The following is a 72,089-nucleotide window of genomic DNA, read 5'->3' as shown; positions in this document are numbered from 1 at the left end:
AGCTCGCAGACAGGAGGGGATTCCACAAACACAGGGTGTGAAAGCAGCCAGTATCCGACATCCATGGGAAGTATGCTGCCCACACTAAGGGCTACATAAAGTCCTACAGAATATTACGGGTTTCAGGCAGAAATTTGCAGTGTAGCCAATTGCATGATTTCAGAAAAATGTATTTGTCATCTTTCTTGAGGCTAGAACAGATGAAATAGGATTGGAAGAGTTCCACCCTTGGTTGGATATGATTGTGTATCATAGGAATAGAAGAGGGTACAAAAATATATATGGCCAAAACTGTCATGGCGGATTGGCTGAAATGGCTACTTTATTAACTTCCTATTACTATGATAATAAATTACCTCAGGGTTGATGACTTACAACCACAAACGTTAGTTGTCTTTGAAATCTGTTGGTCAGAAGTTCAGTGTAGTTCCACTTGGGCTATTGGTTAGACTAATGTCCTTTCTGGAAATTCAAGAGAAAACTGTTTCCTTCCCTCTTTGGTCTCTAAATGTTACCCATGTTCCTAAGTTCATGGTCTCATTTCTATGCCAGTGGGTTGAGTTCTCACATGTAATCTTTCAGGACCTGCCCCTGGAAATTATTAGCTCCTTTCTGACAAAACCAGGTCCCTCTCCCTCTCTCCCTCTCCCCTCTCCCTCTCTCCTCTCCCTCTCTCCCTCTCCCCTCTCTCCCTCTCTCCCTCTCCCTCCTCCCTCTCTCCCTCCCTCCCTCTCCTTTCTCTCTCTTTCTTCCCCCCCCAAGGATAAAACCATAGCAGTGATTGTCCAACTTGTGGGTTTCATCCCCTTTGGGATCACATATCCTTCATATCAGATGCTTATATTATGATTCCTAACCATAGCAAAATTACAGTTATGAAGTAACAATGAAACTTTATGATTAGGGTCACCACAAGAGGGACTGTACTAAAGGGTCACACCACTAGGAAGGCTGAGTGCCTTGGGCATGCTAGGTAAGTCATTGACTTACATCCCTAGCCTCTAAGAATTTAGATTGATCTAAAAATATTAGATTGGACTCACTTGCATAATCCAGAATAATCCCCGATCTTACACCATTACCTTAACCACACCTGTATAGCCCTTGTTTTCCACATGAATGTCCTGCAACCTAGGACATTCGCCCATCATTGTTCTGCCAACCACAGCTACTTGTATTGCAACATCAGTTTCCTCTTCTTCAAAAGTAGGAACTCCATTATTTACTTTCCTTTGATGGAAGTAGAAATTATAAGTGCAGCTTCTGGGAGTTGCCATGAAGAGAGAAGGCATTTCTTTCTCTTTTACTCTTTCTGCTGCCTCAAATGCACATATACAAGAGGAGGACAGATCTAGCATTCAGCCTCCAATACAGAAGGTGATGATGATGAACATGATGGGACAATGAGAAAGCAGACCACACCCCATTAGTGGTGGAACCAGTGTGTCACTGTTTAATGCTAGGAAGAAATCCATCTCCCCTTTTCTTGGTCACAATTATTTAAGGGTTTTGGTGCTTTCAGCCAAACTCAGTCTTCCTGAATACACAGACTGCAATGAAGCTGACAAAGGAAAATATAGACAGCAAAATGAATGAAGGAGGAACAAGACGACACTTGGGATCTCCCCAAGCTTACACCATTTAAAGAAAGAGAAGCCATGGGTATGGGTGTGGCCACATGCATGGCCTCAAGAAAGGTTTGGCTTGGGCAGGATAGGTCTGCAAGGAATGTGTAATCAGGCTTACATTTATATTTCCAGCAAGGGAGGCTCTGGCATACCAAAAATTCTTTCTACAAACATTAGGAAAACCAAAATTTAATTTTAAAAAATGAAAAAGATTATTGATTTTCACTGAAAATATAACAAATCCCCAAAATCTTAATGATTTTTTTTAAAGTCTTATTTTTCATTCACCCTACATATACATCTTGGGTAAGCATGGATCCCTGCCATTTTAATCATACAGGAACTTAGACTGGAAAATGCTCACCTTAGTAGGTACTTCCTTGCTCATGGCAGCAGGCTTTGAATGAGAAATGTCCTCGGGTAAGCTCTGGGATTTGAATCCTTGGTCCCCAGTTGGCAACACTGTTTGGAGAGGTTTTGAAGACATGTGACCTTGCTAAAAGGAGCATGGCCTCTGCTCACTTCCACTCCATCCTTGTTTTGTGCTTGCGGTCAAAGGCATGAGCTCTCAGCTTCCTGCTCCTGCTGCCACGGTGCCCACTTCCTGCCATGCTTCCTGCAGTAATGGACTTCATCCTCTGGAACCATAAGGCAAAATAAATTCCTTCTTGCATAAGTTGCTTTTGGTCATGATATGTTCATGACAGCAACCAAGTAACTAAAATATACAGGAATTGCATGCTAGACCTCATGGATCATGTCACCAAAGCAGTGTGGTCCATAATAGTGAGGAGCTAGAAACACCCCAAAAGTTTATTTCTGGATGGGTAATGATTACTATGTGACACATTTACACAACAGAATACTACTCGACCTTAAATAGGAAGTAAATCCTAAGACGCACGACAACACACAGACTTGGGAATATTGTGCTAAGTAAAATAAGACAAGGGGAGAAAGACAAATGAATACTATATGTCTCCATTTACACAGGTGACCTAGAGAAGTGCAATTTGTAGAGACAAAGAGTAGTTATCAAGTAGACAGAATCCTCGTTGCAAGGACTGGGAAGTGGGGGCGGGGACAGGAGTGGTTTGGCACGTTGACCTTACATTTTGCAAGGTGGAAACGCTGGAGATTTCTTTCATGAAAACATAAAGCAGGTATATTTGGTAAATACTCATCATGATTATCAGCCATCTCTTCCGGGTTCTTTTTCCTTTTAGTACATAAAGTATTGTCACTTACCCCTCTTACTTGGAATGACAACTCACAGTTCTCAGACACAGGAGACTGTGCTGATAACGTCTAAAACAGGCCTATGCATATCTTCCTCCATTGACCCATAGTTTAGTATCTGACTGGCAAGGAGTCTCAGAATGTCTACTCTGGAGGTGAGGAATGCCTCCTGAATAGTCTACCTGGGCTCCTCAGAGAGGTTCATTGTCCAAAGACCTCAGAATTCTGGAATGCTCTCCTCAGCAAGGTTTTACTTTGTTCTTGTTTAAGGTGGGAATTGAGAATTGAGAACATGCCTCCCTTAAAGGTTAGGCACCTTTCCAGGTTTCCTCCTGCCTGTATGTGTTGGGAGGCTCAGTAAGAAAGTCTCAGAACTGTGGTCACCCTTAGTCTAGAATAGAGCCCTCTAACAATGAAACTGTCCTACAAACCTATGCTTCCTTGACTCTATCTACTTTCTAGGTGTATCTTTGCATTCTCTAGCCTGAGTGCCTGTCTTAATCAATTATGTTCCTCCCACCCCCAGTTCTCTTCTTTTTACTAGCAATGGAACTTTCCTGAACCATTTTAAGTCTTTTTGAGTCATCTGGTGCAGCTGAATGGCATGACAGAGTACCACAGCCCAATCTGCAGTCACTGATCTGATCTTTGCTTCTGTTACTCAAGCAGTAGTTTCATCTTTGATCACTTTGAGGGGAGAGACAGTTGCCTTTTCTAACCCGATGATGCCCCTTTTTGCAGACTCTACTCTCTTTCATTTATCCTTACAAACTCATTTTTCTCTGAACATATATATCTTTTTTCTTACAATAGCTTATCAAGTGCAACTTGTAGCAATTAATAAACAATTCATCATATATAATATGTGTGTTGTACATATGTATGTATGTATGTATGTATGTATGTATGTATGTATGTATGTGTACACTGTTACTCTCTTCAGAAAAGAGCATCACATCCCATTACAGATGGTTGTGAGCCACCATGTGGTTGCTGGGTATTGATCTCAGGACTTTTGGAAGAGCAGTCAGTGCTCTTAACCACTGAGCCATCTGTCAGGCCCATGATTAATAACCTTATTTCAACCTTTACCCTAAAGTCAGTTGTGCCATTTTGACTTTTCAATTTGTTGCAGACAAATGTTTCAACATTAGGAAATGTGGATCTCTATGGTTATCAGTAATAGATTCCCGATTCCCTCTGATGAGCCATTAAACCAAAGTAACATACTTTAAATTTTACTACTAAAGACACACCCTGCTCTTGGGTTCTAAGTTCTATGTCATTTCAGAATAAGGTATAATTCAGTAGTAACAATTTTTCTAAAATCCCAGCAGCTTAAATAACAAATTTCTTTTCTTCGCTGTGCCCGTTGCAATGTTGTGCTGTCTAGTTTTATGTCAACTTGACACAAGCTAGAGTTAATTGGGAAGAGAGAACCTCAATTGAGAAAATGCCCCAAATTGGCCTGTGGCCAAGCCTATGCTAAATTTTCTTAATTTGTAATAGAGGTGTGAGGACCTAACTCATTGTGGGTAGTGGTACTGTAAGGCTCAAGTGAGTCTTAACTACTAGGAGATGCCCCAAGTGAGACACCAGAACAGAGTTCAATGCAAATGCAAGAGTTTTATTTTTCCAGCACATCGGGGTCAAGCCTCAATCAGCCCCTGTGGCAAGTGACTAGAAGGTGAGCCCAAATGGTCATAACAAGCAGTTTTAATATTTTTAGGGGTACAGGTTACAGTTTAAACTTACCAGCTAAGCATATTGACCTTTGAATCTATTGACTAGCAAGCATATGACATGCATTAGAACTTTCTCTGGGACCAGAGGATCAGGTGACTATGTCAGTACATTCTGTGGCTTTTCAAGAATGTCCCTGCTCCTCCAGAGGACTGTGGATGGAGAATGGAACTTGGCCTAGCCTTGACCGGAGGCAGGAAGTTAGTTCTTGGCCTAATCTTGACCTGAGGCTATCGAAAACCCCTAGGGTCCTTCAGCACTCTTCAGCAGGTATTCCTGAGGTATTAGAAAACAAGCTAAGCAAGCCTTAAAGAGCAAGCCAGTAAGTGGAATTCTTCCATGGCTTCTGCATCGGTTTGTCCCTGGAGACCCTCCTACCTTGACTTTCCTGGATGACGGCTGCAAGCTGTAAAATGAGATAAACTTGTTCCTCCCCAAGTTGTTTTTGGTCATGGTATTTAAAAAAGCAATAGAAACCCTAACTCAAGCAGTGTCCTTAAAGGCTTTGTTCAACCACAGACACTTAAGAGCACACAAAGATAGGACATCTCTCTACATCTTCTTCCATGGTCAGGGCTTCAGTAGAAAGGAGTGCAACTCATAAAGCTATACCTAAGCCATAAGAGGCTATGTAACCTGTGATTTCTCTGCAATGACCCACTCTACCAATGGAAGGAGAGACAGACTTGATGTTTAGTGGTTTGTAGATTAGCTGGAAGAAACAGACTGTAGGTTAGAAGGGATTAAAACTAAAGAAACAGATTCTAGGTACCCCGAAAGTCCCCCAAAGTCACACCTCTGATCTGGACATCGTAGAAAGCCGCACCTCATCTGCAGTCCTAACTCTACAAATCAAAACCCTTTCTCAATGAGGAAAACACTATCTCTGGTGTGTAACAGGCCTGCTATGCTAGGAGTGGATGCTGGGAGAGATTCGAGGCTAGCAGTGTTCAGGAGCACTAGTGACGCAGGAAAGCAGGAAGCATTCCACGTGTAGATGGGGCAAGGGCAGCTGCCTACAACTTCTGCTTTCTAATTCTCATGTAAGCGTGTCTGATAATCCAAATGCAAATCACACATGAAAGTCTAGTTGCACTAGCAACCCCAGGACCTATACGTAGAACAAAGATGCCATTGAACAACTCTCCAACCCTTTCACTGTTTGAAAAGAACAATGGGCATCTAGAAAATACTGTTTATCATTACACACACACACACACACACACACACACACACTCACTCACACACACACACACACACACACACACACACACACACACACACACACACTCACACACACACACACTGGTCTACTCTGATTTTGAAAGAGTCCTGTTCAATGGATTAAAACCAGGCTCTCAGAAACTCAGGAAAATTAAAAGTTTCTGATTTTCTTTTAAAGACTAATCTAAGGAGAAATCGAATATGCTTTCTTCAAACAAAATAAGGAATATACTCTTTCAGGCAAACGTACATGCCCTTAACTCAGTAGATAATCGCTTTCAGGTTTTCCTATACAGTATAGGGTCATCTAGCGATTGTTTTCAGATACAATTCACAAACACTCTCCACATGCAGCAACTTTGATCAAATGGGTGTTTAGTTTCCATAAACAGGCAGGGCAGGTGACTCTACTTACGGACGCTGTTGGCAAAGTCCAGGACGAGGGAGTCTCAGAACAAAGGGTAAAGACTCCCTAAGAGCAGCTGGTGTTTGCACTAAGGCCTGTGGCTTTTTGCATATGTTTCATTACCACAGCCTTGTCACTTAGCAACCTGTATTTGCAGTGGAGCTAGGAAACAAGTCTTCGTTGTGTTTGGCCAGAACTATTCCCAAACCAGAACTCTGTTAGAAAAGAAGTTTATATTGGTATTCCCTTGTGATAAACAGTTTTCTTCATTTTGCAAAATAAATAGTTGAAAAAGCAGTATCGTAGAGAATGCCCAATCCAATTCTTACCCTGGTCTCTCCTGAATCTTCTGCAGTTGCCTCCAAATTTTATAGGAACGACATCAACTCGTCTGTAGGATAGGCACAAGCAGCCTGAGACCCAGAAAGACCTTTAAGCCTACAACAAGTTCAGAGCTCCTTACAAAAGAAAGATTTTTTTTAACCTAAGAAAGACCCTACAGAATGTCTTTTTAAAAAATAGTTTATAAGAAAAGTTTATACATGTTAGCATTCTGTCTAAGCTCCGCCCCCGCAGTTACCAGGCAACAGCCAGGCGTGCCTGACACTACAAACAGGGCTGCTTGGCCCCTCTACAAACAGGGCTGCTTGCCCTCCTCTTGCTCTTATCCTCTTCCCTTTGTCCCTTCTCTCCGTTATCCTCCCCACTTCTCTCAGGGTGCTCATGGCCTCTCTCTCTCTCTCTCTCTCTCTCTCTCTCTCTCTCTCTCTCCTCCTCCTCCTCCTCCTCCTCCTCCTCCTCCTCCTCCTCCTCCTCCTCCTCCTCCTCCTCCTCCTCCTCCTCCTCCTCCTCCTCCTCCTCCTCCTCCTCCTCCTCCTCCTCCTCCTCCTCCTCCTCCTCCTCCTCCTCTCAACGTCCCTCCCCATGCCCTGAACAAACCCTATTCTATACTATACTGTCGTGCGTGCGTGTGGCTGGTCCCTCAGGGGAAGGGATGCATCAGCATGGATCCACTGAGGCACCCCCTTTCCCTAGACCTCCATAGAACATAATCTCTGAGCTCTCCATCTTTTATAAACAATACACACCCTATTCTGTGGTGTGTGTGTGTGTGTGTGTGTGTGTGTGAGAGAGAGAGAGAGAGAGAGAGAGAGAGAATGCATGTTATTCAAATATCTGCCTCTGCTTGAGAAAGTCGATCCTTTAGTCTAATGTTTGTCGATCTCCATTGTATCAACATGATTTAGGCTGACTTTTTTTTTTCCCGGAGCTGGGGACCGAACCCAGGGCCTTGCGGTTGCTAGGCAAGCGCTCTACCACTGAGCTAAATCCCCAACCCCTTCGGCTGACTTTTATTTTAATGTCTTCTTCCACACACAGCCCAACATGCTTTGGCAGTTTCTTTTTGTTCAGAAAACAGGACCAATTATTAAGACAGTGCCAAAAACCAATGTCCCCCATTATCACTTGGAAGCTTACCTTCTGAGAGCTACCTCTGTTTTGTCATTGCTGAAAGGTCCACTTAGGTTCCAGACGCTAACTCATGTGGTCCTATTTTAGTGAGCTGGGGCTTGAGTTCACACCTGTGACTGAAACTCAGAAAATTTTTGATCAGCATTTGCTACACAAGGTTGTTTGTGTCATGTAAAGAGTTATATTAACAGATAAAGAAGAGTGTTAAAAACACTTTAAGATGGTATGTGTGCGTGTGTGTGTGTGTGTGTGTGTGTGAGAGAGAGAGAGAAAGAGAGAGAGAGAGAGAGAGAGAGAGAGAGAGAGAGAGAGAGAGAGAGAGAGAGAAGGAGAGAGCGCCCAAGAGTGTGCTGGTCAGAAGACAACTTTCAGGAGTCTGTTTTCTCCTTTTACTGTGGGTTCTGAAGATCAAACACAAGTTGTCAGTCCCCTGCTGCTGTCTTGGTAGCCTCAAACTGGGTTTGCTTCATGACTCTGCTCTGAAAGGCAAGTTTACTGTGAGCACTGACAGGGATGGGCTGTTGGATGTCTCTTGAAAACTCCTAGAGACTCTGGTATTCTCTCTCTCTCTCTCTCTCTCTCTCTCTCTCTCTCTCTCTCTCTCTCTCTCTCTCTCTCTCTTCTCTCTCTCTCTCTCTCTCTCTCTCTCTCTCTCTCTCTCTCTCTCTCTCCCTCTCTCTCTCTCTGTTTCCTAAGAGTAGAGGTGGGAGTGGGAATTACCACAGAAGACCTGAGATGTCTAGTAGAAGTCACATGACCTCACGCTTATAAACCAAACTCTATCTGTTACTGTCTAGGAATTTTCATGAGGTTCATTGAGTCTGCCACTTTAACAATTAAAACCAGGAAAAATCTCAGGTGTAAAAAGATAGTGGGGTGGTGGAGTAGTGGGGGAGGGAGTTCATGACACGGGGGACACAGATAAATGACACAACACAAATCCCAGACAGTACAAACAGAGTGAGTGGTAGGTGCATAAAGAAGAGCTTTTATTAGGTGTGAGGAAACACAGACAGTCGCTAAGGCACACAGATTGACACAGACATTGGGGAGCTGAAGCCCTGCCTCCCCTTAAAGGCTTCAGGTTTTAAGGGTCTTTGAGGCAGGTTCTTCCTTTCCCAAGTTAGGGCTGGTTAGTCTGAACAGAGACAGGATAGCTGACTGTCCCACAATTGTGTGACACGTCCTCATCTGGCCTTGAATTTGTTGAGCCAGCAAGTTCATCATCGGGGGCCCCACTGACAAGAACAGCATCTGTTTTAGGATGCTAGGCTTTGGGCCCCACTGACAAGAACAGCATGTGTGCTTTAGGATGCTAGGCTTTGGGCCCCACTGACAAGAACAGCATCTGTTTTAGGATGCTAGGCTTTGGTCTCTGGCTGGAAGGTGAGAGAGAAACCAACCATCTTGGAAGTCCAACATCTCTGTTAACTGGTTAAGACCCACCTTCCTGTCAGGGAATCTATCTAATCCCTAGTCACTCAGATACCTGGTAGCAATAGGTTGGTTTTTCTGGATGCTGGTGTGTGTGTGTGTGTGTGTGTGTGTGTGTGTGTGAGAGAGAGAGAGAGAGAGAGAGAGAGAGAGAGAGAGAGAGAGATCTTTATAATAAAGATTTAATTATAAAATAGAAAATAAAAGGCAACTAAAGGAATCGAGTATTTTCAGGCTACCTTTCACTGCTGGTTAAAAATGTATATATGTATTGTCTTGTGGCTAGAATTCATTTTAACCTATAAACTCATTCTATTGCCTGGATGAATCTTTACCAGCAATTCCGGTTAGAATAGTTCCTAACCGAGCTACTCTGAACATCATCTCCAACTACTTTATGACACGTAGAGAATAATGTTTTGCTTTTGTTTTTGTTTTTGTTTTTTAATTATCATGCCCTTAAGCCAGTGTTAAGCAGCATAGAAGAGCTGGTGGGTGGGTTGGAGATTTAATCCGAGATGTCTTTGGGGCATTAAGTGAAGCTGAATTTACAGGCTAGCTCAGTAGTTCTCAGCCTTCCTAATGCTCCCATGCTTTAACCCAGTCCCTCGTGTTGTGATGATTCCCTAACATCAAAATTAGCTGCTACTTCTTAACTTCAATTTTGCTACTGCCATGAGTCATAATGTAAATATCTGATATGCAGGGTATCTGATATGCTTTGTGACTCATAGGTCGAGAGCCGTTTCCTTAAGCTTCATTTTTCACTTATTTCTTAAATTTAATTTAGGCTTATTTGCTTATGTTAAGGAAAAGAAAACAATGGGTTTGGTTCGAAAGTCAATTTACCGTTTACCATGGGGAATGACAGGCATGGATTGTTGAATGTCTCTTGCCAACTCCCAGGGATTCTGGTATTTGAAGAAAGGCAAGAGATAATCTGAAATGGATAGGCAGCTTATAAGACAAAATGTGGTCCTGTTTGAGAGTGGGCTGACAGTGATAGGACCCTCCAAAAAAATGTATCACTCAGCCAGAGGGCTTGGCTGCAACTCTTAACTGGTAGGACACTTTGTGGTCTTTCCCCTAGGATGATAGGAGTCATCTTTACTTGGCTATGTCCTCATCACAAACCTTGGGGGCTTCCCTCTGCTAAGTTTCTCCTCCCTTAACCAACTGGCTCCTTGCGTGGGGCATGTAGAAAAAGATGACTCAAGAAAAAATGTAGCTCATTCCCTGGACCTAGCTACCCAGCATGTCAAATTTATCTTCATGTAGTCATTTGGGAACTACAGTTTCCAAATTAATTGCACTCCTGTGAGTTCAAGCAGCATTAGGACCAAGCAAAGGTAAACAGAGATTGAACCCAAAAGGACTTGGAGGTGGGAGAGATGTATAAAAACACACTTGAGGTAAGTCATCTTTTTGTATGATCATTAACATAGAAATACAATGAAAAGGTTTGGCTTGCAGGAGTTTGGGGTTAGGTACCCTTTGGGGATTAGGGGTTGCCTTGAATGCTGGATAGGAAGATAGAGTTGCTTTTAATTTGGCTATGAACAGATTTCAATCGCTCTTCATGTACCTTGCAACTAAGGAAGAGGAAAAACATGGAAAAAAATCAGTACCACGCAAAGCTGGAAAATGGGACATAAAGTGAGTCTACAGGGACAATTTCACTCCCAGAATTTTGTTCCCACTTTGCAAAGGCTTTAAAAAGTCAAGAAAATTTAACATGCATTCTTTACATACGATATCCTAAACAATCCCCTATGACAATTCTCAGGGTGTCCCCATTGTATTAGTTCTAAGTATCTAGAGATGACTAGATACTTAGTATCGATAATATGTAGAGATGACTTGATGTATACAGGCACGACACCATTTCATAAAGAGACAGTCATAGATGTCTACGTCAAGGATCCCAGAACTAGAAACAACTGTTCCAGCAATTGGTATATATGTTTTTGAGAGCATGGACCTAGTCTAGAATTCCCAAATTTTAGAGCTAGAACATGAGAAGCTTATTTGAAACAGACTGTCGGACTGCGTTGTAAGATTCTGATTTAGTGTGTTGGACTTGGAGTCTAAGAATCTGCGCCATTAGCTAAGTCATCCCTTTGATTTAGGGTGATTAGGTTCATCAGTAAAACACACACAAAATAGAATATTCTTATTCTTCATCTCATACCCATATTTATGTATGGATTCCGTACATGAGAAAACCACATCCTTGCCTTCTGTTGTTGCCTCCTGACCCGTTAGAGTGCTCCTTTCTCAGCTGCCTATTATGCTAGATTTTATTTTCTGTTACACTTGCATTCAGCTTGGCATTCTGTGCCCTATTAGCTGAAGACCCTTGGAATGACCTTGAATTACAGATCTACTTGAAAGCAAAAATATCACAAACTTTAGATCTAATTTCTCCAACAAAAAACCTCAGGGAAACTGTGAGGGATAGGTGGGGAGGGACAAGTGGGAAGGGACAATGGGGAGGGACAATGGGGAGGGACATTAGGGAGGGACAGTGGGGAGGGACAGATGGGAAGGGACAGGTGGGAAAGGACAGGTGGGATGGACAGTGGGGAGGGACAGGTGGGAGGGACAGTGGAGAGACAGTGGGGAGGGACAGGTGGGAAGGGACAGTAGAGAGGGACAGTGGGGAGGGACAGGTGGGAAGGGAGAGTGGGGAGGGTCAAATGGGAAGGGACAGTGGGGAGGGGGTTTGCAAAATCTTTCCTTTCAAACTTCCTTCGAAGTTTCCCTCTATGGTTTGAAGACAGCAACTTTCTTCCACATGCAACTCACTAGAGCTCCAAAGACCCACAGGGTCTTAGCAGTGTGCACTATAGTTAAATAGTTGTTACTGGTAAGGAAAATAAATTTCAAGTAACAGTCCACACATACACCCAGTGCAAGCACACTCTTGCAAACATACACACACATATACACACATACACACACTGGCAACATGTGTGTCTTTGTGCATGGATATATTGAAGACGGAAGTAATCTTTTTATTTTTAAAATTTTATAGTTTCTACTAATACTATACTATACTATCTATGAATACATGGTACTGTTGGATAAGGACATTTTCATGCAAGAATATACTGTACAATGAGTACATCTACTATACTTAAAATGTTACAGTGTCTACCAATACACGGTTCTGTTCCATGAGGACTTTCCATATGAGACTGTGTTGTCATTGAGCACATCTCCTCTCCTGCCCATTCCTCACTCTGCCCTCACCCTACTGTCTTACCTATGTCTCTAGACAATTTCTCTTCTACTGCTATGACTGACACACACACACACACACACACACACACACACACACACACACACACACGATTCTACATATCTCTATTAAACCTATGAGCCAAAACACATGGATTAATGTGTTTACTGTGACTGTCTCCAGCTGCACCCCCCAAATAGAAATACTCGTTTTATAAAGCGCACTTATTTCCAGTTGGGGCTGTCCTTTCTTTTCCCTTTCTCATCCTCTTGCCCCATCTCTTTCCTTCCCCCTTTCCTTGATGGCAGTCATGGCACTACAAGTGGCTTTGCCTTGCTGCTTGAAGAAAACTGAGATAAGGGTATTTACTATCCCAACAACAGTGAATAGAACCAAAGAGAAGAGAGTGAGAATACAATTAAAATTTGGTTTCTACTTTTCCCATCTTTCTTCTTCAAACAGCAGCTCCCTTAATTCATCTATCATCTCTGCAGCCTGTTGCTCTTGCTGTCTTAGAAGTTGATCATCCAGAAAAGCATTGAAAACACTTTTGGAATGCACCCAAAGACAAAGGAGTGCTCTCCTCTTACCACTGTCCCACAGTGGGCACGTTCTGGTCCCTTTAGCCCTTAACCTGAAATTTTAACTGCCTCTCAAACCCTTCCCTTTGCCTCCTCTTACCTTCAGCAACCATTGCCCTGGTCTTGGAGGGAAGTAGAGGCATAAGGTGTGGTGGTGAGAAAATTATAGTTCCCTTGTCCTGCACAGGTAGGTGCAACCCACAGCAAGACAGTCAGCCACTGCTATTCAACTGAAGTTGTTAATTTTCTGCACTTGTAAATAAACATAGAGACTCAAACACTCAAGGTTTTTCACAATCAGCTTTTTGAAAACTTAAGAGTTATTCATTTTATGTTGGGTATGAGTGTTTGCCTGTGTGTGTGTGTTTGCCTCTGTGTGTGTTTGCCTGTGTGTGTGTGTGTGTGTGTGTGTGTGTGTGTGTGTGTGTGCTTGATGCCCTTGAAGTCAGAGGAGGGCATCAGATCACCTGGATCTACAGTTAAGGATGATTGTGAACCTCACACCCAGTCAGTGCTGAGAGTCGAACGTGGATCCTTTGTAAGAGAACCCAGTGCTCTTCTCTCAAACCCTACAATCAGCTTTCCAGCCAGCAAGCTCCAATTTCATTGCAACTCTTTCATTGTGGGCACTAAATAGCAATCACAATTTTTTTTTGGTACTCTTTTTTTTTGGGGGGGGGACCATATTTTTATTATTTTTATTGGTTATTTTATTTATTTACATTTCAAATGTAGTTTGGTATTTAAAAAATATCAATGAAAGAAACCAACTTTGTGACTAAGTTTTCATTACGAAAGGGGAAAATCCACCTTATCCCTAACACCAACACCTTTAAATCTCCGTAAAGTAAAACAAGAGGGCTGGAGGTGTAGCCCAGTGGTAAAGGACTTGCCTAGGTTGGCTCACTATTATGACAAAACAAAAACAAAAAGCACAATTCAACCCACATCACATTCTTACGCTGCCCAGCATCTTACCCACACATTTACTAAAAATACCTTCCCTGGCATTTTTTTTCCTTCCTCTTCAACTGTCAGGCATTTGGCAAACTAACTCTCTTCCAAGACATGGTCATTATACATTTTAGTTTAACGGTAAAATTATGAACCTCTAGGTCTTCATGCAGCTTCAGAGCTATGAGTTGGACTTCTCTTAGCTCTTTTAAATATAATGTCATCCACTGAATTTCTGAGAAGAAGGAATCCATCAAAGACATCTGGGACCACGTCCTAAGGAAGACTCTCTCAATGGGGAACTATGAGAGCTAAGGAAACAAGAGTGGCAGGACACTGAAGCACACCCAAATAGTGACAAGAAAAGCCACCGGTCTGTAAAGTCACACACCAAGGAAAGTCACTCATTATCTCTTGAGTGTGCAAGGAGACCAACTCACTTATTCTGGAAATTAATAAAGTAGGTATTAAGGTGATTGCCTGATGATTTTGTTACTTACACGAAGCCTCTGGGAGCAAAGTAGATTACATTCTATGTGGTGTAAGGCTTTAGAGGAGTTTCCTAAGGTGTGCCTTTTACCTTGTAAATGAATCTCGGGCTAACCTTGCTTAATTTAGTTTGCTTTTCTTGTAATTTCATATAAATGAAATCACTCAGTATAGTGTCCCGCATTGACTTTCACTTAGCATTTTTCTTTTGTTATTTATCTGATCAGGGAAAGCTCACTTCTTTGATCACAGAGTAATGTTCTACTGTAGAGAGTTATCATGACTTGCTCGCCCATTCCCTAGCATTTCCCCTGCAGCCCTTGAGATGGTCACGTCCCCTATTATAGTTATGTGCTGATCACACTGATTGAATTTTCAGGATGATTTGATTCACAGAACAAATCCTGTGTTCCCAGGGCCAGCTCCCTCGTTATGTATTAGCTTTTTAGATGTTGTTGAATTTGGTTTGTTAAAATTTTGTCTGTGTCTTTGTGCCTATGTTTATGAAGGGTGCTGACCTCAAATCTCTCCCCCCTCCCTGTCTGGGTCTTTTGTCAGGGTAAAACTGGTCTTACAAAATAAATCCAAATATATATTCTGCAAGTCTTTGCAGAACGTCGAGAAATATTACGCTATTCATAAAATGTAACTTGGCAGGTGTTGTTTAAATGTACGTATTTAATATATCAATGATTTGTTCCTACCTTCCTCGATTTCCCCTTAATTTCACAACAAACATTTAAATTCACTTTTACACATAGCTGAATAATTGGCTGAATTCGTATATGACTTGTAACACAGATTTAAAAAAAAAACAATTGGACCGAGGCACTATTTGGGGTGGGGAGGTGGGTATTTGCTAGGAATGGAACTGAGACCCTTGGAAACTGTTAGACTCTTCCTAAACAGAGGAGCTTCCTACCCTGTACAGATCCGCACCATGAACACCGTTACAAGCTTCTGTGAGTAACGAATGTAAAAGGTACCTCGTGTCCCTATTTACATTATAAATACACATAGCAATACTTAATACTTAACTTTTTTTTTCCTATGGAGGTGCACACTGCTTTAATCCAAAGAAGGCACGTGAAACAATGAAACTCCAAGATAGTGCGGCCTGAAGGATACTAGTTGAACTGGGCATGCTCAGTCGCCAGGCAGATTTTTTTTTTTTTCCCAGTGAAGTGCAAACTACAACTGCGCGTACCCGGTGAACGGGGGTGGGCGTGCCCTCGTGGAATTTAGAACGTTCTCTTAGCCAATGGGGCCTCGCGGCTGGCTGGCAGGGCTTGCCATTGGGGGACCGGGATGCGAGCGAGTGGAGCGCCGGGGGAGGAAGCGGAGGTGCAGGTCGGAGAGGCCGGGCTAGCCGAGCCCATTGCAGGAGTAGCAGCAGCGGCCAGGCAGCATCCAACAGCGTGCCAGGCAGCCCAGCCCGTTGCTTTACTTTTTGCTGCACCAACGTAGTCATTATGCCGAAGAGAAAGGTAAGTCCCGCGGGAGAAGAACACCTCGCAGGCCCTCGAGGGTGCTCGGAGTAAGTCCCCTGCGCTGCGATGGACGCGGCGATGCGCCTAATAACTCAGGCGCTGGGCACCTCTGCTGCCCGCTCCTTTTGCAGATGCCTGTTGCTGACCTCGCTCGCCCCGCACGGAGCTCTGAGTGTTACTTTCCCTCCAGGGACGTTGTCCTCCCCTCTCCATCAACTCCTGCTTGGAATGGTTTCCATCTCTTGCCAGCCGCAGCCAGAGCGGGTGTCCATCCCCCTCGCAGGAGTTTCCTCTTGGCAAACTCAGGTTGTTCTCAGGGTGGAGGGAAAGCAATGAGAGGAGTCTCCCGGGCCAGGGAAATCGAAAACCGTGAAAGCATTCAGAGGAGCCAGGCGGGGTCCAGAGTGTCCCCCGGGCTGAGCCCAGGGCGAGCGCGATGCGGGCGGAAGGCCAGGAGAGGGAAAGCCATGTTTCCTTACGCCAGCCCTGCTGCGCTGCAGACCCGTATGTACCCACTCCGGTGTCAATCACCGGCCGCGAGGGCGGGCGGGGCAGTGCGCAGCGCCCGGTAGGCGGCGAGGAAGAGGACTCGTGCCAACCTCACCGACCCTGCCAAGGTCAGGGGCCACCAAGCCCCTGCCAGTGTCCCACCCACGACCCCACGCTTGGCTAGGCAGGGAACCGAGGTCTTTTTAGTTTCTCCTTTGCCCCTGGTGGGTTGTGTCCGCGCAGGGACGTCACGAGCCACACGTGGGGCCACACAGCTCGCTCAGGGTGGGGCTTCGACTTGTCATTGGACTGGTAAAAGAAGGGCAGATTTTTTACCCCTCCCTGAGAAAAACGATGTGTGAGGACTGCGTCCTAAGAAAAGAACCTTCCTGCCAGCTGCCCAAAGGACCCAAGTCAACCATCATAGCCATTAAAGTTGGAACTTGATTCATATAATACCCTGCTTTCCCCCCAAGACCTTACACTGTGTGTGTGTGGTTGCTTTATTTAAAACTATGGAAGCTTTAAAATTTTAAGAAGGCTTTGCTTTCTTGTGTATCGTCACCAAGAATTTTATTGTAAACACCTCCACTCCTTTCAAATTTATTTTTATTACACTTACTTTCTATTGTATTCAGGGGAGGCACCGGCACCCACATTGCAGTAGTAAGTTCGCCGCTATCGTGTGGGTTGTGGGTTGTGGGTTGTGGGTTGTGGGAATCTACAGCAAGTGTCTTTTCTTTGAGCCATCTTCCCAGCCCAAGCATCTCCATTCTTTAAAAGAAAACCAATCGTACTGTTAGAAGGTTTTCCTGGTGTTTAATGAGAACCTGCTCGGTGCCTCATGGTGATGGAGTCTGATGTGCATTATCTCATTTAATCCGCATAACCGCAGGACTGCTTCAGACTCATTGGGCAGTGTCTTCAGATTCACAGCCCAACATGTCATTCACCACTCATGGGTTTATAGTGGAGCTACTGTGGATCCCAAAGGCCTTACTTGACACCGTTGCTAACTCTCTCTCTTCGTGTGGAGATGAGTGGGGACAAGAGGAATTCAGGAGACCCAGAGCCTTGTAGCTGAAGACGCTCGCAGTGTGCTATGAGTAGGAGCACTTGAGACTCATTGTTCAAGCGTCATTTGATGGCAGCGTTGTTTTTTCCAGCGCCGTTGTACCAGGGTGATGTCACTGTAGAGTGATGTCACTGTTTGCAGCCCTTTATCTGAAGTTAGTGACCGGCTGGGAATTCTAGTAGAATCAGAGGAACTAATTATCCAGAGATGAGCTAAGGAGGGAATGGAGGCAAACCCTTTTCCTGGAAATTATTAACTCAGCAGCAGCAGGTCACATGCTCTTTATGAATAATGGCTCCTGGTTTGATGGAATGCTTCCTTGATCAACGGCCACTGCTGGTAAACCTTCACTCTTATTTTCTGTCACTATCCATCTCTAAAGGGGAAGAAGGGAGAGAGGGAATGGAGTACCAATTGGCTTTATGTTTTACTTCTCCGGAAGGCAGGGACTCTCTGTGAAGTTAGCCAATACCCAGTCCTCAACAAGGGGCAAACCTGTGTACACACAGCAGCGTGCATGTGTGTGTGTGTGCTCCTTCTGAACGTCTGAGAAAGCCTCCTTGGTTAACAGGAAGTCTTTTTACTGATAACTAGAGACCAAACACCTGTCTTGGTATCTGGGTAGGGACAGCCACAGCTTGCACGGCTGTTATAGCCTGTCCACCTAGGAGTCAAGCCTTACAGCTGCCCGGTGAAGTCTTGGAGCTCCTTGGAACTGACCTTAGAAGCCACTGTCCCCAGGTGAAAGCCTACACAGCCGTGGAGACAATCCGTGAATAGTCCTTAGAGGTCTGAAGTCAGGTCATTACCAAAGGCTTTGCATACTCTACCTCTGTATTTTCTTAACTAGAGAACTACTTGTTCTGCTTTGTAAATTAAATTGTGGTGGGCTTGCACACACACACACACACACACACACACACACACACACACACACACACACACAGAGGAATACAAGCATAGACCCCAAGTGGAAGCCAGAAGTCCAATCTTTGTCTATTGCCTTCTACCTTATTTTTTGAGTCAGGATCTCTCACTGAGCATAGGCTCACCGACTTGACTAGACTGACTGTCCAGCGCTAGGCTCACTGACACAGATTCAGTTCTTTATGCTTGAGGGGCAAACACGTGACCCACTGAGCCGTCTCCCCAACCCTGTAATCAGTGTTAAAAGTACTCACATCATATTTTTCCCTTGCCATCTCTGCTCCTTGTTTCATAGAAACGTTATTTAATGAACTTCCAAGATCTGCAGAACAAGGAGTGGTACCAACAAAGTCAGTGGAAACTTCTGAAGACCTAGCACAGTTTAAATGTGGTAGGGACACAGTTTGTTCTCCAGGAGCTTATATTTAATTCAATCAAGTGATAAGATTAGCAGGCCAAAAAAAAAAAATGCTGCCTGACATTTGGACTTCTATAGGTTACAGAATGTGCTGTTCACATTCAAAGACGTAGGTTAGATAAGAAGATAGGGTGAGTTTGTGCTGGCTGGTCTTGAAAAAGTCTGAGTTGGACTCTAGTTGGACTTAAGATGCCTCTTGTTATTATATCCTAACATGATTACGCCTCAACTGCACATAATACCATCCATATTATTATAAACTACTTTGTAAATTTCATACATACATATGTGTGTGATTAAACCCATTTTAAATGACTTCTGTTTAATTATTTTTAAAGCAGTGCAGCCCTTAACATTTTAATGTCTTTCTAAGATTTAAATAATGTTGAGTTTTCTGTGTTACACAGTGGTGTTGAGTGAGCGAAATCTCACAGACTCAGGTAGTGGTGGGACAATGAGTGACTGACAGGTTTCTAGACCGTTCTGCTCAAACATTGACAAATGCCAGCCACAGTCATGTTGTGATCTGATGTTCTGTAGAGAAGCATTACCAGCAAGGCCTGCATTCAGTCCTGGCCTGGTCAGCGAACACATTTCCACATCCTTTTCATGTGTCTTAATTCCTTATCCCTAGAATTACAGTGTCTGCGATATCATGTCGGAAATTGTCTAGTATGGTGATGTCTACAGAGTAGATGTAGGGTGTATAGTGGTCTCTTTCCATTTAGAGACTCAAGAAAGAAAAGTCTGCCTATTCTTTACTCTGTTTATGAGCTGTAAGAGTTCACTGGTGGAAATTTCCAAGTCACAGTATGTGTACTTACTGTATATAGTAGACATTCATAGTATACCTATGTATAATTCCCTGATATGCACTACTGTCATATCATCTGCAAATAACAATGCTTTGACTAATTCCTTTCCAATTTTTATCCCCTTGATCTCCTTCAGTTGCCTTACTGCTCCATCTAAAACTTCAAGCACTATATTAAACAGATATTGAGAGAGTGGACAGATATTGTCTTTAGTGGAATTTCTTTTAATTTCTCTCCATTTAATTTGACATTGGCTATAGGCTTGCTGTACAATGCCTTCTTTATGTTTGGTATATCCTTTGAGTCACTCATCTCTCCAAGAGTTTTCTCATGAAGGGGTGTCCCCATTTTCATTTCTGATTTTATTAATTTAAATTAGCTCTCTGTGTCCTTTAGTTAGTTTGGATAAGGATTTGCCTATCTTCTTAATTTTCTCAAAGAACAAATTCTTTGTTTCATTGATTCTTTGTAGTGTTCTCTTTGTTTCTATTTTATTGACTTCAGCCCTAAATTTGATTAATACTTGCCATCTACTCCTCTTGGATGTGTTTGCTTATTTTTGTTCTAGAGTTTTCAGGTGTGCTGTTAAATTGCTAGTATGAGATCTCTCCAATTTTGTTTTTAATGTAAGCATTTAGTGTTATGAACTTTCCCTTTCAGTGCTGCCTTTATTATGTTCCATATGTTTGGGTATTTTGTGTATTCATTTTCATTGAATTCTAGAAAGTTTTTAATTTCTTTCTGTCTTGACCCATTTTTTTCATTCAGTATAGTTTTTCAGTTTTCATAAGTTTGTAGGTGTTCTGATACTTCCATTGTTGATACCCAGCTTTAATCTATGATGGTCTGATAGGATGAAGGAAATTATTTCAATTTTGTTTTGTCTGTTAGGAGTGCTTTTTGTCCATGTATGTGGTCTATTTTAGAGGAAGTTCCCTGAGGTGCTGAGAAGAAGCCATATTCTTTTGTGTTTGGGTGAAATGTTCTGTAAATAACTGTCAGATTCATTTGGTCTATAATGTCTGTTAGTTCCAATATTTCTCTGTTTAGTTTTCATATAGATAACCTGTTTGTGGGTGAGAGTTGGATTTTGAAGTTCCCCACTATCAATTAATGAGGGTCAATATGTGATTTAAGTTTTAGTAGTGTTTCTTATGTTTGTTAAGATTTGAAATATTATGTTGGTAGATTTTTCATTTGATGAATATGAAGTGCTCTCCCTCATCTTTTTTTTGATTAATTTTGGGTTAAAGTCTATTTTGTTAGATATTAAAATAGCTACACCTGCTTGCTTTCAAGATTGTTTGCTTAATATGTCTAACCCTATAGAATTTTGGTTTCTTAAAAATCCCAGATATGTATGTGGATATGTTTTGTTTTAATCTCAGGTGTGAAATAAGAGACTGTATCACAGCAGGGATTGTGATCTTTCCCTTGCTCTAAGAAGGGTGTGATTTTGCCAGATGCAGATAGTTTCTGGGAGTGTGTAGGATTTGGAATTCTGGGAACTTTTGAGAGAATATAAATGTCAGAGTCCCATGAGGCCCCTCCCTCTGATGCTGCAGTTTATCAAGTGGTTGTGAGCAAATAAACAAAAAGAAGAAATTGCAGATTGCCTCATGATGAAGATTGGACTTGCCCCCGGGAACTCACTGTTCCCCTAATGAGCGGGAAGTAGTATAAAGAGTCTATACCTCTTTCCCCTCTAATCTTCTTCCTCTCCTACATAGTGTTGGGAGGTTGGAAGGAAGGGTGTAATAAGATTTGAAAGGGTGGTAGATATAAGCTAATAAAATAACCCAAACATAATTCTTACACAATTCTTTAAGGTAATTTCTCTCCTTGATATTGAGGTGTGTTTCTTGTTGCAGCGGAAGGTTGGGTCCTGTTTTCAAATCCATTCTGTTAGTCTGTGTCTATTTATTGGAGAATTGGAACCATTGATTTTGAGAGATATCAATGACCAATGATACTTGATTCCTATTTTATTGTTTTTGATGATGGTGGTGGTGGTGTGTCTGTCTGTCTGTTTTGCTTCTTTTGATTTTACTGATTTGAGATTATTTCTTATGTTTTGATAGGTATAGTTATTTTCCTTGCATTGTAGATTTTCTTCTAGCACCTTCTATAGGGTTTTATATTTGTAGGTAGATATTGTTTAAACTTTACTTTATGGTGGAATATCTTATTTTTTCCATCTATGCACATTGAAAGTTTTGCTGGGTATGGAAGTCTTGGCTGTTATCAGTTGTGTCTTAGAGTCTTCAGGACATCTGTCCAGCCCCTTCTGGCTTTTGGAGTCTCAATCTCAATGAAGATCAAGAAGTCAGGTGTAGTATAAATAGGTCTGGCTTTAGATGTTACTTGCTCTTTTTCTCTTGCAAGTTTTAACATTCTGCCTTTGTTCTACATGTTTATGGTTTTGATTATTATGTGGTATGGGGACTTTTTTTTCTGTTCCAATCTATTTGGTGTTCTGTAAGCTTCTTGTACCTTTATAAGCATCTCCTTCTTTAGGTTAGGAAAATTTTCTTCTATGATTTTGTTGAAAATATTTTCTTGGGGTTGGGGATTTAGCTCAGTGGTAGAGCGCAAGGCCCTGGGTTCGGTCCTCAGCTCCAAAAAAAAAAAAAAAAAAAATTTTCTGGCCCTTTGAGCTGTGATTCTTCTCCCTCCTCTATTCCTATTCTTAGTTTTGGAATAGATTATTCATAATATCCTTTCCTGGACATTGTGTCAGGATTTGCTTTTTATTTTTATTGTTTTACATTTTGTTTTTTGGTTTGGTTTGGTTTAGTTTGGTTTTTTTAGATTTAACTTTTTCTTTGATCAATATATCCATTTCTTCTATAGTATCTTGAATGTCTGAGAGTCTCTCCTCCATCTCTTATATTTTGTTGGTGAAACTTCCCTCTGTAGTTCCTCTTCAAATTCCTAAATGTTTCCTTTCCAGAATTCCCTCAGTTTGTGTCTTCTTTATTGCTTCTATTTCCATTTTCAGGACTTGAAAAAGTTTATTCATTTCCTTCAACTGTTTGTTTTTCCTGACTTTCTTTGGGGGATTTATTTACTTCCTCCAGTTATTTGTTTTTTTCTGAATTTCTTTTAAGGATTTATTCATTTCCTCTTTAAGAACCTCTATCATCTTCTTGTGCTTCAGCTGTTGGAATATTCAGGGCCTGCTGTGGTAGGAGAGCTGGGCTTTGGTGGAGATATAATGGCTGGCTGTTGTTGATTGTGTTCTCACACTGGTGTGCATCTAGGCCTCAGGGTATGGGGTGATTATAGGTCTAGTTGCTTATTTCCAGATTTGTCTTTGTTGGGTGGGTGTTTTGTTCTTTGGTTTCTATTTCCTGTCTGGATTTTAAGAAGAGTGTGATGGCGTGTGTTGCCAGTTTTACTGCCCTGCTAGGCTGGTGTGTTCACAGGGACTGTCTGCTGGGATTGGAGGCTGGGATGCAAGGATGAGTTGGGGAAGGGAAGTCAGGCGGGAAGGGAAGAAGGCTACAGCTGGTGTTCTGTTACAGTGCTAGGAGGACGCTGAGGACTGGGTCCGGAGGAATGGACAGCTACTTTAATTGTTGTTTTTTTGTTTGTTTTAGAGTTTTGGAGGGGTGTGTTGTTGTGGTGGTGGTGGTGGTGGTTGTTTTATTAATGGAAGGCTCTGATAGCATTGAGCGTGGCATGAGGGAGGCATAATCAACAGGACTTAAGGTTTCACAGTGTACAGTTTAAAAGACTGTCTCTTGTTGTAACACCAAAGATGGGCCCTATAGATAAAAATGTGGATAAATTTGGCTATGTAAAGAAATATTTCAATGTGGGGAAATTATTAAGAATTAAAAATTGGTGAAAAACAGGAAAATATTTGATCAGGTAGCATTGAAAGAAGTTTGCTATTTTAAGAGACTGTCTTACATGTCTTTAAAGAGAATATAAATGTTATAGGTAAAACAGGCTCAAATAAAAAATGTTCACTCTAGAAGCTCTTCAGCAGGGAAGATAACTGCTCTGGTAAGGAAGCTGAGTTTGCTTGTCAGCATTCACGACTGGCAGCTCACAACCGCCTGGAACTCCAGCTCCAGGTCTGGTGGCCTCTATGGGCATTCAGTGTGCACATACTCACATGTATACACAGAGCCAAAATATAAGTGGTTCTTTAATATATTTACATTTACTAAAAATCAGAGATAGGTATATGTTCTCAGTCTCTAAGATCTGGTTTTCTTCAAATGCTCTGACCAAAGAGGCATGATTTCCCACTGCTGAAATTACAAATTCCTTATACAACAATTTATTGGGAATGGTCTCCTTGCTACAGTGTCAGTTCATCTGGAGTGCCCGACTCAGCGATGTTCAGTAAATTACAGAGCTGTGCAATCGTTCCCATTATCTAGTTTCAAAGCTCAAAAAGACAACCTTAAAAAACGTAACCACCTATCATCACCGGGCCGCCGCTCGCTCTGGTTACAGTTGCCTTTTCTGGATATTTCATGGAAAGGGAACTGTACAGTGTATAGTGTTTTGTTTCCAATTTGTTTGGTATTTTTGACGGCATGTATGTGGTAGGATGTGTCAGGACTCAATTGTGTCATTGGCTATCAGTACTCCATTGTGTGGGTACACCGCCTTGCTCCTCCTTTCAAAAGTTGAAAAGTATGAGGATTGTCTCAACTTTTGCCTCCTACAGATAATTCTGCATACATGTCATTGCATGGATACATAATTTTAATTAATCTCGGCAGTATTTCAAAGAATGGAAATAAATGGTGAATGTTTTCAAAATTAATATTTAATGTTTTAGGAGACTTCCGGGCTGTCCTCTAAATGGAGACAGGGTTCCCTTTTGTTCATGCTTCGTACTGTGGGATGTTTACATACGGACAGTCTAATGAACGTTAGTTTACATTTTTGAGGCGGAGACGATAAGCATCTTTCCATATGTTGTGCGTGTTTGTGTGTGCGTGGGCGTGAGCATGGGCATGTGTGTCGTAGTCTGCAGATGAAACCAGGCCCGGATACATGTCTGTACTCTACTGAGCAGTAACGCCTGTTCAGATATTTTTTTGATCATTATTAAATTGGGTTGTGACTTAGTTTGCTTTTTATTGCTATGATAAAACACCGTGACCAAAAGCAATGTTGGGAGAAGGTTCTTTGGCCTACAGGTCACAGTCCTTCATTGGGGAAGCCAAGACAGGGACTCAGGCGGGGACTGAAGCTGAGGCCGTGGCTTACTGGTTTGCTCCTCCTGGCTTGCTCTGCTTGACTTTTTATTCATCCCAAGACTTCCTGCCCAGGTGCTGCACCACGGACAGCGGGCTGTGCTCTCCCACACCAATTATTAATCAATACGGTACCTACAGAGTTACCTGTAAAACAGTCCTAGGGAGGCAGCTTCTCACCTAGAGGTCCTCTTCCATACGGCCCTAGCTTGTGTCAGATGACGAAAAGGGGAAAAAAAGGCAGCATAGGTATCTGTCATTGTATTGGCTTGTAAGGATTCTTCATGGATTCAAAACGTAAGCTCTTTACCAGGTATGTGGTTCTTAGACATTTGCTACTGACTCAGGTCGTTGTGAGGCTAGATGCCGATTCCCTTACTCCCAATCTGTCTTGCTAACCCTGTCCTTGTACTTTTAAAACGTTGTTGTCTAGCACCATCTATCTAAATCAACGCGTTACTTGATTGATTATGTTTTTAAATTAACTTGATTTTGTAATCCTTCTAATTTTACTGAGCCATGAATCTCTCATTTCTCTATAGCGCCTAACCGACGTGCTGTACATGTTTCTTAAACAAGCAGATCGATTGATTGCTTTTAAAGGAGGAAAGTAGTGGTTGGTTATTCCAGAGTTGGGGGGGAGGGTCATCTAATATGATGCCTGTATTCACTGTTCACTGGCCAGATGAGTGGGGCGGTTTACCTGACTCCTCCTTGGCATGATATCATGGTCACTTCCTGGGACTCAGCCTCCCCATGTGTAAAGCCATGTGCTCTACCTCATTGGGAGTTCATTGGGATGGTGAGAACAGGTAGCGTGGTACTGGCATGGGCAGAAGAGTCATCCCTGAGGTCGAGAGGGTACTCGGTGTGGTGCTGGCATGGGTAAAAGAGTCACACATGGGAATCATGAAAATGGTGAGATCTCTAATTATTAAGAGACTCATAATGAAACAACAACGGGCTTGTCATTGACCTTGGGCTTCCGGTTTTTGGCAGCTGCAGTAGATAGGGAGCAAGCAGTTCTCACGGTAGACAACTGATGAGCTGCGGGTAGGGGTGGGTGTGCCGCAGCCAAGTCGCAAACGTGTTGTTCCAACAACATAAGCTTTAACCGCAGACGCTCTCCTCTGGCTGATCTTTCCCACAGGAGAACATTTCAGAATATCTCTATATGATATTAAAATCCCCTTAGCAAATCAGGTTAAATAACCCTCTCCCCTCTACATTTCTCCCCTAAAATGCTGTGTTTGTTGACACAAAAGTTAAATATATTCCACTTTCCTGTAGGGTGCAATTTGGCAATGGTGTCTGAAATAAATGCCATTGACAGCGTCTGCTTTCACAGTACCTAGTTTGTTGAAATACGATGTTGCTCTCCTGAGTAATTTAAAAACCAGTGTTGAAGATAAACCAAATCAAAATGTCGAATCCTTTTTTTTTCCCACTAGCAACTTATTTATTGCACATTTCACTGTCTTGGAGAATTCAGTCAAATCCCACTGCGGTGGCTGGGGACTGTATTTCCTGAGTCCTGTTCTCTTACATCTCACGGGTGTGCTCAAGAGCGTCCTTGTGGGTGTGCCCAAGGGAAATGCACACTCGGCCACACATACAGCAAGTGGCACATGCATTCAGAAGGAGGGAAGTAGAGAAGATGGCTTCCATCTTTAAAGTGGGATTGATATCACTAATTAACATGGGCATGTATGTTATTGTTCAGATTTAAGTAACCAACATTATTAGTGCCTGGCTGTATTTTATGCTCTTTGGGTTCTTCAGTTAAGTGAAGCTGTGTTATTAGAAATGAGTGCATAGAGGACATGCTATACTGGAGTTTCATGAACAGCATGTGTTTACTGTGAGCGTGACAGTCTGGGGACATCACATTGCTTTACTCCTCCCAGCCACCCAATCGTCCACTCTTTATTTTGGACACTAAAGCACAAGACGTCGACACTTTCCCCAGGCCCTTGTGAGCTGCAACTTCACTTCTAGAGGCTCCAGAGCCTGTGATTTCAGCCATGGAAAGAGAATATTGGGATTCAGTGACCCAAGGGTCACCCCTCTGGGTCACACAGCTAGAAAGTTAGATGACCAGCATTCTAACCCACAATTTTTTTCCTTTTAACCACTATCCCATCAAATTTCTCATATCCGTTGGTTTTTAATAAGTTCAGCTTTTACCATTTAAACTAAGGTGACTGAAGAAGAAAATAAATGATATAAATATGTTATTGCTCATTGGTTTGAAATATAAGCTTTATTGAAATACAGACTCTTACCATCATTTTTAGGCACCCACATGTGCACACACACACATACACAGATACACATGCACACACACACACACATACACACACACAGATACACATGCCCACACACATACACACACACACACACACATACACAGATACACAGATACACATGCACACACACACACACAGATACAAACACCCATGCACACACACATACACAGATACACATGCACACACACACACACACACACACACACACACACACACACACCTTCCCCACCAGAGTATTGATTTCTTTAAGTCTCTTTATATTTTCTCATTCGACAATAAAACATTCAAATTTGCATGTTCAAGATGTAGTATTTGTTCCTTAACTTGTTGTATTTACATACACCTAGAGGTGTTCCTCCAGGGCTAGAAACATGAAAACACTTGCTCATTAGACCTTCCAGTCAGAGATTATAGCGTCAATATTAAACCGCCACTACTTAGGTGTTAGGTTTAGAAAATGGAAAGCTATTTTTGTTTGAAGAATGTATCAGACAAGAATGAAATAGGTTAATCTCTGAAAATCTGTTCGACATAGAACTGGATGGATTTTTATTCTGGTTTTCTGGATCACCATTGCATTAATAACAAACATAAATTTAAAAATAGGCAAAAGTAATATTGTTTTCAAATCACGTTATCATTTGGCCCTCCCTACAAAGAAATACACACTTTATACTGAAATGTGTTTTGTTTTCTATATCTTTTTTTTGTCTTTTGTCTTTTCTTTTGAGGTATAAGTTGTACTTTTTATTAAAAATAATACACTTTATTTTGTTTACTATTATTGTTATGGGTACGTGCCACAACACTGTGTGGATGTCAGAGAACACTTTTGTGGAGTTGGTTCTATCTCTTTACCTTTACCTGGGCTCAGGCCAATTAAACACTTTTACCCACTGAGCCATCTTGCAGGCCCCAGACCCTTCTACTGATGCTCCTTCTCCTCCTCCACCCCCCTCCTCTTCTTCCTCCTCCTCTTTTGAATCATTCTCTTCAGGCACAGTATTTAAATTCTATAGTAGTCATGAATCCTAGACGTCATTTCTCACTTACACGGGAGATAAATGTACTAAGGACTTGAAGTGATCGAATGTTTGACAGAGACCTGACTGGCCATGGTAGCACCCACCTGTGGTGCCAGTGCCCTGGAGGCAGATCCTTGAGGGTGTCAAACTCAAGCCCTACCGGGCTTCATTAAAACGATTTCTCACAAAACAACAAAACTCCCAACAAAGCAGGTCCTCTTTCTCCAGTTCTGTGTGTACTCAAAATGTAGACTTGTAAAAGTTGTTTTAATCTGGTTTTGCCTGATTAGCTCCCAATGACCTGTTTAATCTGATAATGCTCCTTTAGCAGTCATGTGTAGATGTCATCATCACTAGCTGATTGGCTTTTAAAAATCGGTGGAATATCCTAATTATTTATTCCTTTCTAGATGTTGGTTCATATCTGGGCAAAGGAGAAAATAGAATTGACCATCTGATAACAACCTGAGAGCCCTGGTGTAGGAATTCAAAGGTTGCCATTCTTTCTGGACAAGGCTGCCTGGCGTCTTTGAATTTCTTAGTCAGCTTTCAAGTGAGAACATTAAGGCTGCCCCCGTTTGGTTGACTGTGTTGAGAAGATCTAGAACAAGAGAGCTGAAGCACGTTAAAATGGTGAAGCCCTGTAGCTGATAGAACAGTTCTGGGCATATGGCTCTGTCGGTAGATTGCTTGCCCAGCTGAATGAAGCCTTGTGTTCAGTCCCCGCCGTGCATAAACAAGACATAGTGGCACATGCGTGTCTGTAATCCCGGCACTCAGGAAATGGTAGCAGAAGGGTTAAAATGTCATCCTCAGCCACATAAGACTTCAAAGCCAGCTTGGGATATAGGAGGACTTGCCTCAAAAATGCAAACACGGTGTGATTATTTACTGCTTTTTCTTTAGCCATCCCTGTGAGGTTTTTAAAAAGAAAAACCTATTACCTGTGTATATGATCATTAAATCTGAGCATCTGGAAAGTGGAACCAGGAGAATCTTTAGTTCAAGGCCAGCCTGGGAGTCTCAAACCAAAACAAAATTATATATTCCTCAACATAGATGCTTAACGGGGAACTGTTGCTTATTATTTTAAGTAACTTGTGTGCGGAGGACAGACGGAATCGTCCATGATATATCGTGTGTTCCTTGGTTAGACCACATTTGAAGAGTTCCTTCCTATCTGCATGCCAGATCAGCAGCCATTTTTAAAATGAAGATGACTAACAGGAGCTGCCTTGACGATCAGGGCTGAGTCAGTCGCCTTCATTTTAACCTCAGCCTTTTCATTTGCCAGCAAGATCCCCAGCAGAAGTCATCTTGAACAAGATGCTACTTACCCTCCCCAGCCTCAGATGTTCCTATAAACTGGCCGTAGCACTGTTTTCCCAGCCTCGTTAGATGCACTGAGGACTAAGCCATTGCTTTGGAGTTTACTATTACTGTTATCACTGTTTGCTATTTACACTACTATATCCACTCTTAACCTTTCCCACAATCCTAGTACCCCTGTGTCTTAGTCGGGGTTTCCACTCCTGCACAAACATCAGGACCAAGAGGCAAGTTGGGGAGGAAAGGGTTTATTCAACTTACACTTCCACGTTGCTGTTCATCACCAAAGGAGGTCAGGACTGGAACTCAAGCAGGTCAGGAAGCAGGAGCTGATGCAGAGGCCATAGAGGGAGGTTACTTACTGGCTTGGTCCCCTGGCTTGCTCAGCTTGCTCTCTTATAGAACCCAGGACTACCAGCCCAGGGATGGCACCACCCACAATGGGCTGGGTCCTCTCCCCTTGATCACTAACTGAGAAAATGCCTTACAGCTGGGTCTCACAGAGGCATTTCCTCAACGGAGTCTCCTTTCTCTGTGATAACTCCAGCTTGTGTCAAGTTGACATACAAGACCAGCCAGTACACCCTGTAATATGTAGGACTTTTCTGCTATGCCATTGGTAAGTGAGCGGCGAATCAGGTGGAATATGCGTGTCTCTCTTTGTTGTACTAGTGAAGAAGTGCCTGCTGGGACAGCACGATGTGAGCTAGACTAGAATACAGGTCTCTAGGAGCACTCTCCATCCTCCGATACATACAGAACCAGATCACATCAGAAAAGCTAACCTTGTCCAAAAGACCACAGATGAAAACGGAGTGTAACACTGTTTCCTGTTGGATTATATATATTTAAAAAACTAATGAAAATGCACTGTGCACACATGAACGGTTTTTTGGTTCATTTTTTATTGTTGTTTATGTTTGGTTTCTTATAAAATGTCTTTCCTTCAAATACAACCTAGAAGACAGGTATTTATTTGAATTTGTCTAGGCTTCTGAACAGATAAACAGAATCCTTTCTCAATTTTTTTTCTTAACAAAACATTTGGGGTCAACAGGCTAGCCTGCTGTGACCTTGATCGCTATGGGTAGTTGAAGTTGATAAGCCAAGCACAGGAGGTAACAGAGAATTTGATGTGGATTTGATTGCTAATAATGTGAATGTGATAACGGTTGCTTTTATTCACCTGATGTAGTTGTCATCTCTGAGACTTAACAGCCTCAGGCTGCTAACCTAGGCCTAATCCTGGGAGCTTCTAGCCTCATGCAATCTAATCTAGGCCTAGAATGTTTCCAGCCTCTGAGACTTCCGCTGCATAAGCTCACTGTTTCTAGTTCTTTCTGAACTCTTGCAGGCTCATTCGACTCAGCTATTCTGGGCCAAAGTCCTCTCCATGCTGACTGATTCATTCTCTTCACTTCTCCTGAATTGCTCTGCTTGGCCTCATAGTAACCCTGGCAACGCATTCTAACCTTCTGGGTCTTTCTCGTTCTCTGGCTCATTCTGTCTTCACTTGTGTCTAGCTTGTTCTCTCTCTGAACCTCGTCTGTGTACAGTTATCCCAGTAAAACCGTCTCCTTTCTTCCCTCCCTCTGCACTGCTCCCTCTTATGTTGCCTCTCTTTCCTCTCGTGAGTTGGGAAGATCCTGTTCTGTCAAATCTTTCTTTGTCTGCCACTCATTAGACATCACTTTCAAACACGGGTGCTTCTTCCTACAAACGTACTTTACCTTCATCGTTTGGGAATAAAGATGTGAACTAAGGACATATCTGTATTCTAGCAAGAGAGATTAAAGGTGTATGCTAAGGGCTGAGCCATACCACAACTAGAAACAGTTGGGAGCTTTTTTGTTTTGTTTTGTTTTTTTCTTCAGTAAATAACACAATCTCAGGGTTCACCATGTGCTCAAATAGCCTGCAAGGGCGATCCCTCAGTTCCGAGTTGGGTCCAGAGCTGTAGGAAGACAGCTCTGTTTTAAACTACCTGCCCTGCAAGCACCAGAGTTCCAATCCCCAGGACCTAGGTAAACCGGAGCATAGCATTCTGTGTCTGCAGTCCTAGTGTTTCTGCAGGGAGATGAGGAAGAAACAGGAGAGTCCCTAGAAACTGGGCATAGGCAGCAGCAACAAAGAGGCCTGGCTCAAACCAGAAGAAAGGCAAGGACCAGCCCCTGAGGTTGTCCCTTTGACTTCCATCTGTGACAGAGAGAGAGAGAGAGAGAGAGAGAGAGAGAGAGAGAGAGAGAGAGAGAGAGAGAGAGAATACAGTACAGCTTGGAGGAGTCTCAGACTTGGAGCTACAGAAGGAACAACTCAACCACAATAACATTTAACATAAAGCCTTGTGACTTTGAAGAAAATATCAGTGTGTTTTATATTATAGAAAACTTCCCGGTTTCAGGGGTTCCCCGCTGTTGAAGAAATTTTCTACCAGTTTTATGGGTAGTACCATCATTTGTGGGGGAAAAATGATCTTGTGTCAATCATCTAGTGTATTGTAAATATTTGCTCAAGAGGACAGGGTACGAGATGAGCACGTTTCAATGTTTCTCTTCATGGATGAGTTATTTGAATTTCAAGGCTCCGGAATGGTTTTCAGGTGCAGCCAAGCTAGTATTCTGATTCCCCAACCCCAGCTTTGGATTTAAAACAAAAAGGCAGATTAATCTTTAACAAAAATTAGAATAATGAAATATTTTTAAAAGTTAGTGACTAGCAAATCGGAGACGAGTCACCCAATAAACTCTGTAGGTGAAGTGGCCAGTGGCCTCTCATTGGCAGGAGATGTTTAAAACAGATCAGACCAGAGTTGGGCAAATGATCCAGTGTGGGCAGCGCCTGCTGCTCAAGCAGGAGAACCAGGGTTCCAATACTTACCGGTCCTGTAAAAAGCCAATGTGGAAGCATGGACTCGTAGTCCCGATCCTGGGAGATACAGGGGTAGCATGGAGACCTGTCTAGCCATCTGTTGAACTCCAGGTTACGTGAGAAAACTGGTCTCTAAAAATGAGATGGGAACAATTCAGAACGACCCTGAATCAATCTCCAGCCTCATGGGTGCCTGTATGCACACACACATGCACACACACACATGCACACACACACGTTCGCAAGTGTGGACTCCCCACAGGTCTAGCCATCCCTGGTGAGATTTCTGAGCTTTCCACTTCTGAAGGCTCATGATCCAGCACCAGGAAGGACAGACCTTATTTTCTGTGGCTTCTTGCCACGCCTTCCAGAGCGTTCTCTGAATCACAGATCTTCAATCTGATGCCATCTACAGCCGTTCCCAAACAAATGGTGAAGGGGGAAAGGATTTCCTTGTCTCCTCAGCCCTGCTGACTTTGGTGGGAAAATGGCTCACTAACAGGTGGTGGGCACCATTCATTCTCAGTGGCTCAGCGCTCCCTGTTAGGTGGGTGCTCTGTGAATTAGAGACCTCCTTAGAGGTAACTGCTCCCCTGAGTTTGTGGTGTGCACTGCCTGTATGAGTTGTGCTTCCGCAATGCATTCATACCTACGCTCCTAGTATTAACCTGTCATCTATTGTACAATTTCCAAAGTGGGTATTCTTTGCCCAAGTACCTTGTGGCTGCTTAGGTGTTAGACTTTCTCTAATGACACGATGTCTGTTTCCTGTTTATCATGTAATTTTCATTCGTTTCTTTCTCTTCTGCCTTACAGTCCAGCTTGGCCTTGTTCACCTTCCTGATATGAATGGTGATAGATTGAAATTTTAAAATAATAATCATTACATCTTACTGTAAGAGAGTCAGAAAAAATTTGGTGCCTGTTGTCTTCCAAATCAAAGCCAGGCCCCTGGCTGATTTAATTCTAAGCCGTTCTCCCATCCATCCCCATCTCCTGAGATTGTAACAGCCCAGAGACACCCACTCCAGTTGTTCTCTGCCCCACGCCCTTTGTTGTGTGGTGGGCAAAGGAGTTTAATGAGCATGCAAGAGGGAAAAGGACTCAGATTTTCAGTTTTGGTCCAAACTGAAAGGATCTCATTATTGGAAAAATGTTAAGTGTCTTTAGAATAATCTGGGTTTGAGTATAATTTTTATGAATTCTAAATACACATCAGGTACTTGCAATGAAAACTTAGTGTTCGGTAGAGCTGGTCTGTTTAGTGTGAAATATACAACAGACTAAAGATTTAATTAAAGAAAGTACAATACCACATTAATAAGTTGTATGTTGACTACATAGTAAAATGGCACAGTTTTATACATTGACTAGAACATCAGACATAGTTCCACCTGTTTCTTTTTTACTATGTTTATATGGCTCCCAGAAAATCTAAAATTACATGCGCTCTATGTAACATGATATAGGTTGGCAGTGGTCCCAGATTTCTGTTGAGACTTTTAAAACAAAACAGATAACGAGTAGTATCATCTGTGTGTGACAATTACATTTAGCAGGGCACTTCTTCTCATCTCTTTCCTTACCTGCTTGCCTGCCCCGTAGATTCCTTTTTCCTGGTTCTCTGTTTGACCCTTCCATGACCGAGCCATGCTGAAAGAAAAGCTTTGTTGGTGGTGAACTCTGAGTTTGTAATGTGAGCCTGCTTGGAATGTCAACAAGGTGTGGAATTCCAGGTGGACAGTTTGCCTAGATCTTTGGACAATATCGACTGATACTTATAATTACTAGTGAGGAGTAATTCTTTGCAGGTAACCTGCTAGCCTGCCCTGTAACTCTGATAACTTAAGTTTGTCTCCAGTTTTCCTTGTTGCCCTGTACTTTTGGTATAGTAGGCCTTGTGTTCAGCCATTATGTCTTTTCTCTTGTACTGGAACCACTTTTTCTGCTCCTGAGCTGCCTCTTAGATTTGAAAGTTCTCAGGTAGCCACCTGTCTCTCCCCCTCCTCTTCCCTCTCTCCCCTCCCTCTTCCCCCTCCCCCTCCCCCTCCTTTTCTTTCTTGTTGTCCATCTCTTTATTGTTCTGGAACAATCGCTCAAAGGCAGTCTTTTCTCTTGTTGACCCCTTACTGAGTTTATTCATGGTTCAACCTTTTTCCTCTCGTTTATTTATTTCAGAATCTATAAGCCACTTTCCTTTCTCAAAATTTGTAATTTAAAAACTTAAGAATTACTTTTTTTCTCCTTGCATGTTCGGTTCAGCACTCCTTATACTTTTGCAAATCCAAGACAGTTTAGTATAGAATAGCCGCACATACAGTATCTATCCGTACATACATGACTTAAGTAGGAAGAGTAACTCAGTTATCGTCGCCGTCATCGTCATCTTCAGAATTCAGCATTGCCAGCGGATTTGTTTCCCCCACTCTCACCCACTGTGTTAAGTAGCCTCTCCGAGGGTTTTCCTTGCCGTTCTTACAGGTTAGGCACTTTGGCATAGTTTGAAACTGGTTAGAGTCACTTGATACCGTCCTTTGACTTCAGCACTGTTGTGAGAGTTATTGATGACACACATGGTTAGTGTTCACTGCTGCAGACTGTTTAGTGGGTACTGTTGTGTGTTTCAGTGTCCTCCTGATGTGGGTTAGCTCCAGTGTTTACTTAGCTGCAGCGGCGTGTGTGTTTATTAGTTTACGCCTTCATTGCTGGTGCTGAAAATCAAACCTGTCCAGGGCCCAGCATTGTTTGTAGACACACACACACACACACACACACACACACACACACACACACACACACACACTTTTTTTTTAGTGCTTTTTAGTGTTTTTTTTCCTTTTTTGGAAGGGGTGTTATGCAAGTCTACATAAGTATTAGCTACATCTAAATTGTTTGCTTTATTATTTTTGAGCCTTTCAGTCTGACTGAGCAACCAAGACCCCTCCCCCATCCCTACTCCTTCTTGAGAAATAATAAATGTTCCTGGAAACAGAGCCGAGGGCTAGCCTGGGGCAAAGGCGTAGAGATGCTGTCTTTGCATAAGCAGTCTCTAAAACAAATAAAAAACTAACACCCTTTGCAGAGAAGGAGGAACAAACATGTTCATGCTGGCCTAAGCACTGAATGTTGGGAAGAAAGGTGTTTCAGCCATGATATGGGACCATATAGCACACCATTGCTGTCCTGACAAATTGTAACCCTGGGCTCTTAACAGTAGCAAAGGGTACAGTGATTTATGTGGGCTTAGCACACCAGCGATGGAGGAAGCCTGTTTTCAGTTAAGACGTGAGCCTTCCCACTGTAAGGCACATCACCTCCTGTGCTGTTTGCTTTTTAGATCCCTTAGAACCTCTTAGGGCATGAAACGCCTGGGATTAAGACAGCTGAGTCATGCTGGTGCCATCAGATTCCTGCTCAGCTGTTCCTGTAGAGGGTGATGCTGTTCAGCTCCAGCCATACAGCAAAGGGCCTTCTGCCTGTCTGTGTCCTGATCCAGTCATTGGGAAGTCACCGATTCGCCCCTGCCTCTGATTTAATACAAGAGAAACTCACTGATGCCTTGACCTGTCAAACCCTCTGTGTGCCCACCTCCTGACCATCCTGCAAATCATCAACCTTCCTTGCTAGTACTAGGGCAGCTGGGAGCTGAAGGAGCCTCATGGATATGCATAAGACCTTTGTTTGCCCATGATTCTCATACTCTTGGGTGTTCTTGGTTCTCACCAGATTAATATAAGCCCGGTGTACACCAGGCAGTGTGGCAAGAACCTGCTTTGGAATTCCTTGTAGCCCAGGAAACACCCTTCACCCTGCACCTCAGCTTGCTAGAAACCTTATCCTGTCTCCTTTCTTTATCCTTATTGCACAGATCCCTTAGTGCAGGCTGCTTCAGTTCCTTCACGGTGTACCCTCCTCCTTCTTATCCACCCTCACAGCCAAGCTACAACGGTGAGGTGTGCTATAAGACATCCAGTAATGTGGCCTTCCCAAAACAGCACACCTCGTCGTTGTGAGCAAAGGGTGATAACCGGTTGCAGAGAATCTGGATATAAAGAAATGTGCAACTTTAAGGCTCCGTTGAATGCAATTTCACATCTTGTAATTCAAAAGATTCTTTAAGACCGACCGTACCGTCTATTGTGTAACACAGTAGTCGGGTTGATGAGTCATTTCTCTAACCTCTGGCTTAGCCGTAATAAGCATGACCTTTTAGGTTACGTGTCATCAGTAAATCATTCATGAGTATGAAGGTTGAGCCCACAGAACTCAACCCAGAAGGACTGAGTTACTGGACACAGCTCTTGGAGCCAAGATTCAAGGCATAGTTTTGAGCCCACAGCCTTATTCAGGCAGCTGAAACACAATGAACCCCAGAGAAAGCATCAGGTGCCCCTAACTGGAAAATGTCTAAGTTTGACAAAATAACCCCCTGTGGAGAGACTGCCAAAGCAACCAGCCTTGTCTGGAATTGGAGCTTGTCACATCCGTAGCCATACAGTTTACTCATGGGAAAGCATTAACATTTTCATTCTTCATGCCTGTTTAGTGCATTGTCGTTTGTCGCATCTAATGTAAGCATCATTAGATCTGTGTTTAAAGATTGATGTCTTAATGATATTACCTGCTACTAATCCATGCATAGAACATTGAGTGTAATGTTAGCATTCCATTTATATAATAATACTATATACAGTCCTGAGGTTTCTGTTGCTGTGATTAACATTATGACCAAAGGTAACCTGGGGGAGGCACGGGTTTATTTCACCTTGCAACTCTCAGATCATCTCACTGCTGAAAGAAATCAGGGCCAGCGTGGGAACCTAGAGGCAAAAACGGAAGGCAGAAGCCATGGAGGATGCTGCTTACTGGTTTCCTCCTCTGGGCTTGCTCAGTGGGCTCTCTTAAACAACTCAGAATGACTTGCCCCAGGTTGGCACTACCACAGTAGAGTGGGCACACATCCAGCATTAATCACATCGGTGTGAAAATACTCCACAGACTAGTGCATAGACAATCTCATGGGGGCATTTTCTCAATGGAGGTACCCTCTTTTCAAATGACACTTATCTATGGCATGTTAAAAAACTAACCAGCCTGTGTTTATATTTAATATACATTTCTATAATAGCAGCATAATGCTTTCTTAGCTGTTTATCAGTTACAAGTAGAGAGCTTCTCTCATTGATAGTGGCCTGACAGCAAATGCGGATGGACAGAAGCATTGAGTTTGTAACGTAGGAAACAGGAAAACCAAGCACCCCTGTAGAAACACTGTCGTTCTGTGCTCAGACCTGCTGAGGTGTTGCTCTCTAGAACTCAGCTAACGGATACAACAGGAGGCCTCTGAAGCTGCAGGGTGGAGAGCAGAAGAGAGAGGGTTCTGTGTCTCTTCCGGACAGGGGAGGTTCTACTTGGAAGAGAAAACAATTAGTCAACTGTGGGAAATAGACTACGGCCTTGTAGATAGATCAGGGGACAGAGTGACCTTTGTGACCTTGTGACCTTTGCCTTTTGTTTCTCCCCAAGACAACTATGCATTTCCACATTTTACTTACTATTTTATAATCTAAGACTTTAAGGAAATTATTATTTTACATAGACCTCCATTCTTTATTCTTTTATTGTATGCCTATTTTAACCTCACCCTATTAATAGCTAAATGGTTTGTTTTTGAGATATATTTTATTATTTATTTATATGCCTTGAGTGTGTATTTATGCACTGTGTGCACGTACGTGCCTGTCGGGGGCAGAAGAGAGCATTGGATCCCCTGAAACTGGAGTTGCAGGCGGTTCCAGACCAGCCAGCATGAATGCTGGGAACTTAGCTCCTTTAGAAGAGCAGCCCGAGCTGTTAACCACTGAGTCGTCTCCCTAGCCCCGGTTACATAAATTAAATAGCTCATTCTTATTTATCAAACATGCATATTATCTCCAACTATGCCATATTAAATATAATAGAAGTACAGTATTTTTTTTTTTTACAAAGAAATATTGGGTCATTATCACCTTGTTAGATCTCTGAGTTTGTTCTTTGAGAAGCTTATGGTAATTTACAGTAGCAACCCCCACTAAGCAGTGAGTTCTATGGTCTTGTTAGCTTTGTTCTCATTTGTATGATGAGGCATGAATAAGGCTGTTTTATTGTGCTAGGCCAAATGAGGTGGTAAATGTCAGTTCAATACTTTCGTGTTTTTCCTCTTAATTTTTATATTATTTTATATTATTTTTATATTGTGTGTGTGCATACATACACATGTGTGTGCCACGGTGCCTGTGTGGAGGTGAGAAAATGACTTCCGGGACTTGGTTCTCTTCACTATAGATCCAGGGACTAACACAGCTGTCACATTTATATGACGAGTGTTCCTCACCCACTGAGCTGTCCCACCCACCCTATTCGTGTGTTTTCTAGTGCCGCTCCAGTCACTGTGGTGTCATGTTTGCGCCATAGCTTTTGCCTTCCGGTTTTACATAGTTGTACAGAATATTAAATTTGTTCAACTTTCTAGTTAGCCATTTGTCTTTAAGATTTATGTCACTTTCCTTGATGTCCCCCTGTGTGTATGTCTATGTGTGAGTTTGTGAACGTGGATGTAGATGCTCGGGGAGGTCAGGAAAGAGTTTCAGGTCCCCTGGAACTGGAATTAAAGGCAGTTATGAGCCACTGATGTGGGTGCCCAGGTTTGACCTGTCACAGGCATGTGCAGTGCTGTCTCAAGAGATGGATCACTATGTGGAGACAAACTAGCTGGGCACCTGACTGCCATGCCAAGGCTAGGAGTGTAGTGAAGATGCTAGAATTGATAGAGGAGAAATAAAGGATAAATTTATCAGAACATAACCAGGAATGGTCTAGAGATCAAAGCACAGCAAGAATGGGATGAAAATATGCTTCTGTGATTGACTGGGGCTTTGTTGAGCATCGTGCATCTAATTATTGTTGTTGTTATTATTGTTGTTATTATTTTCTTTGATAATTTTATACATACGTATTATATTACATAGCTGCTATCTCTTCCTCTCCCCTTCCTGTGTCCTCCCCTTTTCCTCTCAAATTTATGGCTTCATTATTATATATTCACAGGTATTATAAATGCACCCTACTAAGTCTATTTAGTGTTGCTCATATGTGTAATGTGGTCAGCTGTTTGATAACCTACCAAAGGTCCAACTCTAGGGAAGAATGAATCTCCATCTTTTGGCGGCCATTGATTGCCTATAGTTCCTCCCCTACGTGGGGTGTGGGGCCTTGTGTGCTCTTCAGTCCATGTTGCCGTGTTGACTGGTGTTGTCATCTTCTCAGGCAGCTGCGTTGTTAATACTTCACAGGTTCAGCATCCTTGTCATGCGTAGAGAAACATCTTGGTCCTCGGGCTTTTACGATCTTTTTGTCTTCTCGTCCACAGTCTTGCTGAGGCTTAGAGATAGTGGTCGTAGATGTATCGGTTCAGTTGAACGCCCCACAGTCAGTTATTCTGTGCATTCTGACCAGTTGTGGCTTTGTTTGCTGGTCTCCATCCACTTCAGAGAACGGCTGCTTGGGTGAGGGCTGAAGGAAACGCATTTAGAGTACAGTTGGGATTGACACTGACTTATGGAAGTAGTGGTAGCTTCTCCTATATGATCCACACCCATGCTAACTGTTGTTTTCCAGGACTGGCATGATTTCCCCCCTGTTAAACAGAGCCTATTAAATCTAATTAGGCAGCCATTGGTTGCTACCAAGATACATATGAGTGCCGATATTATATCCTTATGACACCTTGTCATGCGGGCCATCGTTGTGGTTCCTAGCTGTCATAGCTGGGTTGGACTATAATGTTCTCCCTTGACAGTTTGGTTAGTACCATCAGGAACTGTAAGAGCTATCCCTCAGGGATGAGGATTCCTTCTGTCCTGTGCCTGAAATATGTGCTATATTCAGCTAGAAGATCTTACCTTCAAGTTCTAGAATGCAAACAAGGGTATTGGCAGTAGACTTTATGGGGGGGAGGATTACTTGGACTCTCTTGACTAATAACTCAAAGGAAGGGATCTTATGCCTGGAACTGGGACCTTCATTTGACAGTGTATGACTCTATGTGGGGTGCCACTTTAGTGTGTGTGTGTGTGTGTGTGTGTGTGTGTGTGTGTGTGTGTGTACATACACTTATTAACCTCTGCATAAAATATTTCCCTGGGGGTTGGGGATTTAGCTCAGTGGTAGAGCGCTTGCCTAGGAAGCGCAAGGCCCTGGGTTCGGTCCCCAACTCCGAAAAAAAGAACCAAAAAAAAAAATTTCCCTGTAGCTAGTAAAAACATCCTTCCTGTTGTGTATCCCTCCTCCCTCTTTCCCTCTGTATTACCCTCTGTCCCTCCCCAGGTAGTTTCTGTCCCCCATTCTTCCCATCTTCCCCTTCATGGCATCTGCATCCTACTATCCTCCTTTCTAAAGGAGCAAAGTGACTGGAACAAGGAGGTCGGCAAGAGGTAGATTCCAGGTAGTCTGTACCACAGCCTAAAGAGTCCTAGATTCATTAAGGACAACGGAAAGTGCTTAGGTGCACATGCATTACAAAGCAGGGTGCACAGCAGCTCTCTCCCCATTCCTGTTTGAAAACTAAGAGAGGAGGTGGAGCGCTGGCTCAACAGTTCCACGCACCTGCTATGCTTCCAGAGTCCAGTTCCCACCATTCAGCACCTATGGGTGGCTTCACAACCTCCTCTGACTCTGCCTTCAGTGGCTTCCTTGTGTACCAGCATACATGTTCACATACCCACAGACAGTTTTAAAAGGTAGGACCGTTAAACAGCTACTGTGTGTGTGTGTGTGTGTGTGTGTGTGTGTGCGTGTGCGTGTGTGTAAAATGTACACCTTGGGACTGGGGAGATAGGTGAGTGGATAGCGGATATGGTGCTTGCAGACTTGGGTTGGATCGTCAGCACCTACATGAAAGCCAGGCACTGCGCGTGTCTGTAATCCCACTCAGGCAGAGATCTACAATACCTGAACCTTGTCGGATACCCAGCCTTGACAAACGAACTTGCTCTGAGTTCACTGAGTGACCCTGTCTCAAAAATATTGTGGAAAGCGATAGAGGAAGACACCCACTGTTGACCTCTGGCTTTCATTCATGCACACAAAGAGCAAGTACACATGCAAACACACATGCGTGCCCACTGCACACACTCTTGAAATATGTACTTCATAAACTTACTTTCCCTGAAAACTATGTTGTTCTATCTGTTCCTAGGATCCGTATTATCCATGTATATTTTAAATCTATATTTTATGTGATTTCACATATAAATACTGTTCACTGAAATCTTTTCTTTCTAGTCTCCTGAGAATGCAGAGGGCAAAGATGGAGCCAAGCTAACGAAGCAGGAGGTAAGCAGGCCCTCTGTCCCTGCGTAAGTCTTAGCGTTGAAATGTTTCGTGTCCTCTCCACGTGAAGGAAGGCCATTGCAAGCGAGTCCGCTGCGGCTGAAAGCCAGAGGTCAGAGTCTGCACGCAGTTCCACCGGGCTCAGGATGTTTCACTGAATACTCTGAAAAGGCATTTTCCGATATTGCTTGTGTTTCTTCCTGTTGGTCTTGCTGTCTGTCAAAGTGGGTACTGAGCATTCCTTCTGGGCGGAGAGCAGGATAATAGGTAAATTCATGAAGGAGAACAGAGCCCACTTCTTATAACAAGAAAATGAAATGTTGTTGATTTCGTCCCTTTTTCTGCTCCAGTGAATGAATTATGAATTCTTTTTTTTTTGATTCTGAATGTTTACCTAAGAGGATTCATCTCTAAAGACAAAACTATGAAATGATTCACCATACATCCAAATATTAACGCTTTTTTAAATTAGGGAAATCCTTAAGTTACTCAGATAGATAATTAGTCCGTGAATTAAAGATGCTTTGTGTTAAAATACAGAAACCCAGGAAAGGGTTAAGAACTTGTAAGACATGCTTATGTCTGATCCTAGATGGAGATACCAAAGAAAATGTCTTAAAAACTCAGAAGTGAGATGTGTCTGTGTGGGATGACAGCTATTCCCTTTTGCATAGAGCTTTCCAGTGTGTGGAAAACTTCAGCTCTTACACTTGGACGGATAAACTAAGAGGGGTCACAAGAGAGCAAAACCAATATCCAGTTACAGATCCTTTGATGGGTGATTCATATTATGGTTAATAATTCAGAGGAATTCATCTTGATACCAAGACTCCTACATAAGCTTTTTACTCGGAAGCTCATTCTGCTACGGAGAAAATCTTTAAGAGAAGCTATAATGTAAAAACAAAACCGCCTGCTCTTATCAGCCATGTACCAACCAGGAACTGCTAGAGATAATTATGAAATCAGAAGTCTACAGTCAAGCCACCACATGTGCTAGGACCAACCAAACCTTGATGAACACACAGAAAATGGCAAGACATATTTTTTAGAACAGTTGGTGAAGTGTAACCTCAATATGTTTGGGTTTAGGTAACACAGACTACACACACACACACACACACACAACACACACACACATGGACACACACACTATTATTGCATTTGGGTTTCTCTCTGTGGGTTGACATTTAACTTGATCAATCAGAAAGCCTTAAAACCATTGCTCAGAGGAAACATTTGCCTGCAGAAAGCCTTACCAGTCCTTACCAGTCCTTACCAGTCCTTCTTTCTGGCTGGGGTATACATAAAAGATAAGCATGAGTTTTGTGTATATGTTAATTACCCCAAGGATTCTCATGCTTGATGCTTTTCTGGCTTTTTATTTACCATTTTATATAATATACTTTTTATATTATTCCTAACAAAAATAGTTTGTAGACAATGCCTTTTTTAAAAAACCTGTTATGCAAGCCAAGGCCAGATTAAAACTCATCCTGTGCCTTAGGACATCAACAGTCATTTGAAAGTAAAAGGTCAGTGGTTGGCTTGACTGTTGACAAACACTCAGAACTGCCGGAAGTACCCTGGTCCCCTCCCCTTCCCCCAGTGAACTGAAATTCAGCTCAAACTGAATTCTCCAGTGTGTTGTTTCGTATGTCAACCAGGATGAACAGATACCAGTTACAAAGGAAGCTCTTCTTCTGAAGATTTCTCACGATGGCTGTGGTATTTAGAGGGCATTGTACAGAGACCTGACCTTCAGGAGACTTGGACAATAAATGACCTAAACAGTGTAACATGATCATGCCGCTCTGCCGCTTACACAGTCTTTGTTTCCATGCTTGAGTGTAGTCTGTTCCATAGCCAACCGTAAGAAGCACCCCACACCCCCGCCTTCTCTCCTTGTGGTGGTGGAGATGGGACCCAGGCACCTTGTATACCCTCAGCTTCACCACTGTCCTATACCCCTGCCCAAGAAGCATTCCTTACTAGAATGCGTGCGCACCTATAAATGTTCCCGGTACTATCCAGGCTCTGTGCGTCCCACAGTGAAAATCCAGCAAAATGTTGCCTTCCTAAAGCCTCCAGTTAGTATGGAAAGGAGAGTAAAGCAAAATGATAGGACATTTGCTGTTGAAGAGAAGGGGAGGGGGGGATAGAGACTGCAAGAGCCATGCTGGGTTTGATAGCGACAATGGATACAGTGTTCCTTAGTTTATCTCAAGGAGAAGCGTTCTTAGAGAAATGATACAATTTTCTCCAAATGTCGCAACTTGTAATCAGCAGAACTGAGGAAAACACCTGAGGCCCCCATGCCCAGGCCTTGTTCACCACCCACCTTCTATGCTGGCTTCAGTCGAGTGACCCAGTTCCTAGCTCTTCATCTCCATTGCCCCAGCCAGAGCTGTCCTTCTGTCTGTCTCCCAGTTTTGAAAAGGAAAAGCCGTTCGTGCCGAATTTGTCGTTTGTTTTGTTTTTGAGAATCAAAAGCAGCTTGACTTTTAAGCTTCGCTTTAAAAGAGCTCGCTGGTGAGGTTCAGAGGCAAAGGGGCATCTTGTGAAAATGAGTTTGAAGCAACAATCTGCAAAGTCCAGTGATGCTTGGATCTCACTCTCCCTTTGAACTTTGAGCAGATAGATGTGTGTGCTGCGTCTGCAGCCAGGATGTTGAAATAGACCCCGTGTCTTTCAGATGCGGGCCATCGGTCAATCAATAATGCTTACTGGATACTTCCAGTGTCTCCTGTATGTATAAACCACAGTGACCCAGCACCCTAAAACCCGTTATTCCCTGTCCAAGAGTCATTATTTCTACAACTTTTTCCTGATTTCTCACTTAGTCAACAAATTAAGAGAAATTCAGTAACAACCCCGCCCCTTATTTCTACCAAGTAGAGACTGAGCCTTAAATGAATATTTCAAATGCTTTAAATGTTTTAAGGGGGAATAAATAGCAGTCTAGTCTGTTTCATATCCCATAAATGTAGTCCAATCATTTATAGCTGTTAAGACTGTGGAAGCTGATGGAACTTTCCAGGAAGGTATCCACACTTGCATGCATAAGCGCGCTGCTGACTGAGTGAAATGTTAGTCTCAGCCTTCTGCAGGGAAAAAAGAAAATCCGCTGTGGTCATTACTGGAAAGGACGTTTTCACAAAGCCTTTTCTTTATGACACAGAAGAGCTGGCGAAGTTTAGGTAGGCAGTCATAAGATGATTTGAAGGTAAAACAGTTACTTTCTGGAGTCTGGCAGAGTGGGATAGCCTATAAGACTGTTGTCCAGTCAATTTCCCAAGCGTTCCTTTTGGAGGCCCAGCCTGTAGAGCAGCGCTGTAATGAGTCCATCCCTCTGGAAAGCCTGTTCTGCATGTTCAAATGTTGGCATGGAGAGGCAAGGGTTTGCAGCTGTGAAATCCTTCACACGGCTTTTTTATAACTTCTTAAGAAGATTTTGCCAACAGCAGCTGGTTGGCAAATGGACAGTTATGCATAATGGTTAGAGCGTCTGGCCCCTTTCTGTAAATGATAATCTGTGGCTTTCTGGCACTCGCTTCTAATGTTTGCTTCAACACTTACTAAGGGTCCATGCTAGGCACTGGCACAACTGAATTAGGAAAAGTTGGTGCTGGGGGGTAGGAAACTGCAATGACTGCCGAAGGGAAGCCAACAGAATGCTTGTGGGTTGACAGGCAAGCAGGACAGGGTGTGGGTAAGGTTTATTTGCTTCCCTCTAGCAAGGAGGCTGACACTCTTCCCTGCAGACATGGTTGCTTTCCCTGCTGTACTTGTTTTGAGGCCACACAGAAGCTTCAGACCTGAGCGCTGTGGTAACCAAGGGATCACCTTCTATCCTTCCACATTCAGAAACCATGTTGAGGAAGCAAAGGACAAACGTGTTTTGCAAAGCTTAAGTGGGAGTGCTGTCTTTTCTTCAGCACTACCCAATGTGGTTCACCATCCTGAGGCAAGCGTCACAGGAATTGGGTCCTGTCTCCTAGGAACTTGTGGGTGTGATGTCTCAAATGCACCCATGAGACTCCTAGCAGGCATCTTGGTGTTCCTTGTGGAGAATCCCTCATGCATCCTTCTTTTCTAACCACAGTTGTGTCTCAATCTGTGTACTGACCGTTATGTCCTATTCTGGGTGGTGGCTGTGTCCCAGGCAACAACTTAACCTGTGCGACTTCCTGTGCTTTACACATTCTGTTAGCCAGACTTAAGTCCCACTTTGATTGCTCATAGAGACCCCAGGGTTAAAATGATTCATGGATACTCTGGCCCTTCATTTCCTTCTTTGGCTTAAAGAATGACGGGTTTAGCTTCTCTTGGGACTTTCACCAAGAACATTTCTTGCTGCAGCGATGTCAAGAACTATTTCTTCCAGCATGATCTGTCCCACTAACCCAGTATGACCATAATACAGATTCAAGAATTTCTCCAATTCTTCTCAATCATGACACGAGGTCCCACTGACCATTTTTACTGACCCGGTTAAGAAAAATTATCTCAAGCATTTAAATTATCGTAATGAGCCAGAGTCTTCATAAACCAATGTGAGTCAGGGAAAAGCTCGAGTTCATTTATTCAGCAAATGTTCTGGGATGTGTGAGGTAGTATCTGCTGTTCCACTGGAGATGGGAAAGTGAGTAGAAGGACCAGGAAATATGAAGTAAAGCCTGCCAAGAAAGCCAGTTTTAGCTTTAGGAGGTTAAATCCCTTCACCCAAGACAAGTAGGTTCTCCTGAGTAGCTGAGTGTCGTCTTCATGGTGGATGCTTGTGTTGTTTTGTATTTTCTTTAGAATGATATTGACTATTAACTGATACAAATCTCAAAAGGTTTTTTTGAGAAAAAAAAACACTAAATTCAATATCTAATCAATTTTCTTAATGTTTGAACTGAAGAGATTAGTGAAGCCTGTTTTAAGTAGATAATTGTGTTGGTTTTGTCCTGGGTTTGAAAAGAACAAAAACAATACAAAACGAACAAGCAGCCTCTCTTACCTGTGTGAGATTTACAGTCACTGTTTCCCAGCATGGCAGAGATGGAATGTAATGTGTTGGTTCTGTGGTGATGACTTAAGTCTCTTACTAGCTAATGGATTTTGGTTCCACTTAAACCATTTTTTAAAGGTAATCTCGTGTTCTCACTTCAGTTTCTCACAAAAGAAGCGACTGTGGTTTAGGGTAGAGCCCGGTTCCTCTTCTCCCAGCATCTGACTGGGAGGAGCCACTCAATGAACACTAAGCCTGTATCTTGTAGCAATGCTTTCTCTGGAGTGCCCGGCGGACTTGGCATGGTTCCTGGTGCTAGCCTGTAGAGGATGATGGGTGTTTATCATTTCATTCTTTCAACAAAGTAGAATATATCAAGAATGGATTTTTAAAATTAGCCTGGATATTTATAAATACAAAAAAAATTTTTTCCCATTCTTTTGTAGCCCACGAGACGGTCGGCCAGATTGTCAGCGGTAAGTCCTCAGAACCCCTTCTTAGAGATTCTTAGAAATGTGTCTCCCTTGTCTAAAGCAAAAGGACGATTACCTGGCATTTTCTTTAAGTTTCTTTTCCTTTTGGAAAGTACTTGGGGGTCGGAATTTCCAGCAAATCTGACCCCTGTTGCCAAGCCATTCACTTGATTATCTGTGTCAGTGAGAAACAGTGAGTGGCCGGGGCCATTATCGAGTATCTGAAGCCCATGCAGATTGGAACTGCTAAGTCCCTGAGACAGGCAAGTACATGAAGGGAATCCTGGTTTCCAAATGCTACACCTGTGAATGTTGAAATGGATCCAGAGTGTAGATTGTCTGCCCACAACCCATGCTAGTGTATGTTTTATTCCTGGATCAGAATGTCCCTAAAGTAACGTAATCCATTCCCATTAGCGTATTCCAGTCCTGCGACGTCTCCAAAGAGTGGCACTCTTACTTTGTCTCATGCCTTCGTCTTCTTCAGGTGGCCATGCCCGGGAGAGGATGGGGATTAGAATAGAGCTAGGATGGAGAGGTGAGACTGAGCCTGTGCTCCAAGCAAGCCTGTATGTGCTTCTCTCTGGCTCTTGTGCTCAAGTCCTCCTCCTCCTGTAACAACAGGCCAGCCCTATTCTGCATTTTGCCCCCCCCAACCCCCAGCTACCTTCTAAAAAAAGAACTGGGGAAAGTTTCACTGACAGTGAAGCATCCCCACACCGAGTGCCACAGGTGCTGCTGGACGTGTGTGCGAGTGGCTGTTCACACCACTCAGGAATTGAAGTGAATCTGTAGAGCAGCCGTATCAGTCACCAGGAAGACTAAAGGGATGTCACAAATAGCAAGCCAGTAAGGGAATAACCCTTGAAAGTCAAAGGAGAACAAAATTTAAAAGAGGGCTTTCACGAGCTCCAGGAACCAGCAACATTAGAGGCCCCTTTCACTGAGATGGCCCATGGTGCCAGCACAGCCTCATCTGAAGCCAGAGGTGTTCCAGTCTCTAATCCTCTGAGAACTGGGGAGATGGCTCACTGGCAAAGGTGTTTGTCACACATGCAAGCGTGAGAGCTGTGTTTGGATTCCCAGCACTCACAAAAGAGCCGGGTGCGTCCCAGCACTGGAAAGTAGAGGCAGGCGGGATCCTGAAGCCAGCTGGCCAACCAGTCCAGCCACCTGCGGAGAGTGGTTGAGGAACACGCCTGACATTGTGCTTCAGCGCTCTCTCTCTCTCTCTCTCTCTCTCTCTCTCTCTCTCTCTCTCTCTCTCTCTCTCTCTCTCTCTCTCTCTCTCACACACACACACACACACACACACACACACACACACACACACACACTCTTAGTTTCTTAGTACTATTTTGATAACACTGAAAACTGAACCAGAATAAAAGGTCTATCTCACAGAAAATGGTATAAGTGGAAAAAATTTCCTAAAAAAAATCACAAATACTGATCTGTCAAAACTTACAATAATGAATTTTAAAGTTCAGAAGATTTAGGAGCCAGGAAAGGGTCTGTATTTGGAAAGCGGACGGAAGATTTAGAGCGGTAAAAAGACTAATAAAAATCTTCTTAATTTTCAAGCTCAACTCTTTTTTTTATTATTATCTCATTTGAAAGGGCTTTCTTTTTCTTTTCCTTTTTAAAGGAATGTTGTTGTTACATTTATTTACTTGTGCTCCAGGAGGTCAGAGGCTAACTTGGGGGAGGCAGTTTTCTCTTTTCATCATGAGTGCACCAGGGATAAAACTCAGGTTATCCAGCTTAGCAGTAAACACCTTTATTTCACTCACCCTCCTGTTTGTGTCTCACTCTGTAGCCCAGGCTGGCCTCAAAATGGTAGCCATTTCCTGCTTCAGTGTCCTGAGTGCTGGTGTTACCAGAGTGAGTCGCCATGCCTGGCTTTATTTCTAACAGCTGGTCCTTTGGAAACGAACTGTATAATTTTATACATACAAGCTGTATTGAATATGATCTCCACAGTTTTCACAGATACTGGGAAGGGGGGTGCACAGTTTTCTTCACAGGGGATACCCTGAACAGTGTTTCCTATTTCTAAAACCTTCCTTTAGTTCTCAGAAAGATATACACGTTTTAAACCTTTATTAGAGAAATATTTGACCCAAAACACCTACAGAGAAATAATAGCCAGACAGGATGCTGCATTTATATTCTTAGTAAAACTCCAGAGGTAAATGAACCCTGTGTCTTGTGTTAGATTCTTACCTTACGCTCACTTTGAAGGAATGAAACAAGAAGAGGCTACAGGACTGAAATCTGTGTCAGGGGGAGGGATTTGGAAAAGGCTTTGAAGAACTCAGGCCTCATCTGTGATCGATGGATGGGGGACTCGGCTTGCGATTCGCCACTGTAGTTTCTAGCCTGTCAGCGAGGCCTCTGAGAGCGAGCTCATCAAGCCGTTTAGCGAGGGCCGGAGTTTCTCCCTTTGCTGTGGGGTTGTGTAAAAAGGAACTAGAGAAACTTAAACTTGCCCTGGAGAGCTCTACTGGACCAGAGCCTAATGAGTCAGCTTTTCCTTCCCATCTGCAAACCTGGGACGAAAATAGCACCTGAGACTGAAAGAACCAGCCCCAAATGAACAGAGCCACCGTCAGAACCCATAGCCGTTTCAGCCCGTTTGTCTTCTTCTCCGTGCTAATGGCATCCACTTCAGTATTTGTATAATTTAAATTATTCCTGCAGAAACCTGTTCCACCAAAACCGGAGCCTAAACCAAGGAAAACATCTGCTAAGGTAAGAGACACACCCCCCTTCCCTCCCTTGGCTTTCTAAACAATTAATAAATTATAATCCCGTGCCTAAACATCACCTGAGGAGAGATCTCGTTTAATGAGTCAGGCTAAAAGGTGCAGACTAGAAAGTTGTTCCCACCATTATGGGCTTTCCTTAAAACCGTGAGGTGGCCATGTTTTACATGTTAGTGGGAATGTGTTTTCCATTTGGTCACTGAGGTGCAGGGAGCACAGCAAGTTGCTCTGAACAACCTGTGTGAACAGCCTGGCAGCTCCCTCAGAACGAACAGTAAATCACTAGGTCGTCTGGTGCTGTTGGAGCTGGCCTTGGACCCCATGGCTGCCACCAGCACCAGATGTCAGGGGTTCGGGGTGGGGGCTCACAGCCTCAGATAACTACTAGTAGATGGCCATTCCCACGACTAGCAATAAAAATAGCATCATTTACTCTAGCAAGTAGTGAACGCTAACCCAACATTGGGAGACATGTTCTGGACGCTTTACTTAGCCACCCCCAGCTCAGTCTACTCTATTAAAATAGATTAGGAACGGCCAGTTTAACAAATGAGGAAAACTGAGGTCCATTACTGCCCATGAATTTAGCCACAGTGACTGTCCTGGACTGTACCCCTCAAAGCACCCAAACTCTCTGAAATTGTGTGTGGTAGTGAATATATTTTTCCAAAGCAGGGCTCACCACTGTGGTGCAGGCATAAAATTAGCAACATTTCTTCATCTGAGCCTTTATTTTAAATACCTTTCTAGCTGTGTAAGATGTAAGACTCCACATGACTGGTCACACTGGGCAGCAACAGGAAAAGCCACGGCCCCTGGTGGGTGGGTTTTTCCCCAGGCTTCCCCCCTTTACCAGGGCCTATGGCTGGTAAAACCACTCATAGTAGAAACGTCCCTGGAGCTATCGACACCTGTGCCTGTCACCATTTCCCACAGAATACAAGTGCCGGTGGGATTATCAGGCAGCCCAGGTGAAAAGGCAAAGTTGGGCCCTCACTCTCCGCCAAGGCCACGATGGTAGCCGCCATTTTGTCTGGCTGGATTCCGGCAGGGGCTCCATGGTAGCCGCCATTTTGTCTGGCTGGATTCCGGCAGGGGCTCCTTGGTGTTCGATAGCCTAACGCTGCGCCTAACACGTGTTTCTGTGGCCCTGTGCTTCGATCCACTAGAAAGAACCCGGAACAAAGATTAACAGAGGTGCTAAGGGGAAGAAGGAAGAAAAGCAGGAAGCTGGAAAGGAAGGTACTGCACCATCTGCAAATGGTGACACTAAAGCTGAAGAGGTACTTTCCACAAACGCCTCCCACTGACCGAATGAGTGTCTTAAACGAAATTGCTCAGTCCTTCAGCTCTGGATAGCACGCTCATAACGTCTCTCTTTATTGCCTGTAATGTTACTGCAGATCCACGTCTCTCGTTCAACTGTTAATGTCTCAGCCTGCAGAAGTCCCCCACCCAGCACACTGTCAGTAAAGGGGCAGATTGAAACAGTGAGAGTTAAGGGTACAGTAGACATTCTGCATGTTTGCAGTGACTAGAATGAGAGAGTAGCGTGCTGTTTCTTATCATGCACACTGGAGCCTGCAGGTAAGGCTTCTGTGGTTGTTTAAATAGCAGAAAGCAATAAACGCTGCAGAGTGTTGCCGTAATGCATTCCTGCCTTGTCTGTCCGCCCAGAGTTGACGTGTGTTTCCAAGTAGACCGAAGCAAAAACAAGAGGCCAAACGCTCAAGTGTGTTTCTTGGTGGGTGAAAGTGCCTTTGCTTATACTTGTTTTACTGGTAACTAGATGTCCTTTCTTTCTCTCTCTCTAATTCACAGGCACAGAGAACTGATAACGAGGGACAATGAATTGTCATGGAAAACTAGGGTCGATTTCACGTACCTCTGGGGACAACTTTTAAAAGCTATTTTTACCAAGTATTTTGTAAATGCTAATTTTTTAGGACTCTTACTAGTCGGCATAAAATCTATATGAAGATGGACATTTTATCCTCCTATGGTGTTTTTTGGAAACTTCCATCATCCTCAAGTCAAGTAAATACCAATTTAATATCGGAGCTGCGTGTAAAATGGATTCAGCATTCCATGCCCTTGCTTTAAAAATTTAGTCCTGTGCATACCGTGGTGTTTTTACTGTGCATATTTGAATTTTTCATGCAATTTTTCTAGAGCAATAATCAGTGGTGCTTTTGTGCCTAGGTTTTATGTGATTTTAATGAAATGTGGATAGTTGTGGCCACCTGCTGACTATTTGTGGTTTAAAATAAAAAGGTTTTCCTGTCTGCAAAATACCCACCTGTGTGTGTCTTCACTAAATTTAAGATGCGACTCACTTGACTGATGCAGACGACGTAAGGAATAGCCACAGCTGGTACCACGACATTATCTCTAATGTCAGGCAGCACTAACTTGCAGTTCTCTGGAATTTTAACACTGTTATTTTCATAAAGCATGTACGACTGCTAGGGTAGGGGAATTACATCCACTGCTTAATATAATGCCAACATCGTTAAAGTTCCTAAAAACAAGATAGCGTTCTGCTAAACCATAACTAAAAAAATAAATAAATAAAAGTAAGGTGGAGAGCACAGCACTTGGAAGGCCCAGGTGGATCTCTGGGAGTTCGAGGTCAGCCTGCTCTACAGAGCCAGTCCCGGGCCAGTCAGGGCAGAATAGTGAGACTAGTGTGTGTGTGTGTGTGTGTGTGTGTGTGTGTGTGTGTGTGTGTGTGTGTGTGTGTGTGTGTGTGATCCTTTTAGAATAGCACCAAGTCAGATTTGTTTAAAAGCGCTTCCCTGTCTATGAGGACTTCAGGGCAGTGATGGCTCTCGGTCCCATGCAGCCACACTGGCTGCAGCGTGTGTCAGCCTGAGAGGGGAACTGGGAGTGTGGGACATAAAGAAGGGGAGGATCCAGCCTTGACTTACGATTTTTAAACAACGTCTGTCTGTGGAAAGGCCTGAGGTGTCAGGAACGAAGGACTTACTCTAAATGAAGCTTATTGCTGTTAATGGACCCCAAATGTGAGCCCCACCCCCAGAAATGCTCAGGATTCTGCTTGGGCGGAAACGTCTTGTAAGATGGAAAATAGGTGGTTGCATTGCTCAGAGAGCTGTGTAAAGAGGCTCTTGGTCCTCAAGACTGAACCTGTCCACAGAACACGGCCCCTCCTCCAGCGTGCATTTTGGGCTAAGCACTTAAACTTCTGTCATTGTCCTAAATCTGTCATTAACTCCAACCACATTCTGTTAAGGATAATCTCGTTTCTGGTATTCCTTGACTTCTTATAAACGGTGCCTTAATTCCTGGGTCTGGGTTGTGCTAAAAGCTGCTTCCCCCTCAGGGAAAAACATCTGCTACCCCGTGGGTACTTCACAAAAAGTATGCTCAACATTCTGTTAGTGCACAACTGAAGCACTTTGCTGGCTAGTGTCCAATTCAGAACCGGACTAGCATACCCATAAACTTACTTTTTAAGAAGTATAGGGGGATACAGATGATTTTTAAAAATACTAGTCACTACAGTAACACATGGGGAAGTGAACGTGTGTTCTTCTTCCCTTGTTTCGCCGTCTCAGAGGCAGTCACTGTGTGTAATCTCTGCCCGGCGTTTTTAAAAGCGGGAACTTTACTAGGTTTTAATTTATTCAGCTAGTCAAGTATTATTGAAGATGGATATCTCCAGCTTTATTTCTAAGGTTGTCAGCAATGTATGCAATAATAGACACAGAATGTTTAAGTAAAAAAAAAATACATTTGACATTTTTGATTTGCCAAAGAATGACACTAATTTCCACCCGTGCCAAGAGCATACGAACACCGTGAGTCTTCGCTTCGCCAGCATCTCACTTTGCTCAGTCTAGGGAATGAAAATTATCCAATTATCCTCTACCATTTTAATTCTAACTTTCTGATGTTTAATATCCACTTAAATCACTTCTAAATATCCCATCTTTGTCTGTCGTTCTGTTGAGGTGCTGGCCATCCCCAATAGCGATTACCAATGGTATATGTCTGAGTGTGTGGGTATCTTCGCCCCCTCATTCACAACTTCTGTGAATACTGTGGATCAAATAGATACCAGATCAACTCCAAAGCCCACAGATTGGTCCCCTAGCACCTGAAGACTCATGCACACTGTGCCACAGGAAGGAAACACTGCCTGAGACCACATGCCCCGGGTAGGAATGCCCACACTACCACTCCATAGGCTGGTTGATACACATTAAAAAACAGTGCCCCTCCCCTGCCCCCAGGATGCTTGTGGGTTAATCTGGTTGAAATGGCAACAACGCTGTGAATCTTTAATGACTGAGTCCAACAGCGCCTGGTGTAGTTGAATCACATTATGTGTACAGTCGGGAGTGGTACTGCATACTTAGAACTCTCCCTTGAGGTTGCCTGGTGGACTCTTAGGGAGTTGGAGTTAGAGTGGCCTTTTTAGAGACACAGAGCCTTAATGTTCCCAGTTACTTGTTCTGGGACGAAGCAACTCACATACCAGGATTTAACACTCTTGAGTGTGCATTAACATAAGCAATCCGTTCAAAACGAGGTAAAACGATTTCTTTTTCTTTCCAAGTTTCACAAGACTTTGCTCTCCTGCCTACATGTAGAAATGCTATTCTTTAGTCAGCTGAACAGGGTTAAGGGAGCCACCTCGGCTAAGCTATTCACATGGTAGTGTCTTTGAATGTTTTTCTCTTAAGCATGAATTACAAACTTTTATTGTTTTCTATTAGTTTTTTCAGAACATTGACTTTTAAGTCTCAGATAATTATAGTGATTAAAATAATAGCCAGAATATATTCAATGTCCTGTAATAAGCACTGCATATAAATTATTAATTTGGGAGATGATTTATGAATTCTTTAATATCGTGTTCTATCCTCTAGTAAAAAATAAACCAAGTTTTCTCGGCACTAAATGGAGGTCCTGGCTCATTTTAAGCTGCATAATGCCTTACTCCTCATGGGAGAACAGGAAGTTCTAGAAAGTCCAGCTTAAAAATGATCTTTATATGTCAGAGTTACTGACCTTTAAATGGGTCAGATTTCTTGGGTAAGAAACCAAAAACACAAGAAATCGAATAAAAGATAATTTGGATGACATCTAAATGTAAAACCTTTAGGATAATGAATACAGCCCACAGAGGAAGAGAAAACATTCCAAATTATTTATCTCATATGGGTCTGGTTCAAAGATATATAATAATCTTAGATTGTAAGATATATTTTTTAAAAAGACACTCTGGTGGCGATCCCAATAGTGGGTCTGGTGGCTGTCCCCAACTCTTGCCTATTTGTGGGACCCTTTTATTTCTACCAAGTTGCCTTGTCCAGCCTTTATGTGATGGCATATGCCTGATTTTTATTGTAGTTATGCAGTGTTTAGTTGATGTCCCTGGGAGGCCTGCTCTTTTCTGTAGGGAAGCAAGGATCTGGGGGAGAGAATAGGAAGAAGTGAAACTGCCGACTGGGATGTCATATATACGAAAAGAATACACTTAAAAATCACTTTAAAAATGGGAAGATGATTTAAATAGACATTTCTTGGAATTTACTAATATGCATGGGCCTCTGAAGAGATGATCAGTGCTGTACTTATCGTTTCTATTGCCATGATGAAATGCCATGCCCAAAGCAACTTGGGAAGTAAAGGGTTTACTTAGCTTTCCAAATCACTGTTTATCAAAACAGGATGTCAGGACAAGAGCTCAAACGGGACAGGAACCTGGAGGCAGGAGCTGAAACACAGGCCATGGAGGAGTGCTGCTTACTGGCTTGCTCCTCATGGCTTGTTTAACCTGCTTTCATAAAGAACGTACAACCACCAGCCCATGGATGACACCACCCACCATGTGCTGGGCCCTCCCATGTCAGTCACTAATTTAAAAAATGTCCTGCAGGCTTGGCTACAGCATGGTCTTATGGAGGCATTTTTTCGATTGAGGTTCCCGTCCTTTCACATGACTCCTGCTTGTGTCAAACTGACATAAAACTAACCAAGACAATCTCCATCATGACTCCGTCAGGAAAATGTGGCTCTGAACCACAGTGTAACGCAGCAAGGAAAGAGACAAGTGCAGGAGAGAGTGCAGAGAAATGTGAGCATTCGCTGCTGGTGAAATGTGAAAATGCAGGCTTTGGGGGGAAAGTTCAGTCACTGCTCAGAGAGTTCAGCATGGAGTTAGAACCCACCAGCTCCACTCTAACTGAAGAGGACAGAAAACATGTTCAGACAAAAAGGCGTGTCTGAGTTTTCGGAGTAGACTATCTCCTAATAATTCCCCAGTGGAACAGTCCGCATGTCTGTCATTGTGAAGAGATTAACAAATAAAGACTAGAAAGTGTAATAGTATCCAGGTGTAAAGAGGACTATCCTATCACACAATGGACGCTGGAAACTTCGGGGCACATTGGAAGACACATGTGGAAGCTACATGTTCTTTCCATTTATGTGCCATGCTGAGGCTAAAGGAACACAGATTAGACTAGCTGCTAGAAGCGAGGGTTGGGGGGGTGGGGGAAGAACAGGACAATGACTCCTAATGGGTGCAGGGATCTATGGGGGGCGGTGAAATCTGAAACTGATGTGAGCGCAACCTTAAGTGTACTAACAGTGTAAGTTACTGGCTTACAGTTCACAGAAAAATACGATTACAAGGCTATTGAAAACATTTGACTTAGAATCAGAAGACATGGGTTTAAGACATTTGAGATGTGTCTATTTCATTTTTATGTATATGAACAGTTTTGCCCGCAGGTAGGTATGTGTAGATGGTTGTAAGATGTCAAATGGGTGCTGGGAACTGAACCTGGTTCTTTCGCAAGTGCCCTTAGCCACTGAGCCATCTCTCCAGCCTTTAAGATCTGAGGTACTCAAAGCTACTCCTTAGCAATTGTGTGAACGTAGTCAGGTGATTGAACATCTCTACCTATCAACTTACTCACCTCTACCTCAGAGACAATGTCTGTTGGACCAAGCTGTAGAGATTGAATGAAAGGCACCGTGAAATCAGCTAGTACAAGTGCCTAAAACACTATCCATCATGAACATCAGTAAACTTTGAAGGGGACAAGTACACATAAGCTTTAGAAGCAGGCTCAGGTAAAAAGAGGCCACAGGCTTCCCCTGAAAGGCAGTATGTTACAAAGATCAGGCTGAAAATTGAACCATGTGATCTAGTTCAATCTGGTTTTATGACTTACTGGCTATGTGTGTCAATGAACACTTCAACCAATCTTTCTCTACCACAGTGTTTCCACAGATAAAGGGGAATAAAAGTATTTTTTTCTCTAGAGGCCATTATAAATCAACGACTGGGCAATATTGATACTATTGATTGAAATGAGAGGTAAGTGAACCACTAGTTTCTAGATGGTAGAAAGATGTTGTCCCATTCTCCTTGCGTCACCTGAGTCTTAGGGAGTAGATACATGCTGAGCTGAATGTCATCTTCAGTGGAGGAGAGAGGCTGCCAACCACTGCCGTATCCATCTTACTCAGTTCTGTTTATATAAAGATTTTGAAAACATCAGTGCCATACCTTAAGAGCATTTTCTGTTGATTGTGGTTCTATTCTTGTGACAATATTTATTTAGCCTTCACTTTAGATTCACTTTAGATCTAGCCCCAACTTTTTCCTATAAATATACACTGTGATTTGTGATACCTTTCATTTTAGGTCATAAAGTACTAACTAGTGAACAGAGATAGTCCCTTAGAGATAGTCTGCCTGGGCCTGGATTAATGGGCCTCATGAGTTCCTTGAAGTCTGGCCATAAACTTAGAAGATAGGTGAACCCCTCAGGTCATCTGACCCCTTTCTGATATGCCCTAAATCCTCCCTTAAAATATGACCAGGCAAGAGCTTCTCAGATTGACAAAAGAAGTTGTCAACTGAGAGCGAGCTGTACTGGTATATGACTAAAATACCACTTGTAAGGTGGAAGCAGGAGGATTAGGAGTTCAAGGCCAGCCTAGATGGTATGATCTCTCTCTCTCTCTCTCTCTCTCTCTCTCTCTCTCTCTCTCTCTCTCTCTCACACACACACACACACACACACACACACACACATACAGCCTATCACCAGAACAACTATGAAAATTAGAAAGTACTATTTGTTTCAATCTTAACAGTTTAAAGGGTGTGTTTATTTTTATTTGTATGTATGTATCTGTGTGTCTTTGTGAGTGCACATTTGTACAGGTGCCCACACAGGCCAGGAGAGGGCATCAGATCCAATAGAGCTGGAGTTACAAGCAATTCTGAGCCACCCACTGTGGGTGCTGGGCACTGAACCTGCTCTTCTGTAAGAGCGGTGTGTGCACCTAATCGCTGAGTCATCTTTCCAGCTCCACAGGGGACTCTTTAGCTGCTGAGTCACTGCCAGTCATTACTCCCATTCTGTTAGGGCTCCGGCATTTGAGTTTTATTTAAGTCAGTTCTACTTTCTCAAGCACCTGAAAATGTTATCATGCTATGCGAAATACTGTCACTCATCCTCAGAGATTACGGTAGGACACACAGTTCTCTTTTTATATGTGCTGTATTTAAATAAGCCTTTCAAATTCAGGTATTTGAGAAATAAGAGGTTTTCCAAAAACAATCACATTCAGGTTAAACATAGGAATGCCCAATTTCTTGTTTCGAGCCTGCAAAAAACTGGCTTCCAAGTGCCTATACCAACACTTTTCTCCACCCCACCCCTGCCTCACAGTTGTATCCTATCTTCTGTGAGTTCATCCCAAACTCTAGATAAAACATATTATTCTGGGCAGAGCACTCCAGGATTACATCAGAGTCTGTCTTTCATATTGTAAATAAAAATATAATGTCTCAATAGCAGGCATTTTGCAAGACACCAGGTCTTCGTACATTAGTAAGATCGGTCTCCAAGAACTATGGGGCTTCGATTTCTAGTGGAGAAGCCAACACTCATTACATAGTAGCACAAAGAACGCACATTTGCAGCAGCCATTGTACACTCCTAACCTCTTCCACACAAAACTCTGTCATTCCTCTAATGGATTTTTATTTCCAGGACTATTATCTCATGGCCCTAACAGATATTAGTCATAAACAAACCCATAGAAACTAAGTTAACTTTCAGAGTAACATTTTTAAAGTATGATTCATCTGGTTGCCATAAAGTACCTGCCAAAAAAAATGACAATTTGGGTTTGGCATGATAAAGGTTTAGTTGCATTTCTAGTAAATAATTAACCATTTCTCAGGGCTTGTCTACTAATGTCTTTTGGACTGGAAGGTTATGGTCTGCCACACAAATGGTCGTGGGTACCTGAACAGCCAAATAGGTAGAATAGAGCTTTTCAGTGAATGGAGCATAGGAGAGGGGTTTTGTGTATAGAAATCACAGAGCTAGGGCAGACCCTGGAGATGATGTGAAATATTCTTGGTTTTAGAGATGAGTCTCCTTTGGATTCCAAAAATATCATTTCCTTTTTCTAAGACATTTGAGTGCCTCTAGAGTAAGAACTGAGACAGAATAAGGGGATTTTTAAAACAATCATTCAGCTGGCCATGGTGGCACAGTCTATTTCCAGCACATAGAAGATAGGAGCAGAAAGATGAGGAGTCCAAGAAAACCTTTAGCTATAGAGAGAGTCCCAGGCCATCCTGCCTTGTTGTTGTTGTTGTTGCTGCTGCTGCTGCTGCTGCTTTTGCTGCTGCTGATTATGATGATGACGACGATGACGATGACGATGACGATGACAGTAAAAAATTATTCTTTCACTTTACTTGAATTTAGTGTTAGCAATTGGAAATGAGTAATACTCTTACAAACTGATTTACTCTTTCGACCTGTTGAAGTATGCCTATAGCCCCAGCTATTCAGAACACTGAGGCAGGAAAATCACAATATAGGATGACCCAAGTAACTTAGAGAGACCCTGACCCAAAAGAAAATCACACGTTAAGTCTTAAGTTCAGTCTCCATTGCAGAAAAACAAACAAACAAACAAAAAGGCTAGTTTGACCATCAATCAATAAAACCACAGCTAGATTGAGGCCTATCTTCCAGAGCAACCACAACCCCAAAAGACATAACTCTTTGTCTTTGCTCTGAGAAGGCAAGACAAGTCTTTGGTCATAGACCTTCCCGGGGTACAGTAAAGCTTGATATTAACTCATTAAAACTGAGATGAGATGACACAAAAAACCCCTGTCAATCAACAAGTGCCTAAAGTGAGGCCTGCATTGGTCTAGGGCAGACCATGATCACTTCCGTTTATCACAGTAAGCTACCTTTCCTTGCGAGTCCCTTCTCACACTTCTATGGACAAGATGTTCTGCCTCACTGGCCAGAAGCAGCAGAGCCAAGGTCTGCAGACTGAAATCTCAGAAATGGTGAGTCAAAATCTTTCCTCGCTGTAGATGTTGAAGTCAGATATATTGTCATGGCAATGAGAAAAGTAATTGTAGACTCGATGACTCACCCTCTTGGCCAGCACCTCACTCCTGAGGTGGTCTCAGGAGCTCGCTGGTTGAATCCAAATTGCATACATATTGAAAACTATTGAACCAGAGGGCCACCAATGGTTCAGGTGACAGAAAAGCTCCTCCAAACAACCAACGTGCACAATTTGATCGGAAAGACACAGAGATGCCATGACTGGAATGGGGACTGGGAGGAGGAGTGGTGTTGATGTTGAGAAGTGGTGGAAATAAAGAATGATAGTATTCACCATGTCAAACCAGCATACATCAAAACTCATGAACTGGTACAAAAGCGGATGTGGGCATGTAGATGAAGGACGTGAGGCATACACAGTCCTAGACAACCCATCAGGGTTTGGACTTGATTGAGGAAGAAATAAGAATTCCAGTGTCTTTCATTTGAAAGAAACAGGAATAACATGGTTTCTGAGAGAAGGGGTTAGCAACTAACCAGGTCCCTCAATTAGCACATACTCCCTGTTTATTTAGTATGCGGGCCATCCAGACTATTCCATTAGGAGGTGATGGTTAGCTGTTCAGTTAAGGGCATTGCAGTTATTAATATGAAATGCAAACCGAGTATTCGAAATTATTAATGGTTGTAAGAGCTGTTACTTATTTTCAAATACCTTAAGAAAAGTACACAACACACACACACACACACACACACACACACACACACAAAGAAGTTTGGCATAATGTTGTTGGATCTCCCTTGGGTAAAAAAAGTATTTTTTTACACTATTTTCTGTGTATTTGTACATTTTCATAATAAAGATGAAGCTAAAAATGCTGTATTTTGTATGCTTCTTATAGAAGGACAAAGACGATAAACTAACAATGCTTATTCTGTGCCATCTGTGTGCCGATGGTTTTGGCCTAACTCAGGCTGGGGATGTAGCTCAGTTGATAGAGTGCTTGGCTGGCATAAACGGAGCCGTGGGTTTGGGCCCCAGCACTGCAGGGTATGGCAGTGCACACCTGTAATCCTAGCACTGGAAGGGTAGAGACAGGAAGATCAAAAGTCCAAAGTCATTCTTGGATATATAAAGAATCTGAAGTCTGGGCTCTGTGAGACCTCCTCTTAAAAGAGGAGGATAAAGAAAAACGGAGGGTCGGGGCATAAATGTGTCCTCAGAGAACTGTCTAGTCCTTGTCTATAACTGACTTGAGCTAACTCGGTTACACGTGGGCAGCCTCTGAGGTTATGTAGTGTCAGCTTAGCCTCAGGGATGAGGAGGCTTTCAATGAACCAAGCCTATGTGTCTCAATGAAAAACCATACACACGGGCTGGAGAGATGGCTCAGTGGTTAAGAGCACTCACTGCTCTTCCAGAGGTCCGGAGTTCAATTCCCAGAAACCACATGGTGGCTCACAACCATCTGTAATGAGATCTGATGCCCTCTTCTGGTGTGTCTGAAGACAGCTACAGCGTTCTCATATAAATAAAATAAATAAATATTTTAAAAAGCCATACACACCAAAGCTCAGGTGAGCACAGGTTGCCACACCCCACACAAACTACCCCACACTGATATTCCACCTTTAGTGAGTTCTTATTGCAGAAGCATCATTTCATGTAATAATCAGTGGCCATGAATGAAATGGAATGGCTTTAATTAAGTTCTCAGCCCTTTCCAGCAAAGTTTCCAAATCGGGAATGGTTTCCAAATGGGACTGTGCCTTTGAGCTGCTGCAGCCTGACTAACTCCAGGTATAAGCATTCTCGTTGGCACCTTTGTATGAGTAATGAATATTATGTGTATATGAATGAATATGAGTGATATGAACGCTAGTGGTCATGACAAATCTTACTGGTTTCCCTGCGTTAACAGATCTAGAGAGACCTGGAGACATGATATTGTCCAGTATCACTCAGTGAATAAACAGTGCAAGTAGAATTTGAACTCTGACAGGCTGCTGCAGAACCTGTGTAGTTGATAAGAAAAGAAATGTAGTTTGGATATAAGTGATGAGAATTCCTTGGCAGGTAGAGTCAGGGAGTGAGTGCTGGGGGTTCAGCCCTGTCTCCTTGGCCCTCGAACCAGCGTTCAGGGTAATGACACATTTTCAGAATGAGACTCTAAGCACAGAAGTATCTTGCTCCCTGCAGGACAGATTCAGCGGTATTAGCAGTGTACACGTTGTTTTCCAAGTGGACTAATGAATTTTACAAAGAAACCCAAGAGCTTGAAGAGAGTGGGCCTCTTCATTAACCCTTCCCTCACCCGAGTAGCCAGACCCCCACATTGTCTGAACATGCTCGTTCATAACAAACTTGCTCTAAGATTCCAGTGGCCTGGGAAAATGCTTGAAAGGGGAGCAGCCCTGCACCTCTCTCCACTAATTGATAGTTGACAATAGTCCAAATCTAAATGGCCTGGGCTTCAGAATTGCAAAACAGTGTGGTGGAATTGTCATGCCCGAGAGAAATTATATGAGGTAAGACCCATCCAATTATCACCGTTTCTATTTTTCTTCCCTTTTGTGAAATCCAAAGTGCTTCAGCCCGAGAGTTCTCAATTTAACTGACAGCGGGTTTCAAGACTTTGCAAGCCATTTGATAATCGTTCTAAACTGACTAGCTGAATCTGCATCGCAGAATAACGTTACGAAATCCACACAAAAGCATTCTCTGCAGATGCAAGCAAGGAGTGTGAATGGCCCAACGCAGTAGCCACCAGGGCCGGGCATAGATCTCTGAAAGTGTGCACTGATGCGTTAACAAGACCCTTAGTCAGTTTGAGGGTACCACGCTTCTCTTACTGTGACCAGAACCCCGAAGTGAGCAATTTGCTACAGGGAAAAAATTCGCCACTGCCAAGAACACATGAGAAGAAGAGAAATTCAAGACTCCAAACCCCTGGTGCCATTTTTATTCCGTCCATGGAGCCTAATGACTAGATAAATTCCTAAAGAGTTTTAATCTATGCCCTTCAGTGAAGTTCCTTGAGTAGCTCATACCTCGCCTACAAAAATAGTATCAAAAAAAAAAAAAAAAAGCCATAACTCTGAATACTGTGCTTTGAGATGTTCTTCTCTCTGACCCCTACCAGGGTTTCTCAATCATTAAAGAACTTGATTGTAAGACGTAATTGCATATTGTCCCAAAAGCCTGTTGTAAGAAAAAATAAAATAAAGTAAAACTATGAATTACCAAAAAAAAAAAAATCAAGGAAGGAAAACAGCTAACAATGTTTCAATGTTTCTTCATCTGTAAAGTTAGAGCAATCAAACTAAACAAGGCCCTTGTAGAGGGAATAGGGTCAGTTCAATACCGGGAAACCTGTTCTGTCTCTCCAGTAAGTGAGTACCATGAGGCCATTCTGGACACAGAGCAGACAAAACGAGTTTCAAGCAAGTCCCAGCTTAGTGAGGCATCACACCCTCGGTTTATTTTCATTCTATGAGTTTTTGATTTCTGCATACTTTGAAGTTTGCCTCGAGGGAAAAAGTTGAATTGGGACTCTGTGACCAGAATCTTTGGCCTGGAAGACTGGCGCCTTCAGCTGTTTCTCATGCCAAGCTTTTGAGATTCCATTCCCATTCCAAATGCTGACAGGATCTTCCTTGCAAGTTCCTCTGAAAGAAATGAATGAGACAAAAATCTAACAGATTCCTGCCTTTATTGGCCCTTAACGAGACTAATTAGCTTGGTGAATTAGCAGCGAGGAGGGCAGAAGGCGGAGTGCATAGAGCCCCACCCCCCTCCGACTCAGAGGGGTGGGGCGTGGGGGGAAGCGCGCACCAGGCAGGATGGACCCACCATCCAGCCCCTGGAGTGGCCACTGGAAGAGAGTGCCAAAAAGCTGCTGTCCTCCTTTGCCTAGATCTACAGGAAATGTGGAGTTTTTGAACTTTGAGACAGACAAAAAGTATATTTCTTTCCAGAAAAGACTTAATAATGCCAAAACTAGTGGGCAAGGGATGTTACATCATGGACACCGTTGGATCCAAAAGGGAAAACTTTAAGGTGGTTCTGAGTAGTTCTTTCTAACTTCAAAGAGAAGAAAAAAAAATAATTGAAAACGGCAAATGTCATTAAATAATGAAGGAGAAATCCAGACTAACGCGAGGCACGTCCAGATCTTCCGACGAGAAGTCCCAGCCGTGTAAGAGCTACCGGCTAGTGTGGCAAACATTTGGTCGTCTCTTCTTTACTACCGCGGCATACGACTCATAGCCATACATCCACTTACATGCAGAATTTCAAAGCCTCAACGCTCTGTATCAAATATAAATGAACACTAAGAATATAATGTATAGTAACCTCTGTACATACATGTTTGTGCAAGGCTTTGCCAGAGGATACGCTGGGGCAGGTATATGCACAGAACAGAATTGCCTTTATGACAAAGGATATTCCACAGATTATTAATATATTTCCATTTTACTGGAAGCTCTAGAAATAGCGGTGCGAAGGGCTGCTATCGTACCGGAAACACTGCATACAGCACAGCTGTTGGCAGTGTGATTTCTCAGAAAGGGTACATAGTGCACGTTAAAGTTCTAAACTAAACAGAGCTTAAAATCGGGAAAAAAAATCAGAATATTCAATATGTATATCTTTTTTTAAAGTTAGGCTCTAGACTTAGATACTATAAATGGGATGTATTTTTAAATCGACACGAATGTTCAGTGGGATATGAAGTCATAGGAACCACAGGGCACTCACACATTTGACTGGGGAGGGTTGCACATTGCTGGGTGGGATGGCTGATGTGTGCGTAGGAAATGCCAGTGCCTCATCCTCATCCCAGACTTTCCCTCACTTGCTTCCCCGCTACACCATTTGGACAGCTAGAAATGGCTTCTCGGGAAACTGTAGCATTCTCTGAACACAGGAGACGCCACTGACAGCACTCTAGAGCCTGCTTCTCTCCCCTCCCAAACTCAGAGAGGAATTCGAGGTCAGTCCCAAGGCACAGAATCTGTGTCTTGGGATGGCTGTAGTCCAACAATGGCCTCAAGGTCACAAATAAACTTCCTTCTCTGCCACTTCTAACGCTTTTGAGTGATTTTTATTTTACTTGTTTTAAAGTAAAATTCTAAAAGTACACACAGAAATACAGACACATGTGTATGCCATGAACCCAGACACTAGAACAAATACAATTGTTTTAAAAGACATAAGGGTTTTGTGGCCCTGGGATAAACAAGTGGGGGGTGGGATTTAGAAATAAGTTCCATGAAGGGTGTTCGTGAAAGAAAATAAAATGCTACTGGGAAATTAAAGAGGAGAAGAAAGGAGATGGATCGGAGATAAGGAGTGCTTCCTCCACGGGCAACCGAGAAGCCATAGCAGTGGACATGCAGTAGACAGTGCAGCCTGTGACTCGCAGGCCATTTCTATGAATGGCACCAAGATATCTTGGAGCTGACAGCTACATGCCTGATTTTGTTTTCCCTAGCCTGGGCATGGGGGTTTTCATGGACTGTTGTGAATAATCACGGTTGTAAAGAAACATGGGTACGCCTATAAATACAATGTACAATTAAAACTGCAGAAATAAAGAAGCCAATAACCGTGAAGAGACAACCCGTTTCTGAAAGCAAGCACTGAACTCCTGGTTTTTATTGCCACCAGGACAACCCGATGGGCCGTACGGACTACGAATAGAGTCTCTTCCTAGTGTTTTCTTCATATGAAGGGAACAAATTTGATTCTGTTGTTGAGTTAAAAGTTGCCAAGAGGTCCTATCTATAGAAAACCTCAAGGTAAAGATACACGAATAGAAAAGCTTTAACAACTACGTTTTTAAAAAGTGCAGTAGGGAGCTGGAGAGGTGGCTCAGTGGTTAAGAACACTGACTGCTCTTCCAGAGGTCCTGAGTTCAATTCCCGGCAACCACATGGTGGCTCACAACCATCTGTAATGAGATCTGATGACCTCTTCTGGTATGTCTGAAGACAGCTACAGTATACTTATATATAATAAATAAATTAACTTAAAAGTGCAGTAGGATATCAGCATCTGCTATAGTAAAGGATCAATTGATTTCAATATGCTAGCAGCGTATACTCTGAAATGTCCTAAAACTGCACTTTGGTGGTAGGAATATAATTTGGCAAATTTATCCACAAAACAGCTGAATTGTACAACTGAAAAATACATATATATGTATGTTGTGTTATGAAAATTATTTCTCTAAAAAATCTTCTTAATGTACATGTATGTGTGGCTTAATATACATGTGTGTATGTTCACATTCATATGAATACATCTATAAGCCAAAAGAGGGTGTTGGGCAGTTGTGAGCTGTCCACCATGGGTGCTGAGAACTGAAATTAGTCCTCTGCAAAGGTAGGATGCCTCCTTACCAGGTGAGCCACATCTCTATGCCCTCACGAAATCTTTTTAAAACTGAGATTTGTTTTTGTTTTGTTTTGGTTTGGTTTTTTGTATACTTTTTGCTGTGGCTTTGTTTTCTTAAGTAAAATGGTGAAGGACGGCTTTTCCACAGAAGGATTTCATTCAACCCATATGTCCAGGTCTGTGTTGTAATCTCTGGTGTCAAACACATTGACCTTAATAATTTTCAGGAAGAGATCAACCCGTTCGGGTATTTCCAGACCTTTTACAGACAGAAGTCAAATGTTCCATTGTTATACTTAACACACACACACACACACACACACACACACACACACACACACACACACACATCCCTCCACTGTTGTTTTTTTAACAAAATCTCAAACATTCAATTTTACCAACTAAGACAGGAGATTCAGATGCCGGTGTGAAAGCCTGCTAGCTCGCTGAGGCAGAGAAAGCACCCAGCTGACCTTTCCCTTCAGCTGACTTCCCATCAAGAATGGCCCTCTCTCAAGAAACCTTCAAAAGTCTCAAAAGACCTTCAAACCAAATCCCTCCCTCTACTTCCTGTGTATCTCTCTATCCAGCCTCCTGACTCCCTCTTACTCTCTATGGTTTTTCTCCTTAGTAATCCAATGTTCGCTTCCTGTCAAATGGATGCCTGCTCCACCTCTTGACCTACGGTTGACTTCGTTTAATCCTGTTTATAGTATTCAAGCAGAAAGCTCTTGGATTAAAGGTGTGTGCTAAGGCTGAGTCACACAACAACTAAAAACGGGTTTTTCCAGTAAATAACAGTCTAGGGGTTGATGGTGTGATTAAATATCCTGGAACACCCCTTACACACACACACACACACACACACACACACACACACACACACACACAGACACACAGACACAGGCACACACAGACACACACACATATACACACAGACACACACACACACACAGACACAGGCACAGACACACACACACACACACACACAGACACACACACACAGACACACACACACACACACAGACACACACAGACACACACACACACACACACACACACAGACACACACACACACACACACACACACACACACACACACACACACACACACACACACACACACACACACACACACACACAGACACACACACACACAGACACACACAGACACACACACAGACACACACACAGACACAGACACACACACAGACACACACACACACACACACACACAGACACACACAGACACACACACATACACACACACACAGACATACACACACACATACACACACACACACACACACCACAGACACTCACACACACACACTCTCCACACACACACACACATGAGTATAACAGACAGACACACACACACGCACACACAGACACACACACAGACACACACACACACACACACACACACACAGACACACACACACACACACAGACACACACACACACAGACACACACACAGACACACACACACACACACACACACACACACACACACACACACACACACACACACACACACACACACACCCCCGTTTCATTACTATTTAAGGAGCAGAGTATGGAGCACAGAGGAGTTGCTTTCAGCAGAAGAGGTGAAGAGAGAGGTGCTCCACCATCAGGGAGAGGAGGAGCCACAGCCTTGGTTTTAGACTGGGGACATCTCAGCTCCTGGGCCCTAGTCAGTACTGCCAACCACCGTAGAGATGTTGCCTTTGGGAACTCAGAACCAACAGAACACTCAGCACTCTCCCTGCTCCCAACCCCCCCTCCCCACAACGTCTTTACAGACACAGATGAAATCAATTCCCAGGATCTGTAAATGATCACTAGAAAATTCTAGACTATCATTCCTACCTCGGCCCTCTTCAACTTTTAATTGCCATCCCTACCCCATTATAATTTAAGTTACATAAATCAATAGGTACCACATAGAAGATTAAATCTTGACATGAACTCATCTTATTGCTAAAACGTCTTGAGAGAAAACAAAAGAAATTTGCTGTGGCAACTGGTGGCAGATCCTCTGTATTTCCCGTGCTGTGTGTGCATTCTAATCTCTAATCCGCTAGTCTTCCCAAGTGTCTTGGGGTGGGAGTGGGGGTGGGGAACTATCATCATTCTTATTTCACAATTGAGAGATTTAGGAATAATGCTTGCCAAGAGATACTCACAAAATCTGCAGCTAAAACAACGAAACAGTGGCCACCCATGGTAAAGCAAACCGTGCTCTGTGTTCTACGTGGTATCTGTCGATTCTTTGGTGAGAAAGGACGCACAGTAAGTGATGTGAGAGCTTCGATATAAAAATGAACTGTCACAGTTTTCCTCCAAAAGCTATGTCTAGTCTTGTGTGAGAAGGTACCACCCTTGTGATCCTTGGTAGCAAACGTTGCCTTTCCCTGAAAAAGCCCCACAAATGCTATTAATGCTACTTTGTGGTTGGAAATCCCTAATGTGTGGGCAAGTTAGTAATCACTTCAGATTCAAAATGTTGGCTCAGGAGGAGGAACAGTAAGAGAAAACAATTCCATGTCTACAGTGTAACTCAGGCATTGAAAAGGCGGTTTCTTTTTAAAAGGCAGACTAAATGGGTTTCAAGATGCAGTAACGAGTGTTAAATTAGGCTTTTTATATCTTGAATAAAGGAAGTTGCATAGTGACCAAATACAATTTTGTTCAAATTTTCTTCTTTTATATTGGCATTTGTTTCAGAATAGCCAGTTATTTATCCTTTAGCTGCCTCCTGAAATTAAATAAATTGAGTTTAGAAGAGAAGGTTTTATTAATTTTTTAAATTAAAATACAATTACACCAGCTCTCCCTTTCCTGTCATCCCTCTGGTCCTTCTCATGTCCAACCTCCCTGCTCTCTCTCAAATTTATGGCTTAAAAGAGAGGTCTTTAATAAGATATTTCTGTTCTAACACCTCCACCCACTGTGTGTGTCCTTGTGGACTCCAAGACCTAAAATGTGATTTGGGGTGGTGCGTCCTTAGGACCAGGTGAAGTGGCAGTCGGTGTTGAAGTAATGGGGTCAGCAGAGGGGCAAATAGCTCTTCCCGAATTAGCATGTGAGAAAGGAATGTGGGTACATTAACCTTGTGACACAGACTCCACATTTGGCTGCCGAGTAGACTTACTGAGTAGTCTCTGGAACCAGACTCATCTGCAACAGTGGAACTCCTCAGGAACTTCTCTCCGCGTCCCTGGTCATTTGTGGACACTGCAGTGGCACTCGGGTGCATTCTGCACCTTCTGAGCTCTGTGCTTTGGGGTATGTGGTGTCATCACCACAAAACCATGTCAGGACACTGATTTCCTTACATTCACTGTAGGGAAAGAGAACTGATTTTAGCCTGGTCCAGGATGGAGTATAAGGAATTAGTATTTGTAAAGTTAACAGAAAGACAATAGAAATAGCTTTTGGAGAGAAATTGTGACAATTTATTTATTTTTCTTGATGCCCATGCCTAAGTTTTGCACATCTTTTCTCATTATTAAGTACCAAATGGGACCTAGAGCCGCCTCTCTGAGAAAGCTGCCATTTTCAAGGTTAACTGTAGATGAAAAGACCTAACTTTCACCCCACAGGGATTAATCAAGAGTTTAATCTGAGCTAAACATGAGTGTCCATGGCCCAGGAACATGGCTTCCGGCAACTGCAAATACCATATTCAAAGGTGGTGACAGTATCATGACGTTTTTATAGTTACTGAACAAAACAAAGCCATAAATCAATGCACTTCTCAAATAGTGGTGAGAATATCATGTAGTTGGTTAAAGCAAATCCGGAGAGTCCTTGCTATAGGTTTCAGATGGCATCCTATGACATTTTTAGCCTTTGGCTTGATGTAATCTAATGTGTTATGTCCTGGCTGGTTTTATGTGTCAACTTGACACAAGCTGGAGTTATCACAGAGAAAGGAGCCTCCCTTGAGGAAATGCCTCTGTCACGCACAAATGAAATCTATATAGCGGTTGTCCAGGGCTAAGGTTAGGAGAAATGGGAACAACCTTTTTCTTTTTTTTTACGAAGAGTTGCTGTGGGCTACTGAGATGTCTCCATCCTGGCCTACTGCAGGCAGCCTCTTATTTCAGATGGCAGGTCCCCTGGAAGGATGTGTCTCCAGCTTCTCAGGGTCCCAGACGCCACCCCTTTTTCACAAGGAGCTACCTTGGGCTTCTGAGATGTCTCCATCCCAGCCTACTGCTGGCAGTCCTTGTCATCATATGCTGTCCCCAGAAAACTGTAAGGCATTTTCTCAATTAGTGATCAAGGGGGAGGGCCCAGCCCATTGTGGGTGGTGCCATCCCTGGGCTGGTAGTCCTGGTTTCTATAAGAGAGCAAGCTAAGGGGAAGCAAGCCAGAAAGCAACATCCCTCCCTGGCCTCTTCATCAGCTCCTGCCTCCAAGTTCCTGCCCTATATGAGTTCCTGTCCTGACTCCCTTTGGTGATGAACAGCAATGAGGAAATGTAAGCTGAATAAACCTTTTCCTCCCCAGCTTGCTTCTTGGTCATGATCTTTTGTGCAGGAATGGAAACCCTGACTAAGACAGGCTCTTAGTAACATGCCCCCAAAGCTGCGTGTTATAGTCCCTAGATGTTAGGTCAACTGTAGAGGTAGACAATGCATGGCTGCTGAGGGGGCTTCAAATAACCCACAATAACTCGGCTGCCGGTCTGCAACATTGCAGCTCTCCATAATCAGGAAGTTTAAATCAGTGAATGGGCTTGCAGACACTTATCACAAGCGAGGCTTCCCCCAACTCTGAGAACTTCATTTCATAGTCACCCAAGACACTATATTTAAAAAAAAAAAATCACAAGGCAGAAATTCAGACTCAAGACTCTGTTGCTGACACCGCCTTTGGCCCCCAGGAAGCTAGCCAGAGACGTCAGAATCCTACTGCCGTTTAGACCTCACCTCAGACTCTGTCTTGCCTGCAGAAAAACCACCCAGTGAAACACAGCAATGGCTCCCTCATATCTGCCTTCCAGATTTCAAACAAATCCATCAAAGTGACAGAATCAAAATCTAACCAATTCCAGCTGACTTTGAGAAAGGTGCACTTCTGCTTCCCGGCTTCTGTGGGAGAGGGCCCCCGGAGAGTAGGAGAATGGTGGCTAAACAAGGAAAGCCACATGAGTTAGGGAGTGCAGTTTTGGCCCTCACGCATCTCTCAACATTTGATAAATGATCAAACTGAGGGACGAAGTAAAGAGTCAAGGTCACCACTTGCCCTCTGTTCCTCAGCCTGGGCTCTTTACCAGGAAGGTCTGATGCCCAACA

General features: G+C 43.0%; 1 protein-coding gene across 3 annotated transcripts; it reads left to right on the top strand.

Moving 5' to 3' along the window:
• The first annotated feature begins 15,641 nt into the window (after positions 1-15,641).
• On the top strand, positions 15,642-52,285 carry Hmgn3 (high mobility group nucleosomal binding domain 3). 3 transcript variants are annotated; one of them, XM_032909693.1, is made up of 6 exons: positions 15,642-15,902; positions 41,707-41,757; positions 47,197-47,226; positions 49,927-49,977; positions 51,161-51,274; positions 51,395-52,285. In XM_032909693.1, the coding sequence occupies exons 1-6, from the start codon at positions 15,888-15,890 to the stop codon at positions 51,527-51,529; spliced, it is 396 nt and encodes a 131-aa protein (XP_032765584.1). In that variant the 5' UTR covers positions 15,642-15,887; the 3' UTR covers positions 51,530-52,285. The 3 variants fall into 3 exon arrangements, with proteins under 3 accessions (XP_032765584.1, XP_032765583.1, XP_032765582.1); XM_032909692.1 differs by having other exon boundaries at positions 15,714-15,902; positions 51,161-51,233; positions 51,813-52,285; XM_032909691.1 differs by having other exon boundaries at positions 15,719-15,902; positions 51,813-52,285.
• Positions 52,286-72,089: the final 19,804 nt, after the last annotated feature.

Source organism: Rattus rattus, chromosome 8 (genome assembly GCF_011064425.1).
Source record: "Rattus rattus isolate New Zealand chromosome 8, Rrattus_CSIRO_v1, whole genome shotgun sequence".
NCBI lineage: Eukaryota > Metazoa > Chordata > Mammalia > Rodentia > Muridae > Rattus > Rattus rattus.
This window is presented reverse-complemented; position numbering and strand designations above follow the sequence as displayed.

Coding starts and splice junctions, on each gene's coding strand:
- Hmgn3 (XM_032909693.1), top strand. Junction 47,227..49,926: donor GGTCGGCCAGATTGTCAGCG/GTAAGTCCTCAG, acceptor TTATTCCTGCAG/AAACCTGTTCCACCAAAACC. Junction 51,275..51,394: donor GTGACACTAAAGCTGAAGAG/GTACTTTCCACA, acceptor ATGTTACTGCAG/ATCCACGTCTCTCGTTCAAC.